The sequence below is a fragment of the Setaria viridis genome, chromosome 4 (assembly GCF_005286985.2).
Source record: "Setaria viridis chromosome 4, Setaria_viridis_v4.0, whole genome shotgun sequence".
In the NCBI taxonomy this organism is placed as follows: domain Eukaryota; kingdom Viridiplantae; phylum Streptophyta; class Magnoliopsida; order Poales; family Poaceae; genus Setaria; species Setaria viridis.
The window spans coordinates 6,228,794-6,289,741 of NC_048266.2; the positions used below are offsets into that span (position 1 = coordinate 6,228,794).

The 60,948-nt window shown below is 47.4% G+C and overlaps 4 protein-coding genes across 5 annotated transcripts; all 4 read right to left on the minus strand.

Annotated features, from left to right (window-relative positions):
• Positions 1 to 20,919: 20,919 nt before the first annotated feature.
• LOC117853368 (protein ALTERED XYLOGLUCAN 9-like) lies at positions 20,920 to 21,974 on the minus strand. The gene is made up of 2 exons (XM_034735748.1): positions 21,942 to 21,974; positions 20,920 to 21,699 (listed from the first exon to the last, which is right to left on the minus strand). Exons 1-2 carry the CDS (start codon positions 21,972 to 21,974, stop codon positions 20,920 to 20,922), a joined length of 813 nt encoding a protein of 270 aa, XP_034591639.1.
• A 5,337-nt stretch (positions 21,975 to 27,311) lies between these two features.
• LOC117853089 (24.1 kDa heat shock protein, mitochondrial) lies at positions 27,312 to 28,570 on the minus strand. Its single transcript, XM_034735456.2, has 2 exons — positions 28,107 to 28,570; positions 27,312 to 28,012 (listed from the first exon to the last, which is right to left on the minus strand). Exons 1-2 carry the CDS (start codon positions 28,453 to 28,455, stop codon positions 27,606 to 27,608), a joined length of 756 nt encoding a protein of 251 aa, XP_034591347.1. The 5' UTR covers positions 28,456 to 28,570; the 3' UTR covers positions 27,312 to 27,605.
• A 638-nt stretch (positions 28,571 to 29,208) lies between these two features.
• LOC117853088 (uncharacterized) lies at positions 29,209 to 33,775 on the minus strand. Of its 2 annotated transcripts, XM_034735455.2 has the most exons (8): positions 33,407 to 33,775; positions 33,218 to 33,312; positions 32,954 to 33,095; positions 31,977 to 32,072; positions 31,752 to 31,871; positions 31,346 to 31,608; positions 30,262 to 30,407; positions 29,209 to 29,675 (listed from the first exon to the last, which is right to left on the minus strand). In XM_034735455.2, exons 1-7 carry the CDS (start codon positions 33,579 to 33,581, stop codon positions 30,297 to 30,299), a joined length of 1,002 nt encoding a protein of 333 aa, XP_034591346.1. In that variant the 5' UTR covers positions 33,582 to 33,775; the 3' UTR covers positions 29,209 to 29,675; positions 30,262 to 30,296. The 2 variants fall into 2 exon arrangements, with proteins under 2 accessions (XP_034591346.1, XP_034591344.1); XM_034735453.2 differs by lacking the exon at positions 29,209 to 29,675 and having other exon boundaries at positions 29,944 to 30,407; positions 33,407 to 33,773.
• A 5,158-nt stretch (positions 33,776 to 38,933) lies between these two features.
• On the minus strand, positions 38,934 to 39,619 carry LOC117851752 (uncharacterized). The gene has a single exon (XM_034733646.2). It carries the CDS (start codon positions 39,530 to 39,532, stop codon positions 39,194 to 39,196), a length of 339 nt encoding a protein of 112 aa, XP_034589537.1. The 5' UTR covers positions 39,533 to 39,619; the 3' UTR covers positions 38,934 to 39,193.
• Positions 39,620 to 60,948: the final 21,329 nt, after the last annotated feature.

A 60,948-nucleotide genomic window follows, 5' to 3' on the forward strand; every position in this document is an offset into this window, starting at 1 on the left:
CCACCGGAGGCGCTATCTCTGGAGCATCGCGTGCGGGGGAGTTGCCGGAAGAAGTCGCCATTGAAGGGAAGAGGGGAGAAGTAACAGGAGCTGGAACTAGAAAACTTCTATGGCAAGGGAAAGTGTTGAAAGAAGAAGGATGTGTGCGCGTTGGGAAAAGAGACGTGAGCTTGAAGATGAGCTGCGGTGAAGCGTTATTTATAGGATGCCTGAAGAGAGGGTAAAGATGGAATTTTCACCGCGCCGGCGCTTCGAGTTTTTCGGGGTAGTGGCTGTCGTGGGCGCCCGTTTCAAAAATTGCAATGATCAGCTGGGAGACCGCGAAACGGAAGGATATTTTCACTGCGGCCGTTTCGAAGGGGAGGTTATAGAGAATTTCGAAGTAAAAGACTGTGTTTTACTCCGAAACTGGGGGGCATGTGTTGACGCCGGATTTCGTCACCAGTAGAATCGGCGCCAAGAAGAAAAGAAATCGGAGAAGTACAGTTGGGAATCGGCCAAATGGTGCTATAGTGCGGAATCGGCTGGTGACTTTTGTCTCGCTTCAGGATGAATGCACCAGAATCCCAATCGGTAATCTTTTGCCGATGAGAAATCGGCCGATTAGGAGGATGGACTAATTGGGCCTGTATGGGCTTGGAAAGGGATGGAAGGATAAGGTGGAGGTCAGCCCACGAAGCGTGGGGTAACTAATCTGGCACGAATTGTGCTTGTAGATATTCGTTTTCTGTTTGAATTAGAGATAGAATTCTAGTCGGTTAGGAAGTTATCTGTACGGGGCTATAAATAGCTATCTTTGTAAATCTGTAATCATCAACCAATCAACACAACAAGCTACTTTTTCTTCGTACTTACTTTCGAGCAGGCGACTTCGCCATTACTTTTTCTTCTCACGAGTTCGTGCGGATTGGCAGGGCTGCATCATCTTGATCTCCGGCCGATTCTGTAAGTTCCGATTATCGAGTAATATCTAAGCTTTAACTTCCGGCGCATCGCTGTTGTTTCGTTTAGATTTATTCATCAGTTATCGATATTTGCTAGATTCATAGGTTTTTACCTGTTTTTCTAGTTTTTATCACCAGTTATCCAGCTAGGGATCGGTAGCATCGTCTTTCTTTATCTTTTATCGTTAGATTCATTTGTTGCCGATTAGATCTGTTCCTAGTGTTGTTATCACAAGCTTTGTATCAATCACTTTAGCAACTTCCTGTCTACAAGGCTATAGGGATCAGGCTGCCTTATAGCCGATTTCATTATCACAGTAAATCGGCCGATTCGCCGATAGACTCTCTCGATTGGAAACTTAGCCGATCGTAGTTTCTGAAACTGACACGTGTTCCTCCTTGCCAATCAACAGGTCAGATTGGCTGGCACGCCGCGCGAACCGCACCAGGGCATTCACCCGAACAGGAGCTAAGCAGATTCTCCCGGGTCGTGTGTCGGTCGCTGGGATTCGGTCGACCGATTTCTAGCGCCAACACATGTTAAGTGCGTTAATTGAATAGCATCCAATAGTTATTTATTCCTGCGTACATGTGCAACTGCTGCGAAGTCGATAATTCCAAAGGAGGGCACGGTTGCATCCTCCCAAACTGCCATATCACCCTATGCGGCATATGAAACTCTACGACGTAGTACAATATCATTGGCGTCGTGCACCTCCACAGCTCTCTGTCTCTGTAGCACGTCGGTGAAAATACGATATGGCTAAGCTGCTCATGGTCGTACGGTTTCCATTCAACCTTCAAAAATTTTCACGCAATACTTATTTCATCTATCATTATACGGAAGTTAGCTTAAAAAACTATGGTGAGCAAATTATCTGGTGCTGCATGAGAACATCAAACTCGTTTGTGTAGGCCCTGTAGCGCCTATCAGGATTGCCACGAACGGGCCGCACATGCTTCCACACATGATAGAACGTGGGACGAGCATCGTCTCGATGCCATGGCTGAAATTGCAAGTAAGTCCAATTGGTCACATGATACAATAGTTTTCCGAACATTAAAGTAGAAAAACGAATTAGCCGTTGTGACTTACATCGACACGGAGACGGGAAGGTCGACCCACGAGCATTCACTCCCAAATCCAAATCTGCAGCATATAAGTGCACCCTCCAACATTGGAATCCCTCGCTGTGCGCCTGCAAGCCTCTCATAGTTGTCTGTACAACCAGGCAAGAGCCGCTGAGCCTCAACTGTAAAGGGCTATGTTGTCCCAATGCTGACCCAAATGGGAAGAACCATCCACGATACTGTGTTCCCAGCTGCATCTGGAAGGAGGAATGTGCTGACAAAGTGCCATAGCCAAACTCGAGCATAGCGCTGCACGACCTCGTCATTTTCTCCCGGAGGACAGACCTCGAATTGCTCCCTCAACCATGCCGAGTTGACACCGGAGGTCTTCTTCGAGTTGTCTCCGTCCTCTAGCTCTGGCGGCCTAATCCCAATATGCATTTCAACCATATCACGCCAATTCTCATTCTGTATAATACCCGTCACTGGCTGCCCATCCAGTGGAAGGCCGAGTATCATAGCCACATCCTGCATTGTGATAGTCATTTCTCCGAAGGGGAGGTGGAACGTGTGAGTCTTCGGACGCCACCTGTCGACCATAGCGGTCAACAGCGGTCCGTCCATTGGAGGAAGACCCCCGACAACCTGAACAGCGAGATCCAAAAAACCTGCTCTCTGTAGGTACTCCACATACCGCTCATCCCACCTAAGTGTGAGTGCACCCTAGCCTTGAGTGATGTCAAATTCTGCAAAATATTATAAGATTATTAAAAAATGAGAAGTCAATCCATTTGAGAATAACGGGCTACTAAAGTGGTAAGTAACACAAATATGATACAAATGACATTTGCAGTATGAAATTGTTTACACTGTACATAAGCAAATAGTAACGATAGGCACATCCTCAATTTATAAGAACATTTCATACGAAAATCTTGCAATTCTCATCTTAAGGTATGCATTCATCAGCAAAAAAATAGCAACCAATGTTAGTAACTGATGTAGTACCTCATTTAGGTCCGCAAGGTGGTGGGCACGGTGCTGCAAGTCGTAAGCAACCTCAAGAAGAGGGTACACCAGGGCCGCCATCCTAAAGAAACAACAAACAAGATCGTTAGTAAAAAGCTTCATTATATGATAAGTACGGTAACTATGATAATTTACTACTATAAAAAAAGATAAAATGATAACCATGCAAAATACAAACAACGCGCATACCCTATTGTTCGAAGTACGCGGCCTATTACTGCTCGCCCTAGATTTAGTGCCTTTAGATTTTCTATTGCGGCACGTGCAATTCCTAATGATCTTGTGGCACTTGGAGCAACGATTTTCCGACTTGTCCAAATCAAAATCACCAGTATCATAATCTGCAGAAAGCCTCCCTTTCGACACGTCCATGTCGCCTGTGAAATGCTTCTTCTGCCTCCTTCCTACTTTATTTCTCATCAAATTAGGGTTAGGCACGTACTCTACCCCTTCATATGCCGGCCATTGTGACGGATCAAGGTAAGGTTGAAAGCTTGATTCCCATATTTTGATGGTGTGTTCCCTAGAGTACAACGGTGACATGTACAAGGGGCTTTCATAGTTAAGACCTCTTGCCTTGCAAGCTGTAATGAAGTGTGAACATGGAAGGTGCAACAATTGAGGAACATTGCAGGTGCACGAAACTTCATTCAGATCCACTCTGTAGTGTCGGCCTCCATGACTCTCACCCCCAATTAGTCGTACCCTAACTTCTTATAGAATACACCATCCTTTCTAGCCCGTACGGTTCTGCTAAGTGGTGCACGGATCTAAGCTCAGCCTCTGATAAATAATCATCTGCAACTTTCCCAATTCTATAGCCTCCATCCAACATTTCACGTGCCTTTCACCATCGGTTCACAAAGTAGGCATTGCATTTTTCGAATGAGTATTCAATAATTCCAACGACGAGCCTACCTCGGATGCCTTTGAAAACTGCGTTGAGTGATTCCGAGTAGTTCGTGGTCATAATACCCCAACGCATCCCTCCCTCATCGAAAGCCTGCGCCCATTTATCCTTGTCCTCCATTTCACCCTTCAACCATTCTTTTGCGTCATCGTTCAAGTCCTTCACTAGATCTTCTAACTTCTCATAAAATTCTCTCTATGTATGAACCTTGCATAATAACTTCAATTTTCCAATCACACGATTGCTCTTCTGCCGATGCGACATGTTGGCATCGTGCACCACCTATGCACAAGCGGTGGAAAACCATCCATGTGGTCCTTCGCACAATTTAGGAGCCCATGATGCCGATCTGATATCATACACACTATCTGTGAAGGTCCAAGAACATGTAGCCGAACAAGTTTTATAAACCATGACCAACTCTCATTATTCTCACTCTCGGCCAAGGCAAAAGCAAGAGGCACAAGCTGCTGTTCTGGATCTACACCAACTGCCATCATTAATGTACCCTTATACTTGCCAGTCAAGAATGTACCGTCCACAAGTATCACAGGACGGCAATGTTGAAATGCCTCACTACATTGAGGGAAGCACCAAAATACCCTTTGCAGTATATGCTTCAAAACTCCATTGTCAGGATGCATCATGCCACATGAGTGGATGCACCATTTAACCCTGGGATTGTAGTAGGTTATAGCTGAAAGTACCCTAGGAACCATGCCGTACGACTCCTTCCAGTCGCCCCAAAGCAGGGCAACGGCGTGTTGCTTCGCCCGCCAAGCCTTCGAATACTTCACACGGTACCCACTAAAGACGAAGATGGACTCCACGAGTGATGGCACCGATGTCTCGCTATCTTTACGGATAATGCCTAGGATACGCTGTCTAAGGTACTTTGTTGTGCACTGTACATGCTCTCGCTTCGGCTGTGACGACCGACAAGTATGCGATTGCATAACATTTGAAATTCTCCATTGTCCGGTGCTTGATATTAGCCGAGACCATACACGCCAATGGCATCCTTACTTGCACATCACATTTTATCTTAAGTTCTTGTTAGAGTGAACTACGCTAAAAGGTCTATGTAACCTTACCGCGTAGTCAGCCAAGAAAAACTTCAGCTCCTCAAGACTATTGAACTTCATCCCCTTCTTAATCACTGGACTCTCACCAATGGACATCCCTTCGGCATTCACCATACTAGATTCACATATTGCTTTGTGAACCATACTGATGTCCTTATCATTGGGAACGGATGGCAGTTCAACATCACGTTCTTTTAACAACCGTAACTCGTACTGGGTGTAAGAAAAACAATCGTCCATACGACGACTGCCTTCTACATCATGCACGGTTGCGGTGTCAAATTGCGGTCCATCCTCTTCATTTTCTACCCCGACGTCCTCATATTCATGCCCACCACTCTCAAATAGTGATTCCTCCTCTACCTCCACACCTACTACCCCATCTTCCTCCAATTCACAATCTTCGGAACCCATAGAGACATTATCAACATCTATATTTGCTTCATCCCTCTCAAAAATGTTATTGGAAAAATCATCATTGGCAATAGCCAAGTCAAAATCACATTCTGTTTCACCTAACATGTGATGCAACATTTCTGACTCCTGGGTACCATTATGGTTCACTACCGCCACTTCCTCCCTCATGACAACATTTGGGCCAGGCATACGAACAATTTCGACTATAACCTCCAAACATGCAACATTAGCTTCGTGCACTACATCCTTATAGTGCTTCCAATTCGCATCGGATGCTAACTTCATGAGAACATAATGAGCTCTAGCTTTCCCACAATCAAAACGACCTCTCAAATTGATCTCATCCACTCTACATCCATACTTCCTCATTACACGGTCAACTAAATCACTAAAACTTGGAGGACCCTCGAAGAATTCAATTGACTCATTCATATTCTCTAACTCCCCATTTTGTTTCACAACACCACCATCAAAAAATCGAACTAAACGATCCATCTACAAAATACAAACATTTCACTATGTCATATACACTACACATTGCACATATTCGACATATCAACTACACACATTACATATATTCGACAAATTGCAAAAAAAAATACACATATACGTTGCACTATACGATTCAATGAATATATACCTAAATCGACAAGTTCTACACCTCAATATCGCGGGCAGAGACTCAATTGCGTATGAACTACGTATCATCTAACACAAAACACAATTGTATTTCATTCAAAATTAAAATCACCAACCTAACCCTAAGTCACCTAAATATCCTCCGATCTACCAAATGCAACGGGAAAACACGAGAAAAAGTAGGGGAATACCTTCCACATGAAGTAGGGATCGATTTCCACTACTTTCCCCCACCGAAAACGTCGGATTTTGGGTGGATTTGGGGGTGGGGCGGCGGGGGGCGGCACAAGGAGCTCGGGCTCGGGCAAGTCTGGAGGAGGAAGAAAGGAGGGAGGGAGGAGGAAGGGAGCCGGGCGCGTGGAATTAGTGTAGGCCCTGCCACGCCAGGCGGGCTGGCGCGGCGAGCGCCCGCCCACGTCAGCGCCCACCTGGTGCTGCGACTCGCCGCGCCAGTGCATGCGGTCTGGCGCGGCCAAAAGGGTTACGCGGCGCAAATTAAATCCCGGTGAGATTATTTTTAAAAATAAAAAAAGGTTAAAAATAAAAAAAATTTATCAACTCACTTGGTGTCCTGACTCCGATCCTCTGCAATAATGCCATCAAAATTCTAAAGGGCTCTTCTTCAGCCACTGCACGTAAAACTTATTTGGTGATGGAAAACCTTGTGCATGACTGCTTACCTCACACTACTCTTATCTCGCGCCGACCATTTCTCACATGATAAACCCTAACCCTTTTTCGTAACAAACCAGCAAATGGCTAGGAAGCCGGAGGAGCCGTTGCCGTTGCCGAGCTGTACGTGGTTCCGGCCCCAACCTCGGATGAAACTTAACCACTGCCGTGTGGGTCTGATCGCCAGGAGGCTCACACGACAGTATAACTCAGCTGTCTGCAGTTATATAGCAGATGATTTGTTCCCCATCCTCTAGCTTTACTTAATTTGCTGATGGAAGCGGTTCATGTAGGGGGTGTCGTGATCACCGAAAGGTGAGACCCACATCTAGCGGGCATGTAGGAATCGTCATTTTCTATCAGGAAGGCTATGTCGTAGAAAGGAACGGCATTGCTAGCGTCCGGGTATTCGATAGGAATTTTCCCATCTGACATTCCGTTACAACATAAAAATAAAATATCTGTAACATCGAAAATATATAGTTGTAACATTGCAAAATATGCGAAAAAATGACTACATCGTTCGACTTGGGATAGAAAATTTCTACCGCAACATGAACACTATATTTGATACTGTTGGCTCTAGAAATTGGTCGACCGAATCCCAGCGGCCGACACACGACCCGGGAGAATCTGCTTAGCTCCTGTTCGGGTGAATGCCCTGGTGCGGTTCGCGCGGCGTGCCAGCCAATCTGACCTGTTGATTGGCAAGGAAAAACACGTGTCAGGTTCAGAAACTACGATCGGCTAAGTTTCCGATCGAGAGAGTTTATCGGCGAATCGGCCGATTTACTGTGATAATGAAATCGGCTATAAGACAGCCTGATCCCTATAGCCTTGTAGACAGGAAATTGCTAAAGTGATCGGTACAAAGCTTGTGATAACAACACTAGGAACAGATCTAATCGGCAACGGATGAATCTAACGATAGAAAATAAAGAAAGCCGATACTACCGATTCCTAGCTGGATAACTTGTGATAAGAAACTAGAAAAATAGGTAAAAAAACCTATGAATCTAGCAAATATCGATAACTAGTGAATAAATCTAAACGAAACAACAGCGATACGCCCGGAGTTAAAGCTTAGATGTTACTCGATAAACGGAACTTACAGAATTGGCCGGAGATCAGGATGATGCAGCCCTGCCAACCCGCACGAACTCGTTGAGAAGAGAAAAGTAATGGCGAAGTCGCCTGCTCGAAAGTAAGTACGAAGAAAAGGTAGCTTGTTGTATTGATTGGTTGATGATTACAGATTTACAAAGGTAGCTATTTATAGCCCCGTACAGACAACTTCTTAACCGACTAGAATCCTATCTCTAATTCAAACAGAAAACGAATATCTACAAGCACAATTCGTGCTAGGTTAGTTACTCCACGCTTCGTGGGCTGACCTCCACCTTATCCTTCTATCCCTTCCCAAGCCCATACAGGCCCAATTAATCCACCCTCCTAATCGGCCAATTTTTTCATCGGCAAAAGATTACCGATTGAGACTCTGGTGCATTCGTCCCAAAGCGAGACAAAAATCGCCAGCCGATTCCGTACTGTGCTTCTCCAATTTCCTTTCTTCTTGGCGCCGATTCTACTGGTGACGAAATCTGGCGTCAACACATGCCCCCCAGTTTCGGAGTAAAACACAGTCTTTTACTTCGAAATTCTTTATAACCTCCCCTCCGAAACGGCCGTAGTGAAAATCTCCTTCCGTTTCGCGGTCTCCCAGCTGATCATTGCAATTTTTGAAACGGGCGCCCACGATAGCCACTACCCCCGAAAAACTCGAAACGCCGGCGCGGTGAAAATTCCATTTTTACCCCCCCTTCAGGCATCCTTTAAATAGCGCTTCACCGCATCTCATCTTCAAGCTCACGTCTCTTTTCCCAATGCCCGTGCATCCTTCTTCTTTCGACACTTTCCCTTGCTGCCGAAGCTTTCTAGCTCCACCTCCTGTTACTTCTTCCCTCTTTCTTTCGATGGCGGCTCCTTCCGGCAGCTCCCCAGCACACGATGCCCCAGAGTCAGCGCCTCCGGTGGTGGTGGCGACAACCGTCACTCCATCCACAGATGAGGGAGCTTCATCAGAAATCCCAATGGCGATCCCCATTGCGGCCCCATCATCCACATCCGCATCGGTGACCACACCGATTACTCAGAACTTCATCCCGGAGGTAAATACCGAATCCTTCCCTATCGGCAACATATTTTTCTTAGATCTGTTTCTTATATTTCCATACTCTTTTTCCTTTTTTTTAGGCAGTTAGGCATAGAATCACTATTCACCTCACGGGAAGTCCTGGCCTTGTTTGCCTCGGTCCTATGGGAGACCCTGATCCAATAGATCTTATAAATTTGGAAACTGATCGGATACCCTTCAAACGATCCGATATGAACTTAGACCAATGGGTGGGTACTTTCAGATCCTGGCCGAATGAAACCCCAGGTTGGAGGGAATGGTACCAACAGGTGGCTACGTCAAAGAGCGTCTCGTGGGAAGAGCTCAAAATCGGCCAGTGCATCAACCTCTCCCTGTCTCAAATGGAGAAAAATGAGCCGTTAGTGATGGCGGCTTCTTATTTTTGGTCTGACGCACTTAATGCGTTCTTATTTGGACACGGTCCTATGACCCCCACACTGGCCGATGTGGTCCTCTTGACCGGCCTGGACATATCTTCCCCTGACACACCCTTCCGCTTTTTGACCACAACGTCACATCGGCTGGACACAAGGGGAATCGGCGGCTGGAAAGGCTTCATCAAAAGTAACAAGAAGACCGGTACCGTTGAGAACAGGGAGCACATAGCTTTTCTGATGATGTGGCTAGAAAAACACTTCTTTTGTGGAATAGCGGCCGGCCCAACAACCAACACCCAACCCTTAGCTGAAGCACTGTCCAGAGGGGACCATATTCCTCTTGGGAAACATCTACTGGGTGCTGTGTACCACATGCTTCATCAAATCGGCACAAGACTTTCCAAGGGAGAACCGATCGGCAATCCAGGTGGGCCTTGGTGGTTTGTCAATCTATGGTTGAACCTTTACATGAGCAGAATCACCCGGCAGCCGGTGGACCATATGACGTTTCCCAATATCGAATCGGCGGAGGACCCCACCGAGCGTCGCCGATGCATGTCCTTTGGTGAAGCAGCGTCAGCTTTTCCGGGTTGTGCGTATTCTGCTACAAAGGTAGCCGAGTACTTTCGGTGCTTTTATAATGGATTTAATGAAGATGCATCCATTTGGTTCCCGTACCAGCGAGACAACCCAGTCTTTGAGCTCCCCACCTGCTTCGACTCGACTTCTGGCCGGTTTGATGAGGATCTTTATGAAGAACTGATCAAACCAGGACTCCTGCCGGCCAACTTCTTTTCAGGGAAGGATGCCCCTACATATGAATTCTACAACCCGTCTACTGCAGCACGACAATTCGGCATGGGTCAATTGCCGATACAAGTGTATTTTGCTGGCCGAATCAAGTTCAGAGATGTGCTCACATCTGGCCTGGATTACTGTCGGTTGCGAGACCAAATTCCGGACTCCAGTATGATTAACTTGAATGACTGGCTATTATTTCCATTTGCCGTCCAGCCGTTCAAACTTTGGTGGGCCGAATGGAAGCAATTTCTATTCTGCAACTCAGCATCGGCATACTGCAACCTTCTAGATCTGCCCAACATTGATCCAAACGCCGAGGTATTTCTGATCGCCGATTTTTATTCTTCCCAACACGATTGAGCACTAATGATTTCATTGTTTCTTTAGGCCGGGAATCGGACCCCTCCAACGCACAGCCGCAGCGGACGGTTGATAGAGAGCAATCCATATACCACCTATCCTCTTATCGGCTATAACACCCCGTCTGTTGACGTGATTGCCGGCCGATCAAAGCAAGTTCATAAGAGGACCACTAAAAAGACCAGTCGCCGAGTCCGGGCTCGCACGGAATCGGCGGATCCTCCTGTGCTTGTATCGGTAGAAACTTTGACCGCACCGCCTTCCCAGGTCACTCAAAGTGCCGATACTCAAGCCATCACACAAGCCGGGGTGGCTGCCGCGTCATTATTGTTGGAAGCTATGCAGGTAAGCCCGAGTTTTACCATCTCCGATTGTTATTTTGATATTAACTCTTCTTAACTTTGTACTTCTCAGAGCACCCCTATGGAAATACCACAGTCAGCGACAACTCAACCGGACACCAACGCGCCCCTGCCCTCATCCATTGAGGTATAGCGCTTATCTTACGGATTTCCTTCGGGTATTTGCGTAATGTACTTGATTCAATTCTTCGACACAGGCCATCGGCACGCAGAGCGTTTCTCAACCACCGATTTCTTCTCAGGGGGCTGGTCCGAGCACCGTGCCGATTGTCGTGGAGTCCTCTTCATCAGATGAACCTATGGCGCAGGCCACTGAGCAAGACACGACAGCTTTACAAGCACAGCATGAAGAAATTCGCTTCAAAATGGTAAGTTCCTAAACCAGCTTTCAACCGGCCGATTTGCTCTGATTCCCCGCCGATTCATCCTTTTTCCTTGTTTCCTTAGGAACAAGATTCCCCTGACAACAGCCTCTTCTCCTTCGCGGTTGCTCTTTCTGATGACGAGGAATTCGCATCCCGCCAAGTTGCTCTAAGCTCCATTCCTGATGATGTCCGAGCTAAACTCACCAACATCCGATCCCTCCTACAAGGGGACATCGGCCGATTGGTAGAAGATGCTTCGCCGATTCGGCAGCTCTTCAGTGACGTCAGCGGACGAGTACCAGAGGAAGCGGAGGAGGCCTTGGCGCCGGCGGCCTTCATCGAATCCATGAGGATCCCAGTCTTCAGGGCCCTTCGTCACATGGCCGATCGCGCAAAACTGGCTAAAACTCGTGAAGATGAAAACGCTTTCAAGCGTCAGGCTCAAGAAGCGCATCGGCGTATCCATGTTCTAGAAGACTCACGTCCGGCGATCATTAGTGAAATAGACCGCCTCAAACGTCGGAGGGCGGAACTTGCCAAAGAGATGGAGCAAGTGACCAAAGCAATCAGTGCCGAAGAGAACAAACTCCAAGAGCTGCCCTCTGCTATTGCCGATTTGACACGGGAGAGGCAGCGTTTTGCTCATGAGGCCCTGAGACTCCACCGCATCGCATCGGAGGTCCCTGGATCAGCGGAAGAAGACCAACGGGTTCTTGATTCTGCCGATCAGATCCGGCGCCGGGCCATCACGGTTATCGATACCCTTTTGGGTAATCTGTAACACACTGACCGTTTTGTACGAACATTTACTATCTTCTTTGACTGTCCCTCGCCACGCCTTCTCTATTTACTGCCTTCCTTATTACCGATGGGACGTGGCCTCACCAGATTTCCACGCATTTTTCTCCATAAATATCGACCTCGGCGCCTACTCCCGATAGTATCAACTCGGCTCTCACTTCACTTTTCTTCTTCTTCTCATCGGCGCGACTGTTTCGTCATGGCTTCATCGTCCTCTTCTTCTGTTAATCAGGTGAAGCCCTGACTTTTCCTTTTAGATCTTAAGAAACGAATGTTTCGCCTTATTCCTTCTTTGTTTCAGCCCCAACGCCTCGGTCCGGAGCTCGTGCGCGCCATCGAGTGCATCCACTCTGAAGATCCATTGACCCCGGAGGACAAGGCTCTGATTCTGGCCCACCGAGAGGAGCTTCAAGACCACATTACTGCAGAGGCTTGTGCAGTCTTGGATGCCGTGGTAAGTGAAAGCCGTCGCCGATCTCCAACCATGAGGGGTCGTCGTCGTGACGCTCCAGGAGATAACGTCACTTCGGCAGCCCGCACGATCCTGGACTACATGGAGAGGAATGGCGGCCAGCGGCCTTCCACCGATAGGGCCCGTCTGCTTCCTCGGCCAGTCATCCTTGCGGCGGCAGAGGCCTCGCGCCTTCGTGCTGTGGACGAGTTGGAGCGGAATGGGAAGGCATCCCAGAAGAAGAACAATTAGTTTGTTTTTTGTATTTTTTTGTTCTAAGGGCGACTAATGTTTTGTCGGCCATGTAATCTGTCGTCCGTACCGAATGAATGTAATCGGCCGATCCGATCGACTTATGTATTTTGAACCGATTTGTATCGGCTACGTGTGATTGTGTTAGGGTTGATTTCTTACGCTCCGACCCATATACTAGGGTAATATCTTTTTAAGTACCTTCCATTCAGAGCTCTAGTGAATTCTTCTCCTTCTATTGTTTCCAAAATGTAAGCATTTCCCGGAGCGCACCTGCCGATTTTATACGGCCCTTCCCAGGTAGGGGACCATTTTCCGAATTTAGGATCCTTCGACCCGATCGGCAGTACTAACTTCCATACCAAGTCTCCGGGGGAGAACTGTTTGACTTTGACCTTCTTATCGTACCACCTGGCTACTCTCTTCTTATTTTCTTCAATGCTTATCAGGGCTCTGAATCGTTGGTTAGCCAAATCGTCAAGTTCCCTTCTCATAAGTGATGAGTAATCATCGGCCGATAACTGGTCTTGGAGCGAAATTCGCCTCGATCCTGCCCTCGACTCCCATGGCAGTACTGCATCGTGACCGTACACCAACTGATAGGGAGACAACTTGGTAGCCCCATGACAGGCCATTCTATATGCCCACAGGGCCTCAGTCAAACATAGGTGCCACTTCTTCGGATATTCTTCAATTTTCCTTTTGATCAACTTGATTATTCCTTTGTTGGAGGACTCTGCTTGACCATTGGCTTGAGCGTAATACGGAGAAGAATTTAGCAATTTGATGCCCATATCGGTCGTAAATTCCTCAAATTCCCCCGATGTGAACATTGTTCCTTGATCGGTTGTTATAGTTTGAGGGATACCGAATCGGTAGACGATATGGTCCCTTACGAAGTCGGCCATGATAGCCGAAGTCACGGCCCTCAACGGGATTGCCTCTACCCATTTGCTGAAGTAATCAGTAGCCACCAGAATAAATTTGTGCCCCTTGCTCGATGGTGGATAAATTTGGCCGATGAGGTCTATTCCCCACCCCCTGAACGGCCATGGCTTGATGATGGGATTCATGGCCGACGCGGGTGCACGTTGGACATTTCCAAACTTTTGACATTCCTGACAACCCTTATAATATTTGAAACAGTCTTCGAGGATCGTAGGCCAATAGTACCCGTTGTTCCTGATCATCCACTTCATCTTATGTGCCGATTGGTGTGCTCCGCATACTCCTTCATGGATTTCTCCCATTAGAGTCTTGGCTTCTTCTGTCCCAAGGCATTTAAGAAGGACTCCGTCGATCGTTCGGTAGAACAGATCATCTTCGAGCAGTACGTATTTGGTGGCATGAAAGCGTACTCGTCGCTCCACCTTTTTGGACGGATCCTTCAGGTAATCGGCAATTTCTTTACGCCAGTCGTCGGCTGCAAGTTCTAAGGCCATGGCGCCCAGAATCGGCCGATACCCGGATGCGTGCTGGGCGAGTTTGTTTGCTCCTCGTTGCGGTCTCTTGGAACATGCTCGATTACTGCCGATCTGAATCCTTTTAAAAGCTGTAAGCAATCTTCGTGATAAATTCTTAATACGTCATCTTTGCACTCAGCCCTTCCGGTTAGTTGATCCACAATTAGCATAGAATCTCCGAAGATCTCAACAGAATCGGCCTTGACTTCTCTCAATAATTGTAAGCCTTTTAATACAGCTCTGTACTCCGCTTGATTGTTAGTGGCGGCGGTTTCTATCGGCAGAGAAAAATCATAGCTTGCCCCCCGAGGCGATATGAGAACGATGCCGATTCCTGATCCGACCCCGCATGATGACCCGTCAAAAAATAATTGCCAAGGCGCTAGTTCCACGAGGGCGATCTCCGGTCCACAGTGCTGGGCGACGAAATCGGCCATGACTTGACCCTTGACGGCTTTTGCCGATTCATACCGTAGGTCAAATTCTGATAAAGCTAAGATCCATTTACCGATTCGTCCTTTCAATATCGGCAGTGATAGCATGTATTTCACTACACCATCTTTGCATACGACTACACATTCTGCCGCCAGTAGATAGTGCCTGAGTTTGGTGCACGAGAAGTAAAGACACAAGCACAAACGCTCCACCGGAGGATATCTTGTTTCGGCATCCAGGAGTCTTCTACTGACGTAATAAATTACCCGCTCTTTGCCTTCAAACTCTTGGACTAGAGCCGACCCAATAGCTTTTTCATCGGCTGATAAATACAGTTTAAACGGCTTACCAGTTTGAGGGGGAACCAAGACTGGCGGTGAGACCAAGTATCGCTTGATATCTTCTAACGCCTTGCGCTGTTCTTCTCCCCATATAAATTCCTGGTCTGACTTCAACTTCAGAAGTGGCGTGAACGCTTGAATCCGTCCAGATAGATTAGATATAAATCTCCTGATGAAGTTTACCTTGCCGATTAGAGACTGCAGTTCGGTTTTGTTCTGTGGGGCCACGACTTTGTTGATGGCCGCTATGGTCTTCTGATTGACTTCTATGCCTCGTTCGTGCACCATGAATCCTAGGAACTGTCCGGCGGATACGCCGAAAGCACATTTGTTGGGATTCATCTTAAGACCGTGCTTTTTGGTACACTCTAGCACCTTTCGCAAATCGGCCAGATGTTCCTCATGACTTTTGGATTTGACCACAACATCATCGATGTCGATTTCTACCAGGAGGCCAATGAGTTTGTGAAAAATGTAGTTCATAGCTCTCTGATATGTAGCGCCGGCATTCTTCAAACCGAAAGTCATCACCACCCACTCGAACAAGCCAAGATGGCCTGGACATCTGAAGGCCGTTTTGGGTATGTCCTCCTCGGCCATAAGTATTTGATTGTATCCGGCGTTTCCGTCCATGAAGCTAATGATTTTATGTCCCGCGGCGGCGTCGATCAGTACATCGGCCGTAGGCATTGGGTAACCATCCATCGGTGTGGCCTGATTAAGATTCCTGAAATCAACGCAAACGCGTAACTTCCCATTTTTCTTGTATACTGGCACGATATTAGAAATCCACTCGGCGTAACGACATTGCCGAATAAATTTTTCTTCGATTAGCCGAGTTATTTCAGCTTTTATGTCTGGTAAAATTTTAGGATTGCAACGCCGTGCGGGTTGTTGGTACGGCCGGTACCCTGGCTTTATGGGTAGCCGATGTTCAACAATAGATCGATCTAAACCGGGCATCTCGTGATACTCCCAAGCAAAACAATCCTTGAATTCTCTTAATAAATTTGTCAATTTACACTTGTACTCTGGATCTAAATTTGCACTAATAAAGGTCGGCCTTGGTTTGGTTCCATCACCTAAGTCTATCATTTCTAAGGAATCGGCCGACGTGAATCCGCGCCCTAGCTTCCCATCTTCTCGGGCGAACTGATCCATCTATTCTGATTCTTCGGAGCCGACTGCTCGGATCGGCTGTAGGCCAAAATCGGTGACCTTCAGGAAATCGGTCTCCCACACCCTACCTGATATGCACCTGACGGTTTCGCAGCTCCACTGTTGTGTGTTGGCTGCTGCAATGCTGTACGCGGAGTCGGCTTTGACCACCTCAATGTTATCGCCGACCCATTGTACGAGGCACTGATGCATAGTTGACGGGATGCAGCAGTTTGCGTGTATCCAGTCTCGGCCAAGAAGCATATTGTAGGATCCCTTGCCATTAATAACGAAAAACGTGGTAGGAAGGGTCTTACTGCCGATGGTGAGGTCGACGCAGAGAGCACCGCGAGCGTTTGACACCTTGCCTTCGAAGTCCTTGAGCATCATGTCCGTCCTGGTCAGGTCGTCATCACTTTTCCCCAGCTTCCGGAGTACGGCGTACGGCATAATGTTGACAGCAGCTCCTCCATCGACCATCAATCTAGTAAGGGGGCGACCGTCAACATGCCCTTTAAGGAACAATGCCTTCATATGTTGTCGTTCGTCATCTTCGGGCTTTTCGAACGTGGCCATCATTGGCTCCAAAGCCAACTGCGCTGTCTGTTCTTCTATCGCCGATACGTCCTGTTGATCGGCGGGGGTCATGAACTCCATCGGTAGTATGAAAACCATGCCGATCTCGGCTGCCGACTCGTCACCCGCCGATTCATCGTCTCTTTTACCGTTCTTTTTGGGTCGCCACACCTGAGGCTTTCCTTCCTTCTTGTCTGCCGTGCTCTGTTGCTCTTCCTCTTGTTGTTCCCATTGGCGGAGACGCTGAATTCTCCGTTTTTGTGATTTGGTCAATCCGTCGGGGCACCACCTGGGGTTTATTGGCCTCCCCTCTGTCCTGGCGCGTTCCCACTCCGGTTCGCGTCCTAACGGGTTCTCGTCCGTTACCCGAGCGTCGGCCATGTCTTCGAGCCGGCTGTGCACGCTGGCTTTGTTGTTTGACTGATCGTGTCGATCAGCCCTGCCCCCCTGCCTATCATGGCTTCTATCTTCCGACCGATCATGTCGGTCACTTCTGCCCCCCAGCCGATCACGCACGGGAGGGCGCTGGTCATCTTGGTTGCGCCGATTCCTGCTGATCGGTTCTGGCCTTCCGTCTCTGGAGCGAGACCTGGTGAACGGCCGATTGCCTCGATAGGGACCGTTGCACTCTGGGCAAGTATCGGCCGATGGTAGCCTGAGGTTATTTTCCCAACAATGAATGAAGAACGGGCATCTCCAGTGCTCCTCGTGCCGACGCATCGCTTCCTCTCGGGACCTTGAGCGTTCATGTTGGCGTTGGTACTTTTGGAGCAGGAACTGGGAAGTAATACGTGGTCCATCTGACTCACCATCATCGTCCTCCATTCGCCGTTTCCCTTTGACATCTTCAGGCGTAGCTTGATTTCTGGGATCGACAGAGCCACTCTTTTTGGCCAATTCGGACGTCAGCACTTTTGTTTGGAGAGAATTCTTTCCCGTATCAACCATGTTGGTAGGAAAGGGGTGCTGGTCGATCTTCATTGGTTTGACCGATTTTGCCGGCACTTCAAATTTGAGTCTGCCTTGCTCAATGGCCGACTGTATCTGTTGCTTGAAGATCTTGCACTCGTTGGTATCATGTGATGTGGCATTGTGCCACTTGCAATACTTCATCTTTTTTAATTGTTCGGCAGAAGGTATCGTATGGTATGGCGAGAGTTTAATCTGCCCTTCTTGGAGGAGAAGATCGAAGATTTTATCGGCCTTAGTTGTATCAAAACCGAATGCTTCTGGCTCCTTTTTGCCGAATGGGCATGATATCGGCTTCTTCCCCTTGATCCACTCCGCAAGTCCGATTTCAACATCTTCTTCATCCTCTAATTCTTCCAGGAACGCCACTTTCTTCTGGAAATTCCTCCGTGGATCGAATGGACACACCTCCTGTCCGGACAATCGGTGAACAATCTGGCTCAGGCTTTCGAACTCCTGTGAAGCATATTTCTCTTTAATGTGTGGCAGAAGGCCTTGGAAAGCTATATCGGCCAACTGCGCATCGGTTAGAGCCAGGGAGTAGCACTTGTTTCTGATTTCCCGAAACCTCTGTATATACGAGGGTATCAGCTCATCACTCCTTTGCCGGAGGCTAGTCAAATCGGACAGCTTCATTTCATGAACCCCAGCATAGAAGTACTTGTGGAACTGTCTTTCTAAATCGGCCCACGTGATTATCGAGTTTGGTGGCAAAGTCGTGAACCATTGGAAGGCCGATCCGGACAGAGATGACGAGAACAACCGTACCCGTAGGGCATCTTGCGTAGCTGCTTCTCCGCACTGGATGATGAATCTATTCACATGCTCCACGGTCGAAGTATCGTCCATCCCCGAAAATTTGGTAAAATCAGGAACTTTGTACCGATGGGGGAACGGCAACAAGTCGTATGTAGATGGGTATGGTGTTCTATAGGTATAAGTTTGCATTTTCGGCTTCAAGCCGAATTGTTCTTGCATCACCTCCGCAATTTGCGCCGACCAATCTGGTTGTTGCTTGGGAATAGTTGGCTGCGGTATCGGCACGTGCTGATAAATCGGAGGCTGAATAAAAGGAGACTGATGAAGAGGTGGTATCTGAGTATAAGTCGGCGGTGTAGTAAAGGCTGGCTGTTTGAATGAACCACTCGTTTCATCATATAGCATGAGCTCTGCTGTCTTGTTGACCTCCGGAGTGACAGGCTGGTATGGTGGTATGATCGGTCGCATGGCCGCCTGGGAAGATGCCTGGAACGGAGGGTTTCCTTGACTGGCCAATTGATTCAGACCGGCCGTGTTTAAAGGTGCCCCCCAGGGTGAAGGGCTGACTGGAGGGAACGGTGCAGAGGACATCTGGTTGGAGCCATATCCCAGCGGAGTTGATGATGCAGATGCGCCTGAACTCCCAATAGAAAATTGAGTCGGCTGTGAAGCCGAATATGGGTAAGTTTGATTTGGTGGGATCGGCTGAAAATATGTAGGTCCTCTGTACCCTTGAGGTATGCCCCCGGCGAAGGAGTTAACGACGGCGTTGTGCACCATGTTTGAGATTACCGGGGACTGATCGATGAAGGCGTGATGAATAGATTGTTGAATCATATCGGACATTTTATCCGAATCCTCAGAAATTGTGATCTGACGGGGAGTAGGGAAAGGAGTTTTCTTAACAGTCTCCCCGCTCCTGGAACGGCTGAAAGATTTCAAGCAAGTTTTCCGGACTTGTTCCATATACTTGTTCAGATCTTCCTTTTGGTCGTCCTTTAGATCTGCTTCCGTCACCTCGATGACGTTATCTTCAGAGACTTCAGCAGCTTTCGTCATGACGGCGGTTGTATTTGTCCCACCGGGCGTGCCAAAAGTGTGTTGGCTCTAGAAATCGGTCGACCGAATCCCAGCGGCCGACACACGACCCGGGAGAATCTGCTTAGCTCCTGTTCGGGTGAATGCCCTAGTGCGGTTCGCGCGGCGTGCCAGCCAATCTGACCTGTTGATTGGCAAGGAAAAACACGTGTCAGGTTCAGAAACTACGATCGGCTAAGTTTCCGATCGAGAGAGTTTATCGGCGAATCGGCCGATTTACTGTGATAATGAAATCGGCTATAAGACAGCCTGATCCCTATAGCCTTGTAGACAGGAAATTGCTAAAGTGATCGGTACAAAGCTTGTGATAACAACACTAGGAACAGATCTAATCGGCAACGGATGAATCTAACGATAGAAAATAAAGAAAGCCGATACTACCGATTCCTAGCTGGATAACTGGTGATAAGAAACTAGAAAAACAGGTAAAAAAAACCTATGAATCTAGCAAATATCGATAACTAGTGAATAAATCTAAACGAAACAACAGTGATACGCCCGGAGTTAAAGCTTACATGTTACTCGATAAACGGAACTTACAGAATTGGCCGGAGATCAGGATGATGCAGCCCTGCCAACCCGCACGAACTCGTTGAGAAGAGAAAAGTAATGGCGAAGTCGCCTGCTCGAAAGTAAGTACGAAGAAAAGGTAGCTTGTTGTATTGATTGGTTGATGATTACAGATTTACAAAGGTAGCTATTTATAGCCCCGTACAGACAACTTCTTAACCGACTAGAAGCCTATCTCTAATTCAAACAGAAAACGAATATCTACAAGCACAATTCGTGCTAGGTTAGTTACTCCACGCTTCGTGGGCTGACCTCCACCTTATCCTTCTATCCCTTCCCAAGCCCATACAGGCCCAATTAATCCACCCTCCTAATCGGCCAATTTTTTCATCGGCAAAAGATTACCGATTGAGACTCTGGTGCATTCGTCCCAAAGCGAGACAAAAATCGCCAGCCGATTCCGTACTGTAGTACCATTTGGCCGATTCCCAACTGTGCTTCTCCAATTTCCTTTCTTCTTGGCGCCGATTCTACTGGTGACGAAATCTGGCGTCAACAGATACAATTAGAAATAGTAGTTACAAAACCGATGTTAACGATTGCAACATACGTCGAGCATATTTTTTAAGGGATATTTACATATTTGCCACCGTTGCAAATGGCACTCCTTCATTTGCCACTTTTACAGGAGCTTCTACGTTTTTACCATCACGAACGAAACGAAGCAACAGATTTACCACTTTTGCTGACGTGGCACGCCACGTCCCCGCGACAGCGTGTAAAAGGGGTGCAAAAGACCTGTGTGCCCTCGCCTTTCTCCTCCGTTAACCTCCCGCTGACAGACCCGACGCCATCCATCTCCCCGTCGGCACGTCCTCTTTCACGGCCTCGCCGTCGCCTCCCTTCTTCTTCCTCCTCCCCGACAGCTCCTCACTAGATGCGGCAGGCTGAGCCAGAACATGTGCGGCGGCGGCACTAGGAGCGGCGAGCGCAGCGACTTGGCAGCGCCCGCGACGGACGCCAATGCGTCGCCGTAGCTCGCGGCGTCCGTGACGTGGAGCATGTGCCAGAGCCCGGATCCAAGGACGAGCACGTCGGGGACGCGCGGCGCGAGGCGCAGATCCTCGCGGAGCAGCCGCGTGAGGTTGCTCTCGAAGGGCGCCCAGACGAAGTCCACGGAGATGCCCCGAGCCGGCACCGTGGCACGGTAGTCGCTGTGGCGGCGGAATAGCTCCGGCTCGGCGGCCGCCGCCGCGGCCGGGTCAAGCAGCAGGCGCAGCAGCGCGAGCACAAGCAGCCGCGCCTGCGAGTCCCCGGCCACCATCACCCAGGACCCGTTGAGCAGCAGAGACGCGTCGTCGCGCGACAGCCGCGCGAACCCGCAGGCCGACACCAGCGAGGGCGGCCACGACCACGTCCGCGCCGTTCCGCCTCCCAAGCCATTCGCGGGGTCGGCGTCAGACCAGGACACGCGGTGCAGGAACGGGACGCAGGAGGACCCAGAGGAGGAGGAGGAGGCGGACGCGGCGCCGGGGCTGGGGGTGAAGAAGGAGGCGGCGAGGAGGTGGGGCACGGAGGGGTGGAGGCCGGCCGCGGCTTGAAGCGGGGCGTGCGGACGGCAAGAAGTGGAGATGGGGACGGGGAGATGATGGCGTCGGGTCTGTTAGCCGGGGGGGTAACGGAGGAGAAAGGCGAGGGCATCCCGGTCTTTTGGCACCCCTAACACACGCTGTTGTGGGGACGTGACGTGCCACGTCAGCAAAAATGGCAAATCAGTTGCTTCGTTTCGTTCGCGATGGCAAAACAGTAGAAGCTCCCGTAAAAGTGGCAAATGAAGGAGTGCCATTTGCAACGGTAGCAAATATGTAAATATCCCATTTTTTAAAGATTCCGAAACATTACCGTAAGAGAAAAGTTATGCCAGAGGATCTCCATCCTCTTTTGCCGCCATATCCCTTGGCTTGTCGCATTGCGCACCTGAATGAACAGTTCGGACTTGCGAGAAGCCCACGCGGCCAGCAGCAAGCAGAGCCGCAGTATGTCCACGACACTGCAAGCAAGCAGGTGGAAAAAAAAACTGTGTGGTGGGAAGTGGGAACGAGGCCCATGATAGGGTTGCTCGAGCCTTGTCCACGTCAGCAACAATAATACACTAATACCAGAAGACCGCTTTCCAGGACAGAGCCAGGCAAGCATCCGAGCCGCCGGTTTGCTTGCTCCATCTTTGGGGTGGGTGGGTGGCTTTGCAACTACAACTTGCTGCAAATCCACATCATCTCCTATATCTAACACTGCCGCATCCAGTCTTCCCAGATATAAGTGCACTACACATCTTTTAAGGTCACATATGATGGCTATTTAGAAAATAAAGAAATCTATCCGGCCAGCTGAAACGTGGTACAATTTCTTTCTCGTTCTTGCAGAAAATTAAAGGTGTGTGGTATGGGATGCACTTCGTTAACGTTGGGTTTCAGGTGCTTTAGCCTCCAATGATCGGTGATGGCGTGGTATGGGACACGTTTCGTCGACCTTTGAGGCTGTGTTGTGGTGGGCTAGGGTGCAATGGCGAAAGTTATGTTAGCCTTAGTGGTGGCGACGATGCCTTTGGGTGCCATTTTCCTTCCTGAGGGCGTCATCACTTTGTCTCGAGCCCACACCATCACTAAGTCTCTAGGTGAAAACTTTGTCCTAGCGGGCAGTGGCGACAGTGACCATTGTTGTTTCCTCGGTGGAGGCATCATTTCGGAGATTTTGAGAGGTGGTGTACTTCGTGCGCGTATTGTGGTTGCCCAACTTGGAGTCTTCGACAGCTACTCGTATCTTGCTTATCCACACTGCCTATGTTAGTAAAAGTGTGGATGGTTTTGCTGCGATCTTAATTTTGTGGTCATCAGATGGAGTTGTTTCTCTTCCCCGTTTTTAGATTGGTTCATGCTTTGATTTCGATTTCACCTATTGAGGAGAAGTCGGTTCATTTAAAGACAACTTTACGAAACAAGATGTATATGGAGATTACTGAAGTAGCTGTAAGAGATTTTGAGTTTTCCGTTTTCTTATATTTTGTTATTTTTCTCTGGTACATCAGATCTTCTGATGTCTTGGCTACGTATTCTTTTGTAATATGTGCTCCTTTGTAGCTTGAAAAAGAATGTTCAAGTACTCTGTTGTTTTTTTTGTCCTTTCGATCGTGAAAATGAACCATGGATACATGGTGCTGCATGTATGTTATTCAGTTCTTTGCAACTCGGCAAGCTTGTCAGAACGTCAGGTGCTGACAACCATGCGCGCCTGATGTCCTGATCTCGCACAGCAATACCTGGACTGCTTAATTATCCTCGGTTGTTTTAGACTTAGCGTGTGAGGCGTGGTGTCATTATCTTCAGATGACCTTTCATTCGTTTTCTTCATCAGCAATAGACGAATTATCTCCAGTTTTGCAGCATGCCGCCGATATGGGTAGAAGTCAAATCGAGATCATCATTGATTTTCATGCGCTTTTGTTCATTCTGCGAGTTATCGTTCACTCGAACATTATTATGTGTGGACTTAAGCTAGAAGCAAATATATGGCAGTAACACGTAACTGAATACTTGAACGATTTTAGCTGCTTAAAGTGGTAAAAATGAGCTTCTTACTACTGAGAAGAAATTTCTACCCAGGTGCCAGCGCACCACCTTGGTTGAAACCGGTGTCGCCCCAGCACAACACAGAAGCCTAATTGCTCGCCGGAGATTCTTGCCGGAGGTGAAGATTGAAGAAGGTGAGCATCTCCGGACATCTCTTATTCCCCAAAAATTGAGTGGATTTCTTCCACAAAATACTCGAGCATCTACTAGTTTCATCTATTCCTCTGAAGAATTACAGGGCAGACAAGGATTTGGGCAGTGAGATTCCACCTCATTCTCCGAATCCGACTCTGGCTTCCGTGGATCGAAACAGTCTTTCTTCCTTGATAGCCAAGCTAGCACTTTCCAAATCTGTTCGTTTCCGACTCGAAATCATCTGCTTGTGTCGGAGACGCGCTTCACTGCTTCCACTCTATTTATAAGGCAGATCAGAGGTGGGGGCGACTTCAACCCACGTCTCACGTCCCCATCCCCCACTCTCCCCCTCAGCCGCGCCACGTGCGACGTCGTCCGCCGCCGCCACCGTTCTTGCGCTGTGCGAGCCGCGGAAGCAGGCGGCCCACCGTCTCGACGAAGATGCCCGGTGATCTCAAGGCCCGGGCGCCGTCGCGGAACCGCGCGGAGGAATCGCGCCGCGGCGCTGCTGGCCATCGCCGAGTCGCGCGCGACGAACTCGGCGCGAAGATGATGGACTTCGCTCCGGCCGATCTCTGCAATCCCGATCCGCGCCTGATGCTGAAGAAGAGGCTCCGCGAGGAGATGGAGGCGCTCCGCGGCATCCTCAGGAAAGCCGAGCTCTTGGCCGGCAAGACCATCGGCGACGGCCGCGCCGCACCTCGCCGCGGCAAGGACGAGCGTTTCTTGGCGGCGGAACCCCGCCCTGCGGCCATGGAGGCAGATCGCCCAAGCAGCGCCAAGAGAAGGAAGACAATGCCTCTTGCCGCGGTCGTCAGGCCCAGGATGTCATCTGACGAGATCTCTAACCTGGCCACCAAGAGAAGGAGGATGATGCCTCTTGCGGCGGTCGTCAAGCCCAGGATGTCGGCGGATGAGATCTCCAACCTGGCCACCCAAGTGTCGTTGCTCTCGGAGGACATGCCGGCGCGCATCCTCGAGTTCCTCAAGAAGGAGTGCACCGGCCACGAAGACAGGAACAGCGGCGAGATGGAGATCGACATCGGATCCATGAGGCACTCTGCCTTGTTCGAGCTGAGGAAGTTGCTGGATGAGTTCGCTGAAGAGAAGCACAGGCACCAGAAGGAGGCGTCGACGAACGCGTCCAGATCCACTAGTTGCTCGTCGCCGCGTGAACATGAGGATGGCGAGATCGTCGAGGAGGGGGATTACGATGTCGCCACTGGCACGTGCAGCTACGCCTCTCCCGTGGCAGCAGGCAAGGTTCTTTGTTCACCGGCACGAACACTCGAAGACGATGAGATAGCAGATGAGAAAGTCATATGCGGCGCCGCCGCCCCTGTTGCAACCGAGAAGTTTGCTGAAACTGGAAACAGCCCAAGCAGCAGCAGTTCTAGCAGTTCTTCTGGATCCTCCAGCAGCAGCAGTTCTAGCAGTTCTTCTGGATCCTCCAGCAGCAGCGGCTGCTCATCTGGAGGTTCTTGCAGCGATTCGTCAGACTCCGACAGCAGCGACTCCGACTCTGACGATGAGAGCGTGACAAGCAGACCGGCCCCTGCTGTTCTTCCCAAGACTGATGATCTTACCAAGCAGCCCAAGCCCGTGGCAGTTGATCTGTGTTCATCACCGTGTTTAACTGAACAAGATACCAAGAACAACCCAAGAAGCAGCAGCAATTGCAGTTCATTACTTGAAGACGGCGAGATAGAAGAAGAAGATTGCGGCGGCACCTCCCTTCCTGCACCAGAGAAGTCTGCTGAAACCGTGAATAGCCCAATAGGAAGTATCAAGTCATCAGGATCTGCCAGTGATGGGAGTGTCATCAGCATTTCCCAACAGCAGCAGCCGGCTGCACGAGATCGCAAGACCCCTCTCTCTGAGGCCGAGTATCGTGACATCATCGCCAAGGGACGTCAGATGCAGCGCAGGCAGAGCAATCTGGAGAGGAAGAGAGCCTATGAAGAGCTGGAAGAGAAGGAGAGGAACGCGACGCCGATCAGCGACTGGATACACCCGATGCAGTTGAGGCAGCTGGGGATCACCCAGGTGGAGCACGCTGTGACCTCTGAACGGCGTGTTCCCGGTCGTGGCAGCCCGGTGCAGAGGCTACTTGGGCTCTTCTTGAAAGCAGAGTAGCAGGCCAATGGTGGGGAGGAAGATGAAAAGGGAGCAAAACAAGTTACTGAAGACCTAGAAGAACCGAGGAAGGAAACTTGGGTAGAATAAGGCATGGTGTGTTGCCATCCATGTAACTCAGCTCAGCTGTACTTTCTGTGGCACTGAATAATGTATTCGTCATGTTCTATGTTGTTTGGAGCTTGTTAGGTGTTGATCAGTCTAGTGAATCTGATGCATGTAAAGAACATTTGCCTTGAAACCAGTTTGAAATCAGGCTGCGCCATTTGCGTTATATACTTCTTGTACTCAAATTATATGTAAAGAAAGTTGTACTGTCTGTTCAATTCTGCGACCTTCAGATGCTTTCGATCTGGTGTTTCTCTATTTTTTTTATTGAAGCTCCACAATGTATGAACCCTTTGTTTTAACTTTCTCGTTTTCCATCTGGGTTTGAGCATCAGTTAATTCTGCTTGAGCTCCATCATGCTGAAAGCAAGCGATAAAGTACAAATGCAATGAGCAAAAACTGGAAAGTCATATATCTAATTAATGACTCACAGAATCAAATTAAAAGGCTAAGTAGATGTGTTTCTGGAGCATAAGTTTTTTGCTTCAGCTACACTAATTACAACTGAAACCACTTAAGTATTGCCTTGCCTGCATTGTCCTCTAGATACTTTATCTTCCGCTTAAGATGCTTTAAATGTTCCCTGTATTTTACATCTTTCCTCTCAAACTCTTAAATTGATCCAGGCTTCATGTTATTCTCAGTGTCCTAAAGACCCAAAAAGAACAAATAAAGTAGAGGGACCTTCTGGTAGAAAAGAACATGCTTTTCTAACCTTCAAATATAGGAAACAAATAAGGTTTCGTTCAGTCATGGTTTCAGTTACAGAAACTATAAGTTGAGGTAATGCCTTTTGCCTTCACATGTTTATTACAAACAGACAACATTTCCTTCACAATTTGAGAATTTTGCTAAATCGCCTCCCTGGTTCATAATGATTATGCTTACTCAGAGGCAAACTATAAACAATTTCAGATTTAACAAAGAACAAACAAGTTCAGATTTAACCAATGATAGACAAGTTCAGACTTAACAAAGAATAAACACACAATTTAGCAATCGATGAGCACTGCAGGAAACCCACAAGAACAGGATACAGGCATAGATTCCAGTAACTATGGATGTCATTTGACACGAAAGTTCATGACAGATCTGATATCACCACCCATCCAAGAAACTCAACAGGATGAACAGGGAAAGTTGCACGCTGCAATTTCCCATCAAGTCTGGACCATCAACAAGTTCAGATTTAGCCAGCGTCAACACACAAATTCGCAAAGGAAGAGCAATGCAATAATCCACAAGAACAGGAAGCGCACAGATAGATGCCGATCAGTAACTGCAGATTCCATTACCATTAAAAATTCATAACAAGGTCATCAGTGACCATCACCATCCAAGAAATTAAACTCTGCAGGACGAACAGAAAGGTAAACATGTCGCCTCAGACATCAGGCACGAGACAACACCATCACCAAAAAGAAACGCCTCCCCCTCTTGTTCGCAATCTCTCTCCATCAGCAAAGACTACTCCAGTAAACTACTACTAGGGCACTGCAACAGCAACTACGATAGGGACTGCAACTACGAGACCTGGACGAACCGATTCGAACCCCACCCCTACTCGACCTTGATCTGGAACACGTCCTTGCGCTCCTCGTCCTTGATCTTGGGAATGGTCACCTTGAGCACGCCGTTGTTCATCTCCGCCTTGATCTGGTCCATCTTGAAGGCCTCTGCGGGGAGCTGGAAGCGGCGGCTGTACTTCGCCAGGCCCTTGTCGTCGCCGTCCTCGGGGTTCTTGTCGCCCTCGCCCTTGACCACCAGGATGTTCTTCTCCGCCGATACCTTGACGTGCTCCTTCCCCAGCCCCGGCATCACCACCTTCAGCTGCAGCGCGTCGTCGTCCTCCTTCGACACCCACCACCCGTGCCCGGAGTAGCCGGTCCTGGACGCCGCACCGCCGTTCTCCATCAGCGACAGCAGCTGGGTCAGCTTCATCGGCTCGCGGAACACGTCCAGCGCGTCTGCAGAAAACCCCAAATCATCAGTGCTCTGTCTCGCTTCGCCAGGTTAAAGCAAACAAGGGGAAAGTAAGACCAAAAGCGAGGCGGTAGTTACCTCCGGAGAAGAGCTTGGGGACGGAGAAGCTGAGCGCGCGGCGGCTGTAGTCGGCGCCGCTGGGCTCCTCGGTGGTGGTGCTCTCGTAGTCGTCGTAGTGGCCCTTGGTGTTGAGGAGGCGGCGGGCGGAGAAGTCGGAGTTCCCGGGCACGGACACGGACGGCGCGACGGGGAGATCCTGGAGGCCGGCCAGCGGGACCCCCTTGAAGGCGACGGACGGCGCGGCGGGGAGCTCCTTGACGAGGCCGGCCAGCGGGGCACCATTGGCGGCGGCGACGGACGGCGCGGCGGGGAGCTCCTTGACGAGGCCGGCCAGTGGGACACCCTTGAAGACGACGAAGGAAGCCATGGATGGATCTCCCTCTCTCTCTTCGCTCCCTCCTCTCTCTCTCTCTCTCTACCCTGCGATTGGGGTTTTGGATTCTAGCGGTGCGCTGCGAGGAATGCCTTGACAGCGACGGAAGTGAGTGGTAGGGCGTTTAAATAGCTGGAGGTTCCTTGGGAGCCAAGGGGGCAGAAGGTTCCAGAGTGTGAATCGGGGGCGGGCATCGACGGTCTCCGTAGGCCGGTCTCCTGCTTTGCGATTCGTGCGGTCTCGCAAGTGGCAACGGCCGCGGGCCAAATGGCTTGTCCGCTGGACACCAAAATATCTTCAGGTTTTCTTGGGAGGGGGGATGGCCGAAGGGGACGTGCTGCTTCGATGGAGTCGTTGAAACATGGGCCACACCCTCCGTTCTCCACACGGTCCATGCACAAAAACAGTTAGTTGTGTTCTCATAGTGGGCCTTGATACATTATGGCCTGGGTAGCATCGCAAATGGGCCACTACATACAGTTGAACTGTACTCTCTGTTTTTTTTGAATTTGCAACACTTACATTAATTCCACATCACATGGATCATGGATGCAAACCTGTTCAAAGAAAATTAAGCACACCGCACACGTACCAATTCGTGGATTCTTGCGAGTCCTGTTCTCTCTCCTGTCAGCCATGCTTTTTTTTTAAAAAAAAAAACTTCACATCTTCTCTCTGGAGCACACCCGATAATGACAAATGACGGCATTAGAGCGCGTGTTTTCTCGAACGTCGCCAAGGAAGAGAAACCAATAAAACCTTATTCCTATAAAATTTCTTTGAAAATACTCTATTCCAAACAAAACCTGAATTTCTTGTAGATTTTTTTGGGAGGAGATGACCAAGGGCCAAGAGGACATGCCGCGTTTTTACATATACAATCTGGCTGTCTGTTGCAGCCTAAGCATGAAAATATAAATATATTCTGGGGAAAAACTCTCTGTATTTGGGGCAACGCCAATTCCGTAGACAGGTGCAGATATCAAGATCCAGCAAGCAGAATGTTAGAATGTAAGGAACAGTCGCACTGTCAATTTTACCCAAATCCCTCCATCTCCTCTGCACAAGTCAGCCATGAACACGCAGTCCTGCCCGCAGACCGCCTCATATCCTTCCCACATCTGAACTCCATCAAGTTTCATGAGAACAGTTGCAAATTGCAATCAATGAAGTGGTGATCCAATGTTTGGGATGATATAAGCTTTCCTGTGCTCCTGTTTGCATTAGCCAGTTTACTCAGTTTTCAATAGAAAAGTTGTGAGCATGTTTGGTTGATGTACATGCATTACGATTTGCGACACATCTCTGGCAAACTATGCCCAAGATGTGAGACAAGCCGTAGACACAGAGAGTTGTGATAGAGAACCAAATATCCACCTAAGAAATCGTGGTGTAGCAAGTTCTGGACACCATCCAAACATAAACACACACTTAAGAATAAATTATTATATGATTAGATGAACTCACTTTTAAGAAAATGGCTTCCGAGGTTACTTTTCTCCCATTCAAATCAGACAGACATGCAAATTTCCATGATCAACCAGCTCTTGGCAGCAAGAGCAGTTACAGAATATTATCATATTTAGGGGGGAATAGAGTATGGGGCAGAGAAACAAGAGAATTACTTAACTCGTGTAATTTCTTGAGTAATCCACCAGCATAACTCAAAAATCTACCACCAGATCAGACTAACTTCAGCTATCAGGCAGACTAGCCTAAATACTACTAAAGAATGAAAAGAACAAAATGGTTTCCCGAGCTCGCGAAAAATGTACGGGATTCAGTTGTGAGGTTGCATACTGGAAATGAGCTATTGTGGCCACTAGGCAGGCAGCTCATGCACTGATGACACCTGACATCCATGGCACAACGACAGGAGCAGTCGGATGAGAATCTCGGTACGGCTCAGAGTAACGGTCTTTGAAGTTTAATTTAGGGTGGTCTGCCTGAAAAACAAACCAATACAGATGAAATTACTTGTCAGGTAGAACAAGATCCATTCTCATGATGTAGTCGGATGTACATATGACCGGAATAACAGTAGTCCAGTATTTTCATGACTAAATAGGATCAGACATAAAAAGAATGAAGCTTCATTTGGAAGGAAGAGTTCAAATAACAGCATGTCACTATTAAGTATCTATAAAGAGATATTTTATCCATATAACAGAATGACATTAATCAAATTTGCTCACATGATCAAAAATCTGAAATCACAAATATGTATGCCAAGTCATAAAAGAACAAATTCAAAAGAACTAAAAATAGCATTCTATAATTTCAGACCATCATGTACAAACATTACATCACCAAGATGTATAAAATGGAGAGAGAATCAACTTCTGTGTTCTATGCATAATCTAAGTTTCCTCCAACGAGCAACTATTTGTGTGATGAATTCAGCCAAAATGGACCACCTGAGAAAAAAAAGGTGAAAAAAACAGACCAACTGGAACAGGCAACACAAACATGTTGTAGCACCAACAATTTGTATCATACCAGACATACTGAATATGTAATTGAACGATACAGTTTTATCAAGTAAAAGAAAAAACTGAACACCAGGCGACTTTTCACTGTGACCTAGAACAGCCAGGTGGCTTAAATTAGAGAAGTTCAGCACGATCCAGCGGCTCCGCCCCTGGCAGCCAGTAACTACAACTTCATGTGTCCTACCATTGTTAATAAACCGTAAACCAATACCAGGGGCCTTTATATCATATAATCATATATGCAAAGGACATATCACAACTTGGAATTGACACTCCAGGAAACAGGATAATTTGGGTAACAGTGAGCTAACATCATCAAATGTGCACAACTAGCCTTAGGCCCATTGTTTTAATAGTCAAATACTTAGATGTACAGAGATGACAGGAAATACCTGTTTCAACCAGCATTCTTGATGTTTGTGTTCATATTTGTCTGGCGAGTAGCATCCATACTCAGATGGACAGTAAACCCAAATATTGCACTTCAAAGCTCCTGGCTTGGCCCTCTTAGCCTGATCTATACAAGCTTGACAGCAATCTGCAGCACTTTCTTTGTGGTGTGTTAAGCCCCATCTAACAGCAGTGCCACCATAATCAGTATGCAGTTCAGCATTGCATTCAGGGGGCAAAGGTGGACCAGGTACTATCTCTTCTTCTGCAACATTAACACCAATCAAGAACCATTATTCAAATGTTTCTTGGAGCAATTTCAAAGTTACCGCACAATTTGGTAACCATTAATGATCCGTAAGACATAATCAACAATGCTAGCAACATGAACAGTGTAAAGGAAATAACCTTCTTGTTCATTCTCCGGCTTGTCATCATGTTCAATATGATGGACAGTGGGAGGTATCCAAAGACCAATGTCCTCCAATAGCATTCGCCAGTTAAAATCCAAGGCTCGCTTTAACATCCCTAAATTTTGAATCATAGGGCATTATAGGTGATGAAATAAACATCTAAAACGAGTACAGATATGTCATCATACTATCATATGTAACTTCAAGCAAGCTCACGTACTTGATTCTTCACCGGAGAGGCCAAAATTAGATAAATTCTGAGTTGATGAACTTCTGATATACTTAAGCTTCTCAACACGCCATGACTCTACAGCTTCTGGTATATATTAGAAAAATGGAAAGAAAAGGTTCAATTTTAGGCTAGCAAATACAAAAAAAAAAAAATAGATCATGACTAACACTACATAAGTTTAATTTTGTAACTAAAAGCAGCACAAACTTCTACAGATTAAATGCACAACCAATAAATAACTTCAGATTTGTCTAACTGTCTAGCCTATAAAGCCCTCACTTCTTTAAAAAAAACTAAAAAGGGAAAACAAAGGAAATTGCACTTCGGCTTGTTGCCAACCAATTAGGTTCAAGATACAAACAGAACTTACAGGAAAAGTACAGTGAGGACAAGAAGACACATAAAAGAAGCAGCATTATGAATGGCAAGTCCATGAAATGCTGAAAAAACACTCTTGGCAATGTAAGCTGAAAGAACCCGGAAGATAGCTTTTGGCCTAACCTTTTAAAGGGTATCACAGAAATGATATGGCCCACTGTTTTCAAAAGTATGGATGCAATCTACACTGTTTCTGTGTGAAATTGCTTAAAAAAGTAGAAGGGAAATCAAGAAACATGAGAATGCTTGAAGTAAAGAAAGGACCTATAAAGAAAATGATCAGCTAAGATCCATCTTAATGTAACTTTTAGAACCAAGAGCTGGTAGATGTGAGCCTAACAAAGCACCAGATTAGTTAATGGCACAACTGACGAGACCCACGTAGGTACGGTCAACCGAAGCAAGTCATGAAGTCAAGCAACATGACTCCAAATCATAGAGCAGCACAACATTCCAACCGCAGTATTAAAAGGGTAGTGCAGACATCCAGATGCACCGGACAACAATTCCAATTTGGTAGCAAGTCAACTAAATAAGACCGAACTACTAGTACTAGTGCCAAATCAAACGACGGCAAAAATACAGACCTCGTTGTTCGGTGGTATTGCGATTCTCCCCCAAATCACGCAGCCTCTGCAAAATCTCATGCGAAACTTTCTGCTTCAGCTCCAGCGGCAGCTCCTTCCGCCTCTTCTCTTCCCTCACGAACGCCCTGCGCAGTTTCTCAACCTTCTCACACACCCAACGCGAAAAAAAAAACAAACCAAAAGGCTTCAGATCACCACCACAACAAAACACCTGAACAAATTGAATTCCAAGCACAAAAGTTCTGCTGCATAACAGGCTTATACCGCTTCAATGAGCTCGGCGGGCTCGGCAGCGCGGCGAATCCGGATCGACTCCTCCACCCACCTCATCTGCTCCCTGGAATACCTCGCCTCCCCGCCTAAAACCACAGGCACGAACTCAACCGCCTGATTAATTCGATCAAAACATCCAGACGGAAGTAAGTAACGGCGAGCTGAGGAAACGCGGCGTACGCTTCGGTGCAGAGGCGAAGGTGCCGGGCGCGTAGAGCGCGCGGGCCACGAGCAGCGCGGCGACGAGGTTGCCCAGGCAGAGGGCCACGGCGACGCGCCGGCAGGTGCACCACCTCGCCGCGGCGGCGGCCGCGCGGCCGCGGAGCGCCGCTGCCGGCGCTAGGCCCCTCACCATGGCTCCGCCGCCGCCTCCGCAGCCATACCAGAGCGGCGGCGCGGAGGCCCGGTGAGCTCCGCGCCCGCGCTAGGGTTCCGCGCGCCGGAGCCCCGGCCTCGAGCGGCGAGCAGTAATCACGCTGCGGCACGGGAGCGCGGAGTAGCGCGCGCTCACGGGAGGAATGTGCTCGATGAATGCGTGCGTGTGTCGCCGCAGGCGCCGGCGTCATTTGTGGCTTTGGGAGGCGGCTTGGACGGTAACTTGACTGGAGAGGTGAAGCCGTGACCCGACTCGCTCCACCTAACCCTGCTCGCAGACGGGTGGGTCCGATTGGAAACTGGGATGCGGGACCCACGGATCTTCGTGGTGAGTCCGGTGACCGGAGACGCGGCGTGGAGGTGGTGGCCCACACGATGGGTCACGGTTCGTTGGAAGAAGGGCGCGTGTTTAGAACTGCAAATTGATGGGATTCGTCATTGTTTAGCGTAGGATCTCCGGTTGATTGGCTCCTCCTAGAAGAGAGAATCTGGCATGCTGGAATGTTTACGGTTAGATTGTTGCTAGTAGTTTAGGGGAGGTTTGAATACCACGGGTTAAAATTTAGTCCTGTCACATCGGATGTTCGGATGCTAATTAGAAGGACTAAACATGAACTAATTATAAAACTAATTGCAGAACCTCTAGGTTAATTCGCGAGATGAATCTATTAAGCCTAATTAATCTATCATTAGCAAATAGTTACTGTAGCATATTGTCAAATTATAGATTAATTAGGTTTAATAGATTCATCTCACGAATTAGACTCCATCTGTATAATTTGTTTTGTAATTAGACTATATTTAATACTTCTAATTAGTACTAAATATCCGATGTGACAGGGCTAAATTTTAGCTCTCTTGGAGCCAAACACCCCTTAGTAGTATAGTTGTTACTGCGTCAGAACGAAGCCATTCTTTCATGAGGCTGTTAGGTCCTCCTGTAAAGGCAACAAGCATAGGGTGTAGGGCTGCACGATTGCAGACTTTCATAGAACAAGTACTCTGCAATATATGATGGAAGAAGTGGGTTCTTCACTGGGGAAGGAGATCATTGAGAGGTGTCAGCAAAGCAAGGCCGAAAAAAGGTTTGAATTATTACAGTTAATAAATCATGGTGCAGCATGCCAGTGCCAGCGAAGTCTAGCTGCGACAGCGCTCATTATCTGGGAAACTTTTCTGTTCTCAGACCAACTGCTGCTCTTATTTCTGAATGCAATAAACCAAGCATGAAACATTCATGGAGAAGTTTAACATCCAGCTTTGGTCATGGATGGAGCAATTCATTTCTTTTTAAGTGGGAGTGGGATGAAGATGAAGAAATACATTGGCCCATGTATCACTTCGATTGTCTCACAGGCCCAGTGTTGGTCCACTTCGCCGCAGCATGCCTTCAGTAGTTTTAGCCCACTAGCACAGCCTACAGCCCCTCATTTGCCAGCGCCGCAGCAGATCAAGGAGCACGAACGCTGAGATCGTGCCCTTCAACATAACCGACGCCGTTCAGAAAAAAAAACAAGCATGCCGGTGTTTGAACATGTACAATTTGTTATATGTGACCGGAAATGATCATGATGTACTTACATGCGTATATGTTCAAAAATGAAAAGTATTATTTGTTATTTATCTATATCTTAACAAACTACTACGGTATACAATAAGTTTATTTTTGATAAAGGTATACAATAAGTTTTGATGTAGCAGTAATAACATAGGGAAGCGGCATAGAAAGGCAACATCATACAACACAGATACAACACGCATATTTGTCGGACTGGAAAAGCTATCCGTTGGCTTGTTTATCTCACTGTTTCGAATAAACGTTGCCACCAAATTGTTTGACTGAGCAGTGAGCACACGGATCCGATAAGTCAATTTCATCGGCAAGTACACGTCAGTGGTCTCATATGTCGTCTCATGCAGTGCCACGTAGGATTTTTGATGATGTGGAGGAGAGAGAGCAAGGAGAGAGAAAGAGGTCGTTACTTCGCGAAACAACCACCTCATGAGCTAAATTGTAGGACTCATAATATTTTATTTTTCTTATGCATAAATTAAGGAATTATATACCATTACTAGACAACTTATAGGACAACTCATTCTACAAGTTGCCTGTTAAATCGTCTCAAGATTACGTGTCAATGCATGAGACCGCCTATTAGACGACACCAATGTACTTGCTCTTAGTTGGAACGTCTTCTACAACAGGAAAGACCACTTAAGGGCAAGTATATTGATGTCGTCTAATAAGCAGCCTCATGCATTGACACGTAATTTTAAGATGACTCAACAGACAACCCGAACAATAGGTTGTCTTATAAGTTGTCCGGTAGAGCTATATAATTCCTTAATTTGTGCCTATGAAAAAAAGAAATACTATAAGTTGCATGACAATAACAACTCGTACAATGGTTGTTGAGTTGTCTCGTAGTCATAAAATTTAGCTCATGAGGCGGTTGTTTCGCGAAACAACGACATCTTTCTCTCTCCTTGCTCTCTCTCCTCCACATCATCAAAAATTCCACGTGGCACTGCATGAGACGATCTATGAGACCGTTGACTTGTAGCAACTTACTTACCTAAAGGGGGGAAACAAACAGAGAGAGAAATGACTTCAGGAGGTGCTCAATTGTATTTCAAAAGGACATCAAAAAGTACAATAATTACGATGATCTCTAATTCTCATATGAAAGACGTATCATGTTACAGTGGACATTTTACAACTCTGTTATAGCTCACACAGTGCACACTAGCCCTTTTTTTTTAGTGTACTCACTCTTATTGGACACACATAGGTTTAGAACTGGATGCAGGTTCCATGCTACCCTCAATATTCCCATGTAAAGTGTGCATCTAATCGGAAACAAGTGTGAAATAATGCAAATGGTAAAGGAAACAATTGAAGTCGGACCTGCAAAACGTGCATGATTCTATCCATATAAATGAAATCCCCGTATTGGTGAAGCTGACATGGATAGCGTTGAGGGATTAATGAGGAAGTGTTTCAGATTTAGCCAATGACTCTTATAAAATGGAAAACAGGTTTCTTTTGAACAACTTTCAGATGTATCAAAGAACCACAAAGCCATTGCAAACCAAGAATTTGGCAAAACCTTGCAGTATAAAAATCACATACCACGAGGCATGGAGCCAGGCTGCCATCCAACACACTTTCCAGGTTCAAATCTCTATGGCATTTCCTCTAAAAGGAAAACCAAGATTGCAGCGCTCAGTCATATTTTGATTCCCTGTTAATAATAATCTAAAAGACACACTTGTATGTTTTCTATTACAAAGCATGATATGAGCTGCAAAATGCTGAATGTGCAGCTAACATAAGACCATAAAAAATAAGCTCCTCCATTCTAAACATACCATAGCCTATGGCATTTCTATCTAGCAGTAAAAAGAGATGAAATAAATAAAACATGATATAGCTTGAAATTTTAAGGGTGTAAATTGCAAATTGATCTACATTTTCCAAGACCAGCTAACTGGACATTATGAGAAAAAAAAAGTTGCATAGAGCCCATTCGCAATTTGAATTGACATTCAGATAAAACGAAAGTCTCTGAGATTCCATAGGCAGTTTGAATTGACATTCAGATTAAGTAACATTATTTGAAAAAAAAATACAAAGCAGGAGCGCAGGAACATATATCTTGTACCTCTGCCTCAGTTAACCAAACCTACAAGGCAAATGTACCAAAAACAAATGACCCTAGACTGTGCAAAACTTCAAGAAAATCAAGGTCAATTTAACTTAAACTCTTAACAAAATGTCTTGCTTCATTTTAGTTCAACAGAACTGAAGGACTAAGCTAATTACTGGTGTTGAATAATTAACAGATATAATGTATATTCTAAGTTGCCCTTTTAGATGATGACGATTTCTGCAATAGATCCTTTTATTAGATGATGATATATGATATTAATATTTCAAACGCTGAAAATTGTGTGAACTTGAGATCATGAGATTTTAATGGGTAATTCTATCTAGGAAGAACATTTGCTGGCATTTTTGTGGTCAAAGAAGGCAAATAAACTACAGATTCGCTTCAGGCCTAGCAACTGGAACAGCATAAAGAAGAAGCCAACTAATTTGAGCAAAACAATGAAGGAAGGGACAGAGAAGAGGGAACGTACTCAGGGACATGGGGAAGGTGGCAGCTAACCTCGGGGGAGCGCAAGTAGGTACAGATGACAGCCATCAGTGATCTCACTGGCACGGCAGTCAGAATCAAGCCTATATTGCAAAGGGGGCAGGATGGAGCCTATGGCTGCTTCTACTACCGTTGTGATGGCAGGACGGTACAGCGATGCTTCATGGAGACTCACATATTTCTCCATTTTTCCAATACTGCTGAAACACATTCACCTGAAAATTGACAAAACTGTGGGGGCATGCAAAGAGAAAAGGTTACTATAGAAACATGTTCCTTCAAACGGGGAAAAAATTAAAGAGGTAAATGACAGAGGAGTAGTAATATCGACAAAGCATGCAGATGATTAGCAGTTATCATGTGAAAGAAAAAGAATTTAGCAGATGAGTGAGGAAGGTTTTGTTCCCCATACAAATGTAAGTCTTGTGCATGGTAAGGAACAAAGCAATTCTGCAACTAAGAGAATACTGCATTAGAAAATAATTTAATAGGAGCAAAAGGCTAAGCTTTGCCTTAAGCCCTAGAAACCCCAGCAGGGTTTGCTTTACTCCAATATGGGACGCAGTGCACTCCAGTCCAGGATACACACAATTTTAAAAATGGAATTTTGCAAGATTTGCGCAGCCTAACAAACAAAGCATGAAGGAACAAATGAACCTATGGATCATAGCCTACCAATGCATCAGACTAAGTAAAAACTGTAACCTAGCACAAAGCACAAGCACTGCTAAATCCCCCTTGTCACATCATCTTGAAATTCACCAACAATACTCTAATAGCCATAGAGTACAAGGAATACTCACAGATAGTTCAGTAAGAAATACGCATTCTATGTTGGCAATTGCAGATCCAATACGTTTTGAGAAGTGACCCCTTCTGAACATACTCTGCAAATTCAACCTGGCTTGACAGACTTCTTCTCACCTGCAACATTTGTGCCAGACCCAGGTTTCAGCGAACTGCATTTTAGGATGCGGAGATTGCCCGTGAAGTTCGGCTGGTTAACATACAACCCACATGCTATATCAGAGTGCAAGGTGAACCTGTGACTGAGTAATATGTGCCGTTGACATATTGACAGAAATGATTTCGCGTCAATGCAATTTTGAGCCAGACAGCCAGTACACGAACCACATCGTACAACTCAAACACAGCAGCTTAACAAAGCAGGATAGAAGTAAAAGAGCTTTGGGAAATCTGAATCATGAACAAGTTTAAAGCCTCAACAACGTGTCTCGAGGTAGCAACAATTTCAGGCAGCTCGCTGCAAATCCGGCAGCCCTCTGCGGCATTTCCACAAACACAACGCGTGCGCTGCCATGGAATGAGAGGTTGCAACAACAGAACACACGCGAAAGCCCTCACAGCTACACAGGCAAAGGCGTAATCATGGAACAAAAACGCGGGGAAGGATTCTAGGGGGGCGAGCGGCCTACTGGTCCTCCGCGGCGGTGGCTGGAGCGGGGTGGGCGGTGAAGATGCGGCGGAGGTGGGACGCGAGGGCGCCGGACGCGTCGGCGTCGGCCTCGCGGCGGAGCGCGTCCTGGAGGTCCCGCATGCGGTGGGAGAGGACGTCGCGCTCGCGGCGGAGGTCGGCGGCGTCCTCGGCGAGGTCGCGGAGGCGGTGCTTCTGGCCCAGGGACCGCAGGCTCATCATGAAGACGCCTGCCATCAGGAACAGCTGCACGAACCCCTCCTTCCGCTTCCTCGCGTTCGCCAGCAGCCCAAGCGGCCGCCGGCCCCCGAAGCCGTCGCCGCTGACGTCCGCCATCTTCGCCTGCGAGGCTGGACTCCGAATCTCCGATCGTCGCGCTCAACAAAACGGGAGGCGAGAGGGCTGGAATGGATTCATTTTGTTTTTTGGGGTGCAGTTTGCATATTTGCGGCTAGCTCGTTCACCGGGCTACTGGGCCGGAAGGACACCGTTTTTCTGGGCTTCGTTGTAGAAAGCTTTAAACCATCTCTCTCTCTCCAGTCTCCACACACGCACTTTGCACAGTGACACACACTGACACTACACATTTTTTGTCTTAATACAAACCATCTCTTTCTGTCTCCGGTCTCCGCACACGCACTTTGCACAGTGACACACAGACACTACGCATCTATTATCTTAATACAATAGTATTAAAAGGAACCACCACGTCCACCGACACATTAATAAAAAAAGAAAAAATATATACCATTAGATTTTATGAAGATCTGACGATCTAGCCTAACTTAAAGAGTCCATATCAAATATGACTAATAAATATATGAATTTGAAATTAAAACAAAGAAAAGTATCTACTAGATGTGATAGGGTATAGGATTGAAATAGAAGTCCTTGAGCTCGCGGTCCTACGTTGATTAGATATGGTATGAGATGGAAATAAAAATGTATTTGGAAATAGATTTTTTGTTGGATAATGAAAATAACCCGAGCAGCAACCAAACACCTTTTCAAATATTTTTTAATTTGCCTTTTGTGTACGTCTTGCATTCTTGCAAGGCTACGTATGTTCTTTTCGTACCAACATTTTTTTTCTAATTTATATGTCCCAAACACTTTCTTTTTCAGCAAAATAGCACCAACATTTTTCCTTTTCTTTTTAAATTTCGTCTTACATATAAAAAACCAACCACATTCGCCACGAGGGCTTAGAAATTACCACACTTATCCAAATAAAGGAAAATGAATACACACAATTGAATTTTATGAATGCACCATGTGTAGTGTTAGCTAGAGAAGAGAACGTGTGTACCCAAAATCATCCGATCTTAACATATTGTATGTAGCTTTTGCAACAATCCCAACTCAGCTCCTGATGGACTCGCAGTCTGCAGCTCAAGGCCACGAAACAGAAGAGTGGAGACGTATAGGATGGATGCCAGCATCGGTGATAATGAGGCAGCCACATATGGCTGTAAGCCAGGATGGACCTATGTTGTAGGTACTGATTGCGGCAACACCCATAATAAATCCATAATCACTTATCACAGCTAGGTTTAACCATGTTTGCTTGAATATCTACGTATGCAATAAAGTGCCGCACCCTCCCTCCTTTTGTCTAGCTCCACCCCTGGCTATCAGGACATCTGAGGAGGAGAACACTGAGGAAAAATCCTACTAAGTGGGTGTTTGGATACGAGGTGTTAAACTTTAACAGTGTCACATCGAATGTTCGGATGCTAATTAGGAGAACTAAATATGAGCTAATTATAAAACTAATTGCAGAACCCTATGCTAATTCGCGAGACGAATCTATTAAGCCTAATTAATCCATCATTAGCAAATGGTTACTGTAGCACCACATTTTCAAATCATGTACTAATTAGGCTTAATAGATTCGTCTCGCGAATTACACTCCATCTGTGCAATTAGTTTTGTAATTAGCCTATGTTTAATATTTCTAATTAGCATTCAAACATCCGATGTGACGAGTGTTAAACTTTAACACTAGTGAGCCAAACAGGCCCAAACTTCAGCGAGAAACATGGTGACCGTCCAATGATGAGGCCGCACGTGGCTTTACTCGATTCCAATGACGAGAACTGTCATTATTGAGCCCAACTCCATTGACACGTGCTCACACCAAGGAACACCTTGACCAACACAGCGGCTGCACTACCCTCGACGTCTTAATTTCATCCGAGAGAGATTGAGAGAGAGAGAGCTGCCAACCTTCATCACCGTTGGACGTTGGCGAGTAGGGCTAGCAGTTAGAGCCAAACTATCGGGGAAAATTTGCACCCCTCCCAAGCCGAGTGGTCATAAAACCCACTGAGTGATCATAATTGTTGCTAATAATTGGGGAGGGCGGATAGTGTGACAATGAGATACAGAGAGCGCATCGGTTGGATCTAACAATAGTGTTTTGTTGATTTGCTGGTGGAGCAATTGTCGGTGTTTAGACCCAGCAACCTACCGAGGGGGTGTCCGAGGTAGTGTTTTGGTTAGTGGGACTCGTCGAGATCAAAAACTCGAAGGTAAACGCAGACACACGATTTAGATAGGTTCAGGTCGCTAGATTGCATAGTACCCTACGTCCTGTGTGTTGGTTGGATTGAATTACTTTGGAGGGGGTCCCTGCCTCGCCTTATATAGTCGGGGGCAGGGGAATATTAGTCGGATACGACTAAAGGAGTTCTAGTTTTATTACAACGAGTACTTTCCTAATCCTCGACTAATTCCCGTATTTCCATGTAGACTATATTGTTCTGCGCCATGGTCTTCATGTCAGATGCGTCTCGGTGTCCAGACCCATGTTTAGGACTATCCAAACCTTCTGGTAAGCCCGTAGATGTATGTACGACAAGACCCCGAGTACTTTTTAGTCAAATGCAGCAATTCCGAGTACTTTTGTGGACTTCACCGACTAGTTTTGGTGCTTTTCGAGTACTTCATCTGGTTGAATCTCCAAAGGTACCCAAAAAGTGCTATGCAGCTAGAATGTGCTCAAGCCTCATTTAACTTAGTCTTGTATCTTTCAACCTTGAATTTTATATGGCAGTGTGACGAAAGTCACACTCCATATGGAGTAGCCCCCGAGCCTTAGGTTGAATCGAAGAATCAAACTGAGGTTTAATCTATAATTTGCATCACTTTCCCTTAGAACCCAGAGAAAAAAAACTTTTTTGTCGGTGGACACGTGGCACACAGCCCCCAAACCTGTAGCTGACTAGTTTGATGGGTACAAGGGTCAAACTTTGGTCAGCGTGACCATCTCTAGAAAGAGATCTTATCTTCTCTCGAAATAAAGGAAACTACCAATCAGGTGTCCTAAATTATGGGGATCCTTTAAATCGAAATTCCTTCATTTACGCAGTTTTTACCATGCCACTATTATAAATAACAGAGGAAGTTATCCCTTCCGTTTTACCCTTGTCATTTGCCTTTCCAACTTCCGCACTATAGCCCTAGTGCAGCCTCTAGAGTTTGATCTCCAAACGCTTGCGCCGCCGTCCCCCCACCAAGCAGCCCCCAAGCGTATGCGATTGAAGGCGCTCATGACATCAAGGATGGGAAGGAAGGCTGCTGTGTCCAAACCTGGCGAAGGTGAGAAGAAGAAAAGATCTGACAAGAAGAAAGAGCCGCAGTTGTCATGCCTAAATATGGGAAAACCTATCAGACCATGCTGCCAAATCCTGTTTGTGCTTGGAAGCGGTCAACTCTGAAGGAAGAGGAAATCAAGGCGCTCATAGCCGCCAAATTACTCCAAGATCATAACTTCATCAACTGAAGATATGCTTATAACAACGCCTGCCCGCTGGAGACTTACCCAAATGAGACGGTAATTTTTGCCCACTTTATTGAGCGATGTCTTGCATTGCCAACTTCAGATTTCTTGTAAGGTTTACTGGATTTCTACAAATTGAAGTTGGTTCATCTAAACCCCAATAGGATCTTCCACATTGCTATTTTCATTCACTTCTACGAAGCTTTTCTGGGGATTAGGCCGCATTTTAGTTATTCTAGAACTTTTTCTGTGTCAAGCCTCAACTCTCAAGGGAACACACGTTGTTGGTTGGAGGCGCCGGAATTCAAATGCGGGAGACAATAAGCAGCCAATATTTGGATTACAAACTGATAGACTCCAATACTAGGTGGAAGGAAAATGGTGCTACATTGGCAACCATGGTCCAAAACTTCCCAAGCTGACAGGTCACCACCCCTATTGGAGCAACCGGTGGCTTGATGAATCGAAGCATGGCGATTGCCTGCAGTTGCCTGAATTGATTGGTAGAATTGCCCAGTTGAAACAAGAAGGGCTTACTGGAGTAGGAGTGGCCTTTAGCTTTATGAAGTGTCACATCCAACCTCTGCAGCAGTGATGCCATTACGGCTAGGAGTATATATTGGGATACGAGGTAGGCTACACTAGCGCAAATCAAAATTTCTACCGCGTAAAACCAGGAAGAACTACCGTATAAGGATCACAGGATTACCACTCGACGCACTACTGGTGCGGAAGATGTAGATTTGCATCGATGCAGTGAAGACGATCAACGTAGTCGTACGTAGTCGATCAACGTAGTCGTACGTAGTCGATCACGTCAACATCCAGCAGCTCCTCAACAGCTCGTCCATGTGCAGCAAGATCGCCCTCGTGCCACGGCTCGTCGTCGGCTCGTCGTGGCTCGTCGGCGGCTCGTCGTGGCTTGTCGGCGACTCGTCCAAGTGCTGCAGGTGCAACACCTCCAAGGTATCCACACGTGCAGGGAGGAAGCGTCGCAAGCCGGACTGCTAGATCCACGAGTGGCAATAGGCGAGGGCGTGGGAGGCGCGGCAGATGTGTTTCGCCAAGAGGTGTAAACCCTAGGACGCCCCCACCCCTCTATTTATAGAGGTTCCCAACGGGCCTCTGGGTCCGAGGCCCATTAGTACTTCTAAACCTAATCCAACTCGGATCAGATCCGAATTGGGCTTCCAGCCCCTTAAGTGTGTGACCCTATGGGTTCGGATATGTATAGACATGGCCCGAGTACTCCTACTCGGCCCAATAGTCGGTAGCGGCCTCTAGCAAGACGTGCCAACTCCTATACGCACACGAAGATCATATCAGACGAACCATCACAACATAATATACATGCTATTCCCTTTGCCTCACGATATTTGGTCTAGCTTCAAGCCGACCGCTCTTTCTCGATCCTGTGATTCGGAATCCCTTTGTAGGTTAAGTCTTAACCGTACGTAGCATGGCCATGCATTTTCGGATCGATCACTCGAGGGGCTCAGAGATATCACTCTCAATCAGAGAGGGGCAAATCCCATCTTGATTGACCATGTCTCATAGCATGCTTCTTGACAAACCCGAAAGCTACCTTTATAACTACCCTGTTACGGTGTAGCGTTTGATAGCCCCTAAGTAGGTCGATCCACATCTAGAATACATGCGACAATCTCAGGTCTAAGGACAAAGCATATATGTTGTTTAAAGAGAGAACTACTTCTCGTGTTGGGTCAGTCCTAGCACATGTCTCCACATGTGTCCACATTATTAGTTCAACATCTCCATGTCCATGACTTGTGAAACATAGTCATCAACTAATACATGTGCTAGTCTAATATTCATGTGTGTCCTCACATGAACTCCGACTAGGGACAACTTTAGAATAACCATACAAGTAAAGAGTTTCACATACAATTCATATAATTGCAAATCAATTCAAGTAGCCTTTAATGGATATTCAATGAACACAATATACAAATCATGAATACAAATGGAATATCATCATCTCTATGATTGCCTCTAGGGCATACCTCCAACAGTATACCGGCCTTGATGATCCATCTAGATTCTCTTCTAATGAAATCAGCACGACTGAAATCATGGTTAGGCTCAAACGAATGTTCAAGAATGTGGGTGGGGTCCCTACTATTGTGCCGGAATTCAGCGCCTTACACCCGCCAAAGCCTGTAAGTACTCGTGACTATGGCTCCCGAGTACTGATTTTGAATGTACTAGTCAATTGACTTGTCTCATTTTGCAGGAAGATGTTGCTTTGTACTTCTCCGCTCCTCCTCCTCCCGGATTTGAAGATGTCTGTGAAGCCGCTCCTCGCTTGTTTACGCGGGAAGTTATGATAGGCGATGACCACGAGGAGGTAGTCGAGTCCTCCAGCGGCACTAGTTCTGATACCGCGGATGAAGTCAAGGCCTAGCCGTCTGCTAAGGTCGGACCATCCTGCGAGTCAAAGAAGTGCTTAGCTACAAATGAGCTTGAAGCCGCGATCCCTCAACCACCGAAGAAGAAACGGATCATTATTGCGAAACAGGCCGTGAAGAAATCCATCACTGCGGATAATGTGCCCCCCCCAACCTATGAGGAATGACAAGGTCTTGAGTATCATATACTCTCAAAAGGTGTCTCCAATATCACCACCATGTCTAATTTAGATGATACTGGTGGTTTGCAGGTGATGGAGCCGGCAACAGATGCGGAGAAGGCTACTTTGGCTGCTCAAGATAAGTCACCGGTGACTGATGAGGTGATTGAGATCGATGTTGATCTGTCATCTCATGATGCAGCTGATGACCATTCGTCTGGTCAAATGGTCGACCCTGCTGGTGTAAAGACAACTCAAAGATCGAAGGGAGCACCACGGGCTAGTCAAGATTGAATTGTGGAGGTGTAGACCACGCCCAAGGTACCCTCCCCGAGCATCAAGCTCTTGCGCTTGACAGGAGAGCCCAAGTTGAAGTTAAAAAGATCGTCCAGGTAATCCTGGTTCTCCTGCGAGTACTTATTGTATCGCGTTAGCTTTTCTACTCAACTTTGTGAGTTCTTGGTTTCATAGGAAATCCTCGGACATGGAATTGTCAAGGCCTAGCAAAAAATCCAGTACTTATGGCCTTGGCCCCTCAGCAAAAGATCTTGCCCCAGCGCTGCCAACCCTCATGCCTCAAGAGCAACCTGAAGGGACAACGAATACTCCGGGTGCAATAGCCAATGTGGCTATGTTGATGCATAAGGTAGTCAAGTTAGTGGCAAATGTAGAAGTGCCAGCCCCCGAGCCATTGTCCAAGGGTCCAGTAACTACTCCTGGCATCGTGGCCTCTCCTGTAGCCCCCGAGCCAGTTGTAGAAATTGAAACGGCATTAGCTCTAGAAGCCATGGCGATGGAAGCTGCCGCGGCTGGGCCATCAGGTAGTCATGCCTTGGTGCCGCAAGGAGAATTCAATGCAGAATCGGGAGCTGAGAAGGAAATCTATCTGGAAGATATCCAATTGATTGACGACCCATTGCTGAACCCAGAGATGGTGTCGCTAATGATGGAGTCGTATTGTCGTCGGGGCAACTATATGCAGGTATATCCTCCTGCCCTTGTCTCGTTGGAGATAATTAATAAATTTGTGCTCGTGAATTGACACGAGTACTGATTTTGTGCTGTAGGACATCATTTAGTGCTCCCGCCGCAAGTCACAGATGCTTGAAGGGTATGGAGATACAGTGCTTCGTGCGGAGGCGCTGGAGGAGGAGCTTGCCAAAGAGAAAGAGTACTCCTTGTGATTGCTTATGAAATTTGATGGGACGGCCGCCGAGAACCGCAATCGCATCCAGAAGATCACTAAACAAAAGGATCGCCTTATTGGGCAGAAGAGGTCCTTGAGCCAGAAAGTCAAAGGTAATCCTCTACTCTTGCAACTTGTGTCTGTTGATTCTGCTATGTAGTCTTTAACTTTTTTTATACATCCATGTATAGCTTTGAAAAAGGCTAAGAAGGATCTCCAGACACAGGTCACGGATTGGAAAAATTCTTATTACCGTGTGACCGACCAGCATGACAAGCTTGTACTTCACGTGGAGAAGCTGGAGCATCGCCTTGAGAAGGAGAAGAAGATGCGCGAGGATGGCGAAATCGATTTGGTCAATGTCATGAAGATCATTCAGGAGCGGGAGGCTGAGATGATGACATCACATCCACTTTGAGCAAAATTATCAAAGTCGCCCAGCCAATTGCGGATATGGTTGAGCCACGAGTTGAAAGCGTGGAGTCTCATCCGCTGGCAGATATACTCAGGGATGTGCCGGAAAAGCTTTCTGGCTATATTCATAGAATGGCTAAATCTGTTACCCAGCAAGTCTTGAACTTCGTGAAGTCTTTCTACCTCCGACGATCACTTCAAGGAAATTATGCTGGAAATGGATCCCATTGCTCAGAAAGGGGTTCAGCAATTGAACCTTGAGTAGATCTATATCAAGCAAAAATTAGTATTGTAAAGAAAATAGTTATGGATGCTCGATATGTAATATATATATATATATATGTCTTTGTGCAATTATTTTTTTGCTTTGCAACTTGTTATTTTTAGTGCCTCTCACAATTAATCCTGATGCTTGCTCGTACGATTAATGTGAGTGTCTGCGCACAAGGCTTCTTTTGTGAGCCTCATCAGATGCACATTGTAGAGTACTTAGGACGCGTGTCCTTTTGTGGAACGCGAGTATTCGAGCTATCTGGATAGTAGACTACTGGGTGAGTAATCTCTTTAGGGTTTCGACGATTAGAGCCTATCTTTACAACTTCCCTGAGTTGTACTGACTTGTTATTACAAGCCGCGACTAGACAGATTTATCTGGTGAATAGTTACTCAGGTAGTTAATTAACTCCTAAGGTAATGATGGCTTCGTTTTTGCAAGTCGCCAAGGAATAGATTTGTCCAAAGAGTTAACTAACTCATGAAGTTTACTATATACTTGCTTTGCAAGCCGTAATTGGACGATTTTATCCAGTGAGTTGAATAACTTATTAGAATTTTGCAGACTTGTTATTACAAATTGTATTTGGGCAATTTTACCCAGGGAGTTGAATAGCTCGTTGGAGTTGTGCGGACTTGTTATTACAAGCCGTGATTGGGTGATTTTGCCCAAGGTGTTGGATGGCTCATTAGGAGTATTGCGAACTTGCTTCTGCAAGTCGCAATAAGGCAGAAATAAGTAGTCGAATTACGATGAAAATATGACTGCTTTGTTGAGTTGTAAAACTAAATTAAGGATAAAATTGACAAAGTTGCTCGATGTTCCATGAGTTGTCGACGTCTGCACCAGAGGGGTGTTGTAGTCGATATGATCCAGGTCTAGTGATCTTGGAGACAGTGAAAGGCCCCTCGCATGGTGAGTTCAATTTGTGCAGCTCCGTGGTGTCCTGGATATGGCGAAGGACCATGGCTCCTATGTTGAACGATCGTTCTTTGACATTTTAGTCATGGTAGCGGCGGATCCCTTCGAGATATCTTGCGGACTGGATGAGTGCTGCGCAGCAAGCTTCTTCGAGGCTGTCAATATCTAGACATCTTGTTTCTTCTGCGGTGCCTTCCTTATACTGCTCGATTATTGGGGATTTCCACATGACGTCAGTGGGCAGCACAGCTTCAGATCCATAGATGAAGAAGCAGGGCGATTGCCCTGTAGGCTTGCATTGTTGGGTACGTAGCCTCCAGAGTACATTAGGTAGCTCCTTGAGCCACTTACCTCCCTTGGTGTTGGAGATGTCATGCAACCTTTTCTTGAGAGCATCTAGCGCCATCCCGTTGGCGCGCTCAACCTGGCCTTTGTCCCACGGATGAGCGACAGATATGTACCGGACGTTGATCCCACTGTTCTTGTAGTATTCCCAGAACCTATGGTTGTTGAAGTTTGAACCTAGGTCTTTGATTATACGATTGGGGAAGCCGTAGTGATGAACAACTTGTAGAGGAAGTCGAGTACTCTGTCTGCTTTGGGGCAGGTGACTGGCTTTACCTCGATCCACTTGGTAAACTTGTCAATGGCCACCAGAACTCGGTTGAATCCTCCAGGCACCGTGGGTAGTGGGCCAATCATGTCGAGCCCCTAGCACGCAATGGGCCAAAAGGGTGGTATGGTGATCAGCTTGTAGGCAGGAACGTACTGCTGCTTGGCGAAGAATTAGCACTCTTGGCATCGGCGGACTAGTTTCTCAGCGTCAGCGAGAGCTGTAGGCCAATAGAACCCTAATCTGAAAGCTTTATCTACGATTGTGCATGAGGATGCGTAGTTACCGAAAATGCCTTTGTGGATCTCCTCCAATATGTCCTTGTCGTCTTGCTATGAGACGCACTTCATGAGCACTCCTGACGATGAGCCTCTTCTGTAAAGCTTATCTCCAACTAGAACATAGTTCTTGCTGCGCCATGAGACTTGTTCTACTTCTTTCTTATCTGCAGGTAACTTATGCTCTTTGATGTAGTCGATGAAGGAAGCGATTCAGTCTACATCGATCATGATAACCTCCCGATCTGGTGTGGTAGGATCTCGATCAGTGGTTGTCGATGGTGCCAACTCTATTGTGGATGTCTTGTGTAGCTCATGGACGAAAACTCCTGCTAGAACTTGAGCACTAGTAGATCCGAGCTTTGATAGGAAGTCCTTCAATTGTTGTAGGGCTTGATCTGCCTCCTCGGTCAAAAGAAACTTGTCTTACCGCTTGAGTAGTTTGAAGAAGTGTAGGCCCCGTTCTCCAAGCCTTGAGATGAAACTGTTGAGGGCCTCCATGCATCTGGTCAGTTTCTAGACATCCTTAATGCCTATGGGGCATGCATATTAGTGATGATGGAGATCTTCTTGGGTTTAGCTTCAATGCCTCGGTGACCAATGATGAACCCTAGTAGTTTCCCAGAAGGCACGCCGAAGACGCACTTTGTCGGGTTGAGCTTCCACCGGAACTCTCGCAGACTTGCGAAAGTTTCTTCTAGATCCGCAATCAGGTCGTCAGGATTTCTAGTCTTTACAACCACATCGTCCATGTAAGCCTCCACATTGCGGTTTAGTTGCTTCTTGAAGCACTCTTGGATAGCCCGTTGATACATTGCGCTGGCATTCTTCAGCTCGAAAGATATTGTTGTGTAGTAAAAAGCTCGGTATGGGATGATGAACACGGTCTTGATTTGGTCTTCCTCCTTGAGAGCTATCTGGTGATACCCTGAGTAGCAATTGAGGAAACAAAGGAGGGCACATTCAGTTGTGGAGTCAATGACTTAATCAAACCTAGGGAGCCCGAAGAGATCCTTTGGACAGTGCTTGTTGAGGTCTGTGTAGTCAACGCACATCCTTCATTCATTGTTGTTTTTCTTTCACACCAGGACGGGATTAGCGAGCCACTCTAGATGATAGACTTCTTTTATGAAGCCCGCCGTGAGTAGTTTGGTCAACTCTTTTTTGATGGCTTCCCTTCTGTCTTGGGCGAATTATCGTAGGCGTTACCTTTTTGGTGTAGCTTTTGGATTTACGTTGAGTGAGTGCTCGATCATCTCCATGGGCACCCCCGACATATCTGCTGGTTTCCTCGTGAAGATGTCTTGGTTGGCCCGGAAGAAGCTGACGAGTGCGCTTTCCTATTTAGGATCTATCCCTGCACCAATCAAGGCTATCTTGGAGCTATCACCAGTCTCAAGGTCAATAGTTTTGATGTGTACTTCACTTGCCAGCTTGACCTTGGTTGCCCCCGACTTCTTTTCTGGAATCTTGAGCTCTGATGGGGATAGCTTCTTAGATGCGGCGAAGACTTGCATCATCGAGTTTGGTACTTGAGTAGTTGTTGCTAGCTCTACAACTTCTGTGTCGTAGTCGTACAACATCTTCAAGTCTCCATGTAAGGAGAGTACTCCCTTGGGTCCTGGCATCTTGAGTACTAAGTACGCGTAGCGTGGGATGACCATGAATTTGGTCAGTGCTAGTCTTTCGAGGATGGCGTGGTATGATGTTTTGAAGTCCGCCACCTCGAACCGGATGTATTCTGTCTGGTAGTGTTCTTTGGTTCCAAAGGTAACTGGCAAAACCACCTGTCTGAGGGATACAACCGCGTTGCCCGGGACAATCCCATATAATGGAGAGTTTGTTGGGGTGAGCATATCGTTGACATCAAGGCCCATTTTCTTCAGTATCTTGGCGAACAGGACGTTTAGACCGCTGCCGCCATCGATGAGTACTTTGGTAAGGTTGGAGCCAGCGACAACCGGGTCCAAGACGAGGGGATACCATCCTGGATTTAAGAAACTAGTCCATTGGTCCTTCCTGGAGAAAGGTAATTGGCACCTCGGACCATTGAGGAACATTGGCATTGCAGGTTCAATGGACATTATCTCTTGAAGAGTGAGTTTCTAGGACCACTTAGTAGCAGTACCTGGGTTCCGCTGAAGGTGATGTTGATGGTGTTGGATGGGTTCCGAAACTTGCCATTGCCACCATTGTCTTCGTCTTCCTTGGCCTTGCCCTTGTCTTTAGTGCTAGATGGCTCCGGTAGGTCCTTCATGACTCTGCGTAGACTGAAACAATCTAACGCAGAGTGCTTGTGGTATGGGTTCCATGGGCACTGTTTCTTTAGGAGCTCGTTGAATGAGGGCCTATCTTGGTTCTTGCCACCACCTTTCTTGGACGACTACGAGATTTCGGTTCTAACATCCCGAGTAGTTATTTCGGATATCATTGTTGGGGCGATCGTTGCGGTTCTTGTCGTTGCGTTGGCTATTGTTCTGATTGTTGTTGTTTTGGACCCTTGTTGCGGTTGGACTTGAACCTTTCGATCTCCTTATCTTCTTCACCTGCCAATGTCTGTGCCATAATCTTGAGAGTTTTGACATCAGCGGAGTGTCTTCTGTCAAAGTCTTGAAACATCCGGCGATCGCGGAGGCTGTTCTGGAAGCAGTTGATGATGTCACGCTCTGTGATATCCACGATTGTGGTCTTCTTGTTGAAGAAATGACGTAAGTAGCTCCGCAGGGTCTTGTTTTCTTGTTGCTTGACCTGGAACAAGTCAATCCTGTAGCCAGGGCGCTGCATTACCCCCGCATAGTTGTTGGTGAACGCCACCTTGAGGTCCTTCCACGAGTCGATGGAGTTCTTTTCCAATGACTCGAGCCATGTGAGTGGCACCGCCTCCATGCAGATGGGGAAGTAGATGACTTTGGTGTCATCATTTCCCCCAGCTGATTGTACTGACAGCGAGTAGCACCGAAGTCATTGGACTGGGTCTTGCTTGCCATCGTACTTGGTGATGCCCGGGGTTTTGAACTTTTTGGGTAGAGTTGTCCTCCTCATGCGTCTGGAGAAGGCGGGGAACCCGTCAATATCATCTTCTGGGTGTTCGACTTCTTGCTCACGCTCGTGGTGCCATCCATCGATGATGGTATGGGCATCACGGCTGGCATTGATCTTGTTGCGGAGGTCTCCTACTGGGCGTTCAGGCTATAGGTCAGCCCCACAGTGGCCACGGCCTCCCGAGGATCCTACCTGACTACCTTTAGCTCCAGCTTGGCTTGGTCTGGTGCCTCTGGGTTGACTTGATCTGGACGGAGGGCCTTTATGGCTGCTGTCATATTGACTTTGCTGGGATGCGGAGCGTTCGACTGACTGTATTGAATTTTGCTGATCGAGTTGTTCGTCCGCGAGTTTCGCCAGTTCAGCCCAATGTCAAGTGCACTTGTTCTAGGGCATCGCGCGGGTGATGAGATCAATAGACGTGACGGTAGCCAGGGGAGTACGATGATGACGCATTTGCACTGCTTCAAAGGCGTTATCCAGGTTCTGGATTGGTAGGTCCACTGCAAGGCGGCGGCGGTGCTCTGCTCTTGTCGCGTTTCTTGCTCATCGTCAAGTTCTTTGAGCTTCGATCTCTTCTCTAGCAACGCTGGCGGTGAGCTCATCCTGCGAGACGTCATCTTGGTGACGCTCATGTCGTGGGTTTCTATCCCGTCGCTCTTCTTCTTCGTCCTCTTGTCCAGCAACAACGGCGAAGAGTCTCACTCTGGAGAGTAGCTTCCCGAGCTTGAAGTGATGACCTCCATGGTGCCGCCTTCCTCGTAGATGGGCGACAAAGGAGCTCCCTCCTGGTATGGGAGAGTGTCAAGGTAGGCGAGGAGGCACGAATCGTCATCCTTGGCAAGAGTGGGTGGCTTCATTTTGGACCAGTAGACGAATCTGTCTTTGGGAGTTGATGTGATTACCAGGCCCTGCTGCGAACCTGATAAAGGAGTCTCCTCGTCTGTATCCAAGTAGTAGTCGAGCTCCTCAATCATATCCGTATCGGATTGTGATTTGGACAGGACCGCCTGATAGACAGTGGTCGCGTTGCGGAGTCCGAACGGGATTCGACTCTGGTGGTAATCCGACTCGCACGATGGCTTATGTGCCGGCTCATGAAAATAAATTCGGCTGACGGAAGAAGTCGAGTTGTACTCGGACTCATCCCCCCATCCTCTAACTAGGTCAGAAATTGAAAATTCGCCGAAATTCTCGATGTGATCCTCCAGATCATGGGTTGTCTCCCCAAAGTATCGCTTCACCATGTGCAACTCCTTCGTAGCAATTCTCCATTGTTCTTCCCACATCCTTGCTTCCTCTTTAACTTTTTCCTTCCTTTTCATCAGCTTCACCAGAATACCTTTAGTCCTAGCATCCCATTCAGGATGAACCCACTTAAACACCACGCATTTCTCCCCTTCACGCTGTAAACACTGATTACGTTCATACAATTCTCCATTTACAACACTAACTTCAAGAGTACAAGAAAGGTTTATTATAATTGAAACAAGTTATTGTTTTCCTTGCAGCAGGATGCATACTGGTGCCCAGGGTTGTCAAATGTCCAATCCTACCTCACTTGGAGAGCATACCCATGCTCGCACTTGTTTTCAGGATCCACGACAATAACATCACGGTTAGGAGACCCCGATCTATTGCCACCAATGACTCCAAGCACCTCTAGAAGTTAGTAAAATATAAGAACCTATCAAATTACAAACTAATTGCATCACCAAAGTCATCATAACTTGAAATTAATGTTTAGTTTTGCACTTCATAAACTATAGTCTATCAACTTCTAACACCAATTGAAATGCAAATCTAAGGGTATGATGAAATCAGAATCTAGTATCTTCAACCCAGATCCCCAAATCCAGAAATCACCTTCCCTAGGACGATAGGGGAAAGTAGCGGCACAAAACAAGGGACTGACCTGATCGTAGCTCCTCCTCCTCCCGTCACCGCTAGGATGCGCCATTCCTGCCGCAGGCCTTTACAGATATGCGCACTGACGCTCTTATCCTTGCCACATCCAACAGGAGCGTGGTGCCGGTGAGTCTCTTGTAGTAGTGTACGCCATGTTGAGAAATGAGAAATATACTCGATTCTTGGGTCTGCAACTGGCATGTGGACCACATTTTTAAGTAGCAGAATATATAAAATGTATCCTTCATATAACACACATAGTTTATGTCTTAGTGGTAGTGTTGTCTCAGCCCTTTCTAGAGGTCACAGCTTTGATCCTTGCTATGGACATTCTTTCCTTTTTATTTTCCTTCCCTTTTTTCATCTGACTAACGTAACTTACCAAAACTTCTGTCACCAACTCACCCTAACATAATTTACCAAAACTTCTACCACCAACTCACCTGAAACTTACATGTGGGACCCGGTTGCGGTAAAGACTCCCCACCCGATTAGTAACAGGTTCGACCCACGGGAGGAGTACATTTTTCTTTTATTTTACCGCCTATTTATCAGTTTAAACTTACATGTGGGACCCTAGTTGGTTTATAATATTTTCGTGGATCTTATATCGTCACAAAACCATTATGAGTGACAATTTCTTTTTAGCTACAGTGGTAACTTTTATGACGTTCCATAACTTTGTCACTAAATTGCTCGAATGTGAGACTTTATGATGTTTTCAACTAGAAACATCATAGATCTATGACAGGAACAAATGTGTCATAAAATTCTTGTCATATATCGTAGTGGTAGCAAAACAATGGTAGTTAATGACATCGTAGTTGATGCTATGTACTTCGGTCATCAGTCAAGGTTTGGTGTTTCTCCTTTCAATATTGGTCTAGCACATAAGATGCTCCTTTAGAAGTTTAGCTGACAGCAGAGAGAGCACTCAGAGAAGTGTACGATGAAGAAATAGGTAATGATTGTGAACCGGTAATCTATACAAACTGCATGTACAAACAAGACAGTAATTAACTTTTTTTTGTTCCTGCGTGGTAGGATATGGTACATTCATGACATTCCAACGATGCTTGAAATTGATGGAAAATTACTTCAAGGAATGTTTGGAGGGCATTTCGACCTTAGTATAACAACAATGAATGCAATTGTAAGGCTATATACCACCAATCAGATGATGGTATATATGTATGCAAGATGGACTGAGAAGAGATGGAGACACTTCCTACCGGTGGATTTTGCGGTATGTTCCTAGGGTTAAAATTTAGGTAGTGGCTGACAGGGAAAATAAAATTAGGGTATTCTTCATATAAAGTGACCATTGTATGAACATGGATAACATGCAGGTGAATGCTTTCAGAGGAGATGGGTATGTAGCTTCAGAGGAAGTAAAAGAAATGTTTGTGAACTACCACATAACCTACAATGTTGCTGAATGCAGGCTGGTAAGCTCTAAAGGAAACATCATAAATCAAGCTTATGGTTGAGAACATTAGTGCACATCTAAAACAAACTAATGCATTCTATTGTTTATTTTGTAGGTGATAGCGCCAGAGCTAATACACTGGCATTGGTGCTTATACGTGTGGGATTTTGAAAGAGAAAGAGTTATGGTATTGGATCCAATGGACATGCCATTTGGGGAACATCATATGGCAAAGAAGCACAAATTGGGTGTCAAGATCATGCATGCTGCTATATACAAGAATCCAAAGAAAGGTACTTCCCGGGTGCATGTGGCAATATGGAATCCTGGGAGGTAGAGTATTTGACAGTTCCTGGTGCACATGGGAACAGGTACATAAATAAATAAATCAATGTGACAAAAAAAGATAACTTAAACTGTATGAATGGAAAGAATGCATCACTATCTAACAGTATCTTCTATAATGAAGCAACAACTCTGGATTCTACACAATGTTTTATGCAAGACACTTTGATGGGCAGTACCTAACAAGGATTTTAACACCAGTAAGCTGTTGCACAACATTTCAAATGTAACTAATGTTTATTGTGATAGTAAAATTGATATGAATGTGAACTTTGATGCAGGAGGCTAATCAACTTCAGAAGTGTTGTAACATGTTGTGCCAGCTGCTAACTATGTTTGGAAACATGGGGCAGCCACCTGCAAGTATTATGGAGGCCATGAGCGGCAGGTACTGAAGTATGTAGAACCTGAAGCACGTATTTTGAGCTCTGTGAACAATGCTTGGCTAGTCTCTAAGTATGTATGAATGTGAAGCGTGACATAATTGCTTCTTCGTTAAGTACCATTCTGTAACAGGGCCAGCGATAGACATGCGAACTTTTGCTGTTTTAACAGTGTGTCGTATAGGCCCTCCGAATTGAATCATTTTGCGCTACAGATGCATTCTGGATATCTGTTATGAATGTGCTCATTACCTCACTTTTTTTTTTGCATTAATCTGATGAGAACTTGCCCTCGAGTAGTGTTTTGAGTCAAATGACGGCGAGATTTAACTTACATTCTCGTACTTGGGCTGCTTTCAAGCAACATGGGTCGATCTGCATTCAATAACACATGAAGAAACATTGACTTCTATGGGCCAGGCCCATCTACAGCTCGCCAAGACCAGTGCCCTAGCGTCGTAGAGATGAGGTAGCTGAACCAGCGGGTGTCTGCCGAAGAGATAAGGAAGCAGGGGTGGGGCGGTAGCGCCGTGCGGTACGACGGCGTGACCGCGGAGAGGGAAGGCGGCGGCGGCGTAGAAAGAGGGAAGGCGGCAGGGTGCGGCAGGGCGGCGGCGGCGTAGAGAGAGGGAAGGCGGTGGCGTGCGGCAGGCCGGTGGCGGCGGTGACGTTGAGAGTTGGAAGGCGGCGGGACGCGGCAGGCCGGAGGCGATGACGGCGGCTGCGACAAAGAGAACCTTTGGAAGCGGGGTGTGGCAGGCCGGCGGCGACGGCGGCGACGAGCACGGCGAGCAGAAGGTGGCGAGCCACTGGAGGACGGCGGCGACGAAGAGATTGCGAAGGAAGCGACAGAAGACATGTTCGGCGAGCACAGCGAGCAGAAGGTGGCGGCCGGCGGCAGGCCACTACGGCGAACGGCGAGCAGGAGGACGGCCGGTGGAGGAGGAGGACAGCAAAGAGTCTGTGGGGCCATGTGAAAGCAATACAGTGTCAAAAAGAAAAATATCAAGTGAATACGAAATAAACAAATGGTCAGCACGAATCTTGACGCGGTAATGGGCGGCCCAGCGGGTGTCCGCTGCATGGCATTTTCCGAAGTGACCCCGGGACGTCGGAACTGTTCCCTTGAGGACTGCATGGCACAGTGCGATCACGTCCGTCTCCAGGCTAGGTAATCCGGGGCCCCTTCCCCGTCTCCACAGCATGTACGATTGGTCGAGCTAGCCCGCCAGCTAGGCTTGTCTGCCTCGTGGTCTGTCTCGCTTCAATCAGCTACTGTTTCATTGTCACCACTCAATGCTGACTCGTGTAGCCCACACATGCTCTACCGACTAGCGGGTCTAGCCATAGGCGGAGCTCCCCATACAGCAGCAGGGTGGGGCACCTGCCAGCTAACCGCCGGCGCAAATACCCCCCACCCCCTCGTCGCGCATCCGAGCAGGGGCAGCGCCATGGCTGCGCGCAGCTAACTTTTATCTTCCCGTCAGGCATCAGGTCTCAGGTTGAAGAAAGAGGAAAACGAAGAGGTATACGTCTCAAAAGAATTAAAGCCCAGGTAACGATATGCCCAGCAGCAACACATTGTAAGTTGTGACCAGTGACCCAAATTTACCAATCAGCTGAAGTAAACGTAACAAGCACAAGCATGCCGTCCCTTCTGCTAGACGCCTGTACTGCTCGTGCCCGGCGATGCCTCAGCTGCTAGCTAACTTTTTCTCCACAATCGTTGCACGTTTTTATTAAGCAGAAGACAGTAAACGAAATCACTACCGGAAACGGAAGGTTTGCCGTGTGCCTGGGGCACATGGCGAAGCCCCTAAAACACTCAGCAAACCCTTCGCCGAGTGTAACACTCGGCAAAGGGCACACGGCAAAAAAACTATCGGCAAACACTAGTTTGCCGAGTGTTTTTTGTCGGGCACTCGACAAAGAGATGCCGAGTGCCCAAAAAACACTCGGCGTACTTTTTTTAAAAAAAAATAAAAAAAACAGCCGCCCTCACGCACCCACGGCCGTCGTCACCCACCCACGGCCGCCGCACCACCACCACCCACGGCCGCCGCACCACCACCACCCACGCCGCCAGCACCACCACAGCACCACCACCGCACCACAACAGCACCACCACCGCACCCAGCCGCCACGCCCGCCACCACGACCCCACCTACCACGGCCATCGGCCACCCCCAGCCGTCACGCCCGCTCCCGCCCACCACGGCCTCCGCCGGATCTGGCCCGGAGGAGGGGCGGCGCGGCAGATCTGGTCGGGAGGCAGGGGCGGCGGCCAGATCCGGCCGGGATGGAGGGGGCGGCGGCCAGATCCGGCCAGGAGAGGGGGCGAGCGTCGTCGCCCACCGGAGGAGAGGGAGGGGACTCGCACCGCCTGAGGAGGAGAGGGAGGGGAGGGGAGAGGCACCCCCCGCGCTGGAGGAGAGGGAGGTGAGGCGGCGCCCCTCGCGCCGGAGATGGAGGGGCCGGGCCAGCTCGGGCACGAGGGAGGCGAAGGGGCGCCGGTGGCAGGGAGAGGGAGGTGGGGCGAAGGAGGGGGCGCCGGTGTTGTGGAGGAAGGAGGCGTCTGGGCGCTGGGAGGCGGGGGGCCGGGGGGGCGTGTCTGAAGTAGTTTTTTTTAGCAAACGTTTCTTTTTTTCTTTTTTTCTTTAATTTTTTTTTGCCGAGTGCGAAAAATAAAACACTCGGCAAACTCTTTGTTTGTCGAGTGCCAAAATGAAAACACTCGGCAAACCTTTTGTTTGCCGAGTGTATGTAATTATTTTGCTGAGTGTTTTTCACGAAACACTCGGCGAAGAGAGTTTTGCCGAGTGTCCGAAGGAATACACTCGGTAAACAAAAAAACACTCAGCAATTAGAGGATTCGGGTAGTGAATACAAGACTTTAGCAAGCTTACTATTGCAGCAACCGCTGCTCGCCTGCTTTGAACCTTGCCCTGGTGAGCGATGCCGCAACTTCCTAATTCTGATGCTCTGACAGCAATTAGCGTCTCTACTCTATTCATATGATTCCAAGATAGACGTGGTATCAATTTGTGATATAGTGATATTAGTTATTATTTAATGTCGCCATATGTTTCTGCCCCACCTAAAATTTCGAGTCAGCTCCGCCACTGGGTCCAGCTATGCTAGCTTCGATCAACAGGATAGATATACGTATGCATGAACTGTTGGGCTGTTTTATTTACTTCAGATCTCTTCCTGGATACAATACAACACGCTTGCTCGTGAAGTCTGAAAACCATGTCTTGTTTTATGGCCGCGCTGCACAGCAAGAACTACCAGGCAGACACAGTAACGAAACTCGATAAAAAGAACAAATGAAACGCGAGAATAAGGGAAACGACGCAGACAGATCCGCGTGCTGTACGTGTGACTGTGCCCAAAGGCCCGAACCACTGTGCGCTGCTGTCATTCAGTGCCGGCAGGCCCTCCGATGTCACGGCGCCTCCACCAGCCTGATCGGGCACGGACAGCCAAGGGCCGGAGCCGGACCAGACGAACTGGGAGATCCTTGCTGCCAGTCTGCCAGGCGCCGTAATTGGCAGTGGGAGTGGGAGCATTTTCCTGTTCGTTATCCTTTTGTGTTCTCGCCCCTCTTGTCCTATTGCCTTTTGGCCTCTTCCTCCCAGCACACGCTGCCCTGTCTTCTGCTCCTCCCATTATTGTTGCATCTATCACGTTCGCAGCTTTCGACTCCTTTTGTTTCTTCAATCACTTCGTCGGACACTGCTCACGTGTGTAAATGCATGCGATCGATGAACACTCCGTTTAGTTTTCAACCTTGATAGAATCTAGTACCATCTTTCATCATCACGCGCGACAAACCATGGTATTTGGATTCAAAACAAGTGATCACTGTATTTTTGAGATCTCAACAGTGCGTTCAACTCACTGTGTGTGAATCCGAACATAGCCTCCAGCACTGTGCGTGAGCATTCGCCGGCAAGCACGACGTGGCATAGTACTCCCGACATTTTCAGAGCCGAGCTTTTACTGCAAGAACTCTGCCCCTACTCCAGTTCTTGAATTCGCTTGGTCCCATCGTTTGGAAACTGATCTCAACTGCCCCGTCTATCGTGTCCCGGCCGCCTCCGTATGTCTGGTGGTGCTGCTAAGCGTTTGCATTAGATTAACTGCTGCTGCGAGCTTACACAGCCGGTCAAGCAGCTCGTGGTTTTGTCGATCTGGACCTCTCTGCTCTCAAGTTATTACCGTAAACAAAAGCCAGAGTTTCAGACTAGTTGTCTGGGCGGGACCTGCTCCAATCACGGCCCCCGTTAGTCGGATGGCACTGGCTTATCCGTGTTCACCAAAGTTTAATCCAGTGTGCTCCAGACGGGAGCTTTGTCTTACATGTGACGTCAGAAAACTCAGAAGCACAAACTACTGTCATACACATGTGAATGATTTTTCTTTTAGAACTACCAATCCGCGCTAAAGATCATATCGCCGATCTGCAGCTGTCAGCCAGGATAATTATTCTTGGATCTAGCCAATGCGTGCTTGAAACATGTGTCATGATTAGCTAGCAGGACGCCATTTGATCCTATGGAGTAGAGCATGCAGAAAGGAC

What these genes read in the sequence shown, in the direction of transcription:
- LOC117853368 (XM_034735748.1), bottom strand. Translation starts at nt 21,974, where the DNA reads ATGGAGATCCTCTGGCATAACTTTTCTCTTACG. An exon ending in GGCATAACTTTTCTCTTACG is followed by an intron (nt 21,700 to 21,941) that starts GTAATGTTTCGG and finishes CCCGGCTAACAG; the next exon opens with ACCCGACGCCATCATCTCCC.
- LOC117853089 (XM_034735456.2), bottom strand. Translation starts at nt 28,455, where the DNA reads ATGGCTTCCTTCGTCGTCTTCAAGGGTGTCCCACTGGCCGGCCTCGTC. An exon ending in CCCCAAGCTCTTCTCCGGAG is followed by an intron (nt 28,013 to 28,106) that starts GTAACTACCGCC and finishes GGTTTTCTGCAG; the next exon opens with ACGCGCTGGACGTGTTCCGC.
- LOC117853088 (XM_034735455.2), bottom strand. Translation starts at nt 33,581, where the DNA reads ATGGTGAGGGGCCTAGCGCCGGCAGCGGCGCTCCGCGGCCGCGCGGCC. An exon ending in CAATACCACCGAACAACGAG is followed by an intron (nt 32,073 to 32,953) that starts GTCTGTATTTTT and finishes AATATATACCAG; the next exon opens with AAGCTGTAGAGTCATGGCGT. An exon ending in GCCGGAGAATGAACAAGAAG is followed by an intron (nt 31,609 to 31,751) that starts GTTATTTCCTTT and finishes TTAATGTTGCAG; the next exon opens with AAGAAGAGATAGTACCTGGT.
- LOC117851752 (XM_034733646.2), bottom strand. Translation starts at nt 39,532, where the DNA reads ATGGCGGACGTCAGCGGCGACGGCTTCGGGGGCCGGCGGCCGCTTGGG.